Below are 72089 nucleotides of genomic sequence, written 5' to 3'. Positions count from 1 at the left end.
GTATACTGCTCACACTCCAGATGGACTTTTTTCCACATAGCAAAAGATGCTGTGATTTTATTAACACTTTCTGACCTTGACTGGATGCATCAGACATCTGCTCAAAAACATATTTTCCAGGCACCCAGATCATGACACTTCCCTTGTGCTGTGCAGTCCTTGGTTGTGTTTGAGGAGCAAACTCTAATGCCACTAAGGGACAAAGGCATCTAACTGCCTTTTTAACATCTGAAGTCTGAAAAACACCTCTCAGTTGCCTAGCACCTATGCTTCTGCCGAAGACATTTCCCACTGCTAGACACAGAGAACTACCTAATTTAGAGAGTGACAAACAGATCTCACAAAAGGCCTGAGTACTCTGGTGAATAGTGCTGCAGTGCTGAATTCTTAGGTACTCCTCTCAGGCACAGAATGGACAGAGCTGAGTTACATACCCAGAAATCCCAAAAAATATGTGTGGGAGGATCCAGTGCTAGCTCACCCAACTCGTACCCAAGCCACAGCAGTCACAAGGTAATAGTAATGCTTGCAGACCAAGATTAATAGGAATTCTCGGATCTGGTTTTACAGATGATGAAGAAAGAGTCTGAGCTGATGGAAGTCCTTTGCAGTTTAGTAGATAGTTAGTCAGACATTGGAACATCATGGGTCAAAGGACACTTACGTGCTTGCAGACATCTGATACCTCTCCTAAGCAAATTGTCTCATCACCAGACTAAACAGCACATTCATGAATGTGACTCTCTGTCTTTCAGTTGAAGTCCTTCCAGTCTGAACTGCATAAATAAATAGCCTCTGTGCTGGAACTGGAGCCAGTGGAAATATCCCAGTCTAGAGGTTAAACCACTCAGCTGGGAAGGACAAGTCCTGCATGTCCAGCCCTCCTCCAATGACTATTTACATAGTGTACACAAGATACAGTCTGTCACCAAGAATAAAGGAGAAAGCATCACTTTCTGGGCAAACTACACTCTGACAGTTTGAGTACCTCAAGGAATAGGGAGAGGGAGTGATTTGAGATGATCAAGTTCAAGTCTCCCCCAGAAGTAGGTAGGATTGAGCTTCAGGCACTCTAACCTCTGAAGGCCAACAAGACACCAACTGCTGAGAGAGCTGGCTTTTACTGCTTTTATACTTTGCTTACTTACCCTGCAGCTCTCTAAGGTCAGTAAGAGTGCCAAAATTTGCCTTAGTTTTTTTCCACAGTTCAGCATTGTGTAGAAACCTTTTCCGCTTAGATTTTGTCAGGCTCTAAATATTGTTTCCTGAGAAATCTAATCAGTTTTCAGAAACCTTAGTGTGGTACATAAGCTATTGTCTATTTCCAGCCAAAGGTTCACTAGCACTTAAAAAAATAACAGCATTAGCAATAATAGCTATTTAACATAGTCCATTCAATTTTTCATCCAGAGAAATGAGTCACATAATCAATATAAAATCTTTACAAGTGGACATAGTAAATTTCACAAAGATTTGTAAATTACAAGAACAATTCATTGTGACTCACCAGTACCATATATTCCTGCAATGGAAATTTCAATAGTTTCTACTCATGAGATGCAAGACATTTAGTGGATCTAAACCAGTAGAATGGATGCAGAGATCTGATCAGATTGAAGTGATTTAAAACAGGAAAAGGAAGAATTTGCAATGACTGTCTTAATCATTCGGTATAGTGTCCCCATGGTAATCTACTATCATTCTTAAAACGTGCATTCTCTTCTTTCTGGGATTCCTCTAGCAAACAAGGTAGCAAGATCATCCCTGTTCTTCCTGGAAAAAAAAAAACAAACAGGAAAAGGTCATGTGCGTACTGAACTGAAGGCAATAAAAGAGCATTGAGTGAAGGTAGCTTTTTAAGAGTTCTTTGCAGACAGATGTAACCCTGTGGTCCGAGGAAAACTTCTTTGTCACTATGTATGAATTGAAGGAAGAGGCTGAATGAGCAGCCGTCCTCTGCCTGGGAACATGCCCCCAGCAAATGTTATTATTTTGGTTAAAGCAACAGTAGTAGCTGTAGCAGAACAATAAAACATTATTATTTGTATTGTAAAACTGCATTTTGACAGATCTCATTCTAATATGTCCTGACTGAGGAGCTTGCCCAGCCAGCAGCTCAGCTGCATATTCCAGGCAGCAAGGCTGAAGGACACAGGAGAATTACCAGCTCAGGTATGATTTTGAGCTGTTGGAAGTCATTAATCATCTCAACAAGGTAAGAGCAGAGGCGAGATCCTGCACATAAAATGTCAGTAGAGAGATATAGCAACTCTCCTCTATCTCAATAAGGACACTCAGTAGAGGTTTTCCTTGTCAAGCAGAGCCGATCACCATACCAGACCAGGAGCCTCATGACTGAAAATGGTTATTCAGCAAGAAGCAGGCCTGGTTTCCTACTGCAGTTACTGCAATACAGCAGACAGACCCAGATGAGGGATGCTTTGTCTGGTGCTCAGAGAGACATCCTCATGGGTTTGATGCTTCCAAACCATATTTTTCGGAAGTGAAAACATGGTGGAAAAACATAGCCAGTAATGGCAAGATGGTCCGTCATAGAAGCTCTGTATCTCTTCCTTGAGTGGCTAGAGGTGGGAATCTGACAGAAAAGCCACGGGTCTTCACAAAATACTAGAAGCCAGGTGAGCATAAAGCATGCAGGGGAACATAAAAAGGGCATCCACAGGATGATCACCCAGTTCAGGGGACTCAGTGTTTGCAAACAAGAAAGTATTATGTATCATTAAGTGACTTACGCTTTCCAGAGTTATGCACTTATGATGAACACCTATCTCCCGGACACAATCCTAGTTTCTGCAGATATTAGCTGATGTACAATTGGGTAATCCTACTTCCATACCTGTTGTCCTAATTTCAATAACCTCAGTGCAAACAGTAATAAAATATTTCCTGTTTTGTAAAGTGCTGCACAAGATGAGTAACAAATGTCCATAGCATTTTATAAACTCAAGGATTATAGCACCAGATTGGAAGGCCTCTTTCCCACTAAACTTCAGAATTCATGTGAAACTTTCCACATACACCTGGATAGTGCAGTTTCCTTTTTTTGATGTTTTGTGTTAAGCATTTGTACACACTAAGAGTTTGTATTTGTAAAGGCCAAGGCTTAATCAAGTAACTGTGAGCAGCTCTAAAGATTTTAAGATTAATAGATCCTGTACTAGGATTGGGTTAGACATCCCTTCATTATCTTCTTGTAAGAAGCTGTCTGTTTGATAAATCAGTTGTCCTGGATGCTGACCATGACATGTTACATGAATCTCTAGGCATATCCATTTTTTTTCCTTTTAATTCTCAGATGCTTGCAGTCTGCCATGTTTGCTGGTGACCTTTAAATGCCTTTTCTATTTCAAATACTGAATAATCTAGAGTTACCTCACACTTGCCATTTTTTCCTCTTTGGATTTTGTACTTTTGAAAGTGTTTTTTCAAAAACTGTTCAGGATTCAAAAATTAATTTCAGCAATTGCTTTTCTCCTTTTTAGCCTACAACAAAGAATAATCATTCTTTTTTAAATAGCATCAGAAGCCTAGCCTTGCCTTGTCTCAGATACGCTCTCCATACACATACTGAGCCCTTGTCAAGAAGGTATGGTTTAGGTTGTTGTTTTGGGGGGCGCTATTATTTCCCTTCTTCTCTTAATTCACTGAGGACAAGCCTTGGCTTTCACCTTGCTGGGGCCCAGTAAGTTGGCCCCCGGTGCTGTGCCACCTCACAGACTTCTAAGCCAGGGGACAGTTTGAGAATTACCTTGTGTTTCAACCTCACGGAGAGCTCAGACTCCCAGGGACAAGGGATTAATTGGAACGGATGTTATTTCAGAAATTGCATGATGCTCAGAGATCACATTTTCACTTCCTTAAGCCTTTTTGGTGGTGTTGGACTGCATGATCTCTCTTGTTTTTCTCACGCTGGGCTCCTTTTCATCTTTTGAATCACACCGAACAATGGCGATCTTTACAAATACAACATGCTCTCCTCTTTATATCAAGCATTCTTCCCTCTAGGGATACAAGGAATCTGAGCTGAAGCAAGAAGTAATTAAGGCAGATTTTAAAAGATGCGTGTTTCCCTCTGTATAGCCTTAGCAAAAGTTGTGTCTAATTTATACTTTGGTGTTGTGTTCATGCTGTCTGCTGCTTCTGACCTCTTCCTTTGAAATACACTTGTATAACTTAAAAGAGGTCTCTGTTTTACTTTGTGTCCCCAAAAGGGATGATATAAAAACTTTTTGACTTCAGATGATTCTGTGTCTCGCAGAGTGGGAAACAAATAGGAACTTCCTCCTATATTTGAAAATCTGCTCTTTTCTGGTTTGAAAGGATGCAGCAGAAGCACCTCTGAGATTACACACAGAATTATGTCCCAGTTCTACTTCTGTTAGTGGGAATGAGCAAAAAAAATGTTGAGGGCTCCCCCCTCCCAGTGAATCATGTCCCAGAGCTCATTATTATGAACAGCAGATAGAGAGGTAAGAGATGGAAACTAAATCTGAAATCATAAACTCATTAACAGATATCTATGACCATCTCCCACATGGCCATGAATGTGGGCCATCAGGTATTTTTGAATAACTGTTGAGGTCTGAAGTGTACCATAGGGAGAACAAAAATTTCTTCACTGAATACTGCTTCTCAGCAGCTCCATAGCGGGGTCAAAGTTATACAAAGGAGTGGGTGTAAGCAAAATGATAGAGTTGAGAAATATTTGTGGTCTGTCCCTTTTGGGAAAAGGCTCAGGTTTTGGCCAAAACATCCATTACTCACCATAAAGTATGGTCACTGCAGTGCACATATCATGTGACCTCTTCCTGCCTGTGGGCAGTCAAAAAAATGATATGTTGAACCCTGGGTTTATATGTTGCTGGAGAGTTGAAGCCAACCTACAATGAGTATAAAACCAGAGAATTTCCTCTGTCATTTGTCACAAAATTTCAGCCAATGTGTGAAAATACCATGTCACCACATTTCTTCCAGCTGTTCCACAGGGGACCATGTCACATCATGACTTGTCTCCAAGGAACTCTGAAAGCTAGTGGGGGATTTTCTTTACTCTCTTATGAGGAGTGGGGAAAATCTGCAAATGTTCAAGACAAATCTCTCATCTGAAACTCATCAGGACAGAGATACCAAGCAACAAGTTTTTAGTATTATTGCCTTCATAGAAGTCCCGAATTACTCTACTGGCCTCAATGAGAGTGAAAAACAGAACTTCATAGATCCTATTCATCTTGTCATCTGGCCTTCATATCTTCCTGCAAACCTGTTGGACCTGCACAAATCCTCAGGTTTCTTGAAAACCCTGGGAATCTTTCCAAGGATCATTTGTAGGCATGATTTTAATCAGTTTGAAGTCAGGTACGTAGAAACAGAACCTAGGCATAGATAAAAATGTGTCCTTCAATCAGGAGTCAGAAGACCTAAATTAAAAGAAGATAGATACAAACCAGATAGAATCAGGAAAAAAAAAATCTTATAAAATCAGAATTCCTGTATCACAGATAATTTTTACATTAAGAAAAAGTTAAATTCCATTTTGAAATAATGAATGTAAGTCTTAAAATTTGAAAGAATACAGCTGGTCAGAAAAATTACAAACCAGCTGTGCTAATAAAGCTGACTCATTGTAACCCAACTCCATAGCTTATATTTGAACAGGAGGAGAAAAACTGGATCCCATTCACTGTTTTATGTCAGAGGACATCAAAATGAATGCATTCCTATACAACAGAAAAATCAGGCATCACAATTACAGAAATGAGACTCTGCCACAAAGACAATTTGATCTTATGACAACCTAGACCTTTGCATCATTGAAAAGCAGACTATGTATTGCTTTGTTTAGAGAAGTATATTGCTGCAGTGTATCCAAGATGACTTTGGAACATATTCATAAGGATTTTCCTTTGTTCACATAACTTTGGTTTAGCAAATACACTGTCAGAGAGACTCTTACAGAGAGTTTTTGGAGAACACCTATCTCATTGTGGTGAGAATGGCCTCAGACTGAAACAGAAGAAAACGGTACTCCGTATATTGCCACTCCTAGTAATAACATCGCTTGGGTTCTTTGTCTTAGGGCTCTTCCTAATCTGTGAGACAATGCTATCAGTATGTGACCAACATGTCATTCCCAGACTTGAGAGAGGCTAACACCATGTCTTATTGTGATGGATTACAGTTTCCAGTGTACTTTATAACTCCTGGTTTCAGAAAGACTGGCTGAGATCTACCAACATGTAGCATTGAGACGAGAAAGAGATGAAGACTCTTCTGATGATGTAAACCCAACCAAGAGCCATAAACCAGGATCAGCAAAAAAGGCTTTTTAATCTCTTACTGTCACATAATCTCTTTTTCTTACCTTTGTCCTTTTTCTTGACACTGTTCTCTCTTTGTCATGGAAGTGTTTTTCCTTGTAATGTTGATGTCCTAAGAAAATTTATGATAACAATCTTAAATTCCAGCTGTAGGAAACCTTTATGGTTTCTTAGTAAACTGTAGTATTCCTTATTTCTGTTCAACAAGATGTGCTAACAATGCTTGCAAAATAATCTGTGGTATGAAAATAGAAAAAGAGAAAAAAAAAAGTTTGCGGAAAATTCCTCAAATATGGAAGAATAGTTATGCATAAACATATATGTCTTCAATATGTATATATTTGTTGTATAGGCAAGGCATCAAGGTCCAGCCTTGATCTAAAATCCAACAGTAGAAGGCAAATGTATCCTTATCAAAACTAGTAATGTTCAAGTTCTGTTGTTATTTTGCTGCTATCAATAAAATGATCAGTCCATGAATAGCAAAGTTGGTGATATTCTGGATATACAGTGGAAAGAAAAGAAAAAAAAATGAGTTGTTATAAGTTCTTCTCCTCATTGATTGGAAATCTCTTGGAAAATGAGTAAATCATGAGCACTATCAAATGATCTGTTGCAGCACTGAGCCTGACAGCTGTTACTGAAAGTAATTGGCTGTGGTGCAGGCATTAATATACCAATATTATGGCTTTTACTTCTTGTAAAAGGTTTTATTGTGTAAAATAACAGATGAGGAAGAGGTTTCCTGTAGTTATTTAAAATGAAAGCCTGGAGGGATCTTAAACGCAGTCAAACAGAATATACGTACCACAAACTTTTGGAGTCAAATGGAAGTGCATCTTTAAGGATATATTGCAGTGTTGATTTTTATCAATGTGGTCGCCACTCAGACTCAAAATGTTTTTAAATACTCGTTTCTGCTCAAGAGTTGTATTTGTGGGTTTGCTAACACTGCAAGACTGTTGTGCTAGTGGACAGAGAGGAAAGCCACTTCTAGGGCCTGTACATGCTTCAGCATCTTCAGTGTTGGCAAGTGTTCTTTTAAGTGACTGCTCCTGTCTTGGTGTATCTTCACAAGCCTCATGCCATGGCAGACAGGTGCTATGCATGGCCCAGGATTTTATTGACACAAGAGTTTAGTGAACTCCAGAGGACGATGACCCATTGCAAGAGACATCCAAACCACTTGAAGGGTAAATTGTTTTACACTATCTGAAAGGAAATATTGGCAGTCATAGTGGATGGGTTGACCTCAACAGCCAAATGTCACTATGTGGATGTGAACATTGTTATAGTCATGCCAGACCCTGTGTCCTTAGAAGGGTTCTGTGGATTGAAAAATTCTGAAGAGCAACTTGCTCAAAAGCAACTGCAAAACCCACAGTGCCACAATTTCACATCTGAGCACAGCACAGTAACACTGATGTCTCCTTCTCATGGCCCATCAGCTGCAAATAACTAGGAACTGGTTGTTCATATGACTATATTAAGTCTGGAAGAGATGTCAAGAAATAATTCTGTTTTCCCTGGTTCAACAATGAAAATAGAACTTTCCAGAGAGAAAGATTACTTGGTAGAATTAGAAAATGCCATCATCATCTACACCTCTAGTAAGGATAACCAATAGTGTGTAACTCAACTAACTGTTTAGATCGAGAGGATTACAATTAGAAATTATTAACTAACATTTGTAACTAAAAAATGGTATGCTTTTTATTCCTACGCTATTCTAGCTAAGGATTTGAAATATTCATACTTCCCACAGTCCAGGTTGCTCACTGCCAGGCTGCATTTCCATGATGTTAAGTGATGCAAAAGATTTACCTTTCTTCAATACGAAACAAAAACATGAGGTAGCATTTCTTTAGTGTAATGTGTGGTGGCATCTCCATCTGGTAATGTGATTTATTACCTTATATTTCTCAAAACAGTGAATGTGGCCAAGTATCTTTAATGAAAACTGACGCCTGGAGAAATGTTTTCCCAGAATAAAGAGGATAAAAAGCTATTGCTAACCTCTCCCTATCTACAGTGCTGCAAGAGTTTCTCCAAAACCCAGTGAAGCATGGAGTTATATTTTCCTTATGTAAATTGAACCAAGATGTAGTGGTTTTCAGAGATTCATTGATACTTAATATCCATCTCTCATAGATAAGAAAGCTGAAGACAAAGATCCTTGATATCAGATTATCAATGGTGCTATCATTTATATATGTTTAGGCAAGAGACACCAAAGATCATTGACACAAATGGCCTCAAGGAAGTAATATTTTTTCTCAATACAAGAGGACAGTTTTCTACAAAGGAGTGGAGGTATTCATGCTCACATTTCTCATTTTTTAAAAAATGCAATCTACCAGATCTGTACTGAACTGCAGTGCAAAATTACTGGCTGATGAAGAGATTGGACTCTGAAGAGCCCATCCCACTCCTGCACTTCACCTACAGGTGCCACAGGCCCAGCCTGCCAACTTCATACTTTGATATATCCATCCCTGCTGAACTGCCCACTAATATATGAAAACAGCTTCCCTTGATGAGAAGTGAAAAGTAGCCTGGCACCTACCTGTGTAAGCCACAGCTGAAACAAATGTCTGGTTTGCATTCCAGTTATCTGTGAGAGTGTAAAAGGTGAATATCACACCCCTTAGACTGACAGACCTCACCACAACCATCTAACAAAGAAGCGAGACTCAAGATGTCAGCACCAAAACTCCGGTAGAGTGATAAGAAGTTTGTCCCATTTTAGAGAGCCATACTATCTGACTGTGTGCTGGTTTTCTCTTCCAAGTGCAGGAAATCCCTCCACTGGAGTGTCTTTTATTCAACACAGTATATGTGTTCACTAAACATATATTTAATGAAATACAATGAAGAATGAGAGAAAACTATCTTTTTTTACCTTAATATAACATTCCTCCCAATTACAATATCTTTCCTCACCCGGTTTTCTCCAGGACCATGTTGATGCATCTGTTACAGGCAATCATGTGAGCTCCTAAGCCCTGCTGCTGACATTAGCAAGGTCTGCCAGATGTTTGAACATCAGCTTCTACATAGAATCATAGAATCATTTTGATTGGAAGAGACCCTTAAGATCATCGAGTCCAACCATAACCTAAATCTAGCACTAAACCATGTCCCTAAAAACCTCATCTATATGTCTTTTAAACACCTCCAGGGATGGTGACTCCACCACTTCCCTGGGCAGCCTGACAACCCTTTCCATGAATAAATGTTTCCTAATATCCAATCTGAAGCTCCCCTGGTGCAAGTTGAGGCCATTTCCCCTTGTCCTATCACTTGCTACTTGCGAGAAGAGACCAACACCCTCCATGCTACAACCTGCTTTCAGGTAGCATTAGACAGCAATAAGGTCTCTCCTCAGCCTCCTTTTCTCCAGGCTAAACAGCCCCAGTTCCCTCAGCTGCTCCTCATCGGCTTGTGCTCCAGACCCCTCACCAGCTTTGTTGCCCTTCTCTGAACTCTCTGCAGCACCTCAATGTCTTTCCTGTAGTGAGGGCCCCAAAACTGAACACAGGATTCAAGGTGGGGCCTCACCAGTGCCAAGTACAGGGGGACAATCACTTCCCTAGTCCTGCTAGCCACACTATTCCTGATACAAGCCAGGATGCTGTTGTCCTTCTTGGCCACCTGGGCACACTACTGGCTCATATTCAGCTGTCTGTCGACCAACAGCCCCAGGTCCTTTTCCACCAGGCAGCTTTCCAGCCACTCTTCCTGTAGCATTATTGCCTGTAGCGTTACATGCTCCTGCTTTTCTCTATAATGAGTGAAATTTAATGTCTCTAATATAAAATTTAAGCCTGAAATTCTTTCATGGCAGGTACTAAGTAAGAATGAGTTTTCCTGTCTCTGTTCAAAACAAGAAGGTTGCAGCTGGATAAATTTATTCTCAGAGGTTTTGTGCAGAGTAAAATTAATCTTGTGGTGTTGTTCAATATACGTGGTGAAGCATCTTGTTTCTAGGTGCAATATGAAGAAAAGTTTCTCTAGCAGTGAGGAATTTTTTAGCTCTTACAAGGAGGGAGGAGAAATCCCTTGGCACATGCTGAGTACTGGCTATGAAATTGTCTTTGATCTGAACTAATGTCTGTATCTGAATTCCTCCAAATTAAGTGATTAAATTTAGTGTCTTTTTACTGAAATGAAGTCATACAAGTAAGCCCAAGCTCCCTTCATGGACAGTATTGTACTAGGCGATGCTTCCAGCCTTTATATGCATAATTGTTTTGAGCCTTATCCACATTTTTGCCTTAAAAATATTTCCAAGACTGTCAGACACCCAGTTACAGTAATCTGTTGCCTACTTTTGTTTTGGGGGAATAGTAACATGCTTTACTTTTGAAAGCCTTACTGATATTCTTAGATTACAAAAGCAAGGTAAGTAGTAGGTGGGCTCTTTTTCCTCCACAAACATAAACATTGAGGCAAAATTTCTTTGCTGAAGGAAAACAAAGAATCTCTCTGCTGGAGGATATTTTATTTTGTTTCTCTGAAACATTCCCAACCTCAATATCATTTATCACTGCACCATTGTACTCAACATATGGAGACAACATCAAGGTTATTTAAAATGGATTGCATGTTTACTGTCTGTGCAGGGTTGTTATGATAGCTTTTTGTCTACATAGGGTTGTCAGTTACTTATTCCATTACATTTACTTTGCAGTGCAATAAAGTTGATTTTCCTGTTCTCCAGTGGTTTCCTGGTCTCCAATCAGAATTCCCACACCAAAGGTAACGTAGCAGGTTTATTCTGATTATAAAGTGAATATACACAGGGTGATGTCTGCTGTGTGGGGACTTAATTCATCTTATGGGAGAGATAACGCATATAATACTAATATATGAATGCAATGCAGTATCTAAAGATATATATCCCCAGGAGGCAATTTATCTGAAGGGCTGTTTTTCTGGTGTTCATTCATTTGTGGAAAGGTGGTATTCCCAGACTGAAAATGAAGCAAATGAAGGGACTTCCCTGGTGCAAAGTGATGGATGATGATTTTGTTGCTACTGTCAAGAGATGTATTAGATGAGGTTTCTCATTCTGAAGACGCTAGATGAAAAGGGATTAATTTCATGACCATTTGGGAGAATGAATTTCCATTCTTAATTATAAAATGATGCCCTATTACAATTTTCTCTGAGGTACCTTGATGATTGAAGCTGAGTTACTTGACTCAGGGACACAAAGAGGTTCCAAGAGGCTCAAAGGAAAAACTTGAGGCATATGATTTACGTAGCAGGATGTACTATACTATGAAAATCCAAGATCCTTTCACAACAGGAATCCAAGGCAGACTGTCCCCCTGGCCCTCTGCCTCCTTGCCTGTCCTGTTAAGAATGGTTTTTTTTTCAAAACATCTGGATTTAGGGAATTGGAAAGCAAGTGCCACAATCCAAAAATATAATCCACCTGAGAAACCATGGAATTAAACTTCCCAACATTTCTCCTTGATGTGTGATGCTGTACTTTTCCAAGACAGGCATAAATTTTTATATGAAACATTTTATATACAACAATCACTATTTTTTCTACCCAAGAAAACCAGTTTGCATTGTTAATCTTTTAACCCTTTGCTCAGAAAAGGCTGATTCTCAGGCCAAAGTTCTCTGAAATCAGGCAAGACATAAATGGTGGGATCTGGCCAATTAAATACAGCATAGTTTTAGACACACTAAGCTCTCATATATGTCCTCCAGTTGCAGCCCTAGCAAATTGCAGACCCACAGGCCCAGTGTCATCCTTGCCAGAAATCTGTGGATTTAAAATGGCATAAGACATGCCTGTCTGAATGCAACTGAGTCCAGTTCTCATAAAGATAGTGATGGTTTTGAGCCAGGGATGGTGTTGAAGGGTGGAAAGTTCAGCTCTTGGCAATTATCATGCCACATCGCTGTATTGGCATCATCAGAAACATACTCAGTCTCTGTGATATTCCCTGAAGAGAAGTGCTGGTGAGATCTAAGGCTGCAACTCACAAATATGTGCTGACTGACAGCTATTCTGTGGTTTTGAGGTTTGGGATTTTTTCATTGGCATTAGTTTGTGTAATAGAATTGCCTGAGTGGTGACAGTTGTGTTGATTTCAGCAGGGGGAAATTATACTAACTTATCACATTGAGTTTCTCTCTCATGTAAAATGATGTGATGCAAGTATTACTCAATATAAACTGATGCTCAGGTCTAGATTTTCATGAAATTAATGGATATGGCTACACTTCCCTGAGAGCCAGTGATGGATGAGATCAGGTTCCACTAATGCTCTCTGATGCATTGTGCTACATTTCTTCAATATAAACTAATCCATGTCAAGGAGTATCCTTGACTCCATTTGATACATGAGACTGGGCTTTTCCTTTTTGGACATAAAGCGAATACACAGACACATTTTTACCTGTGCAGTCACAACTGATGCCGTCTTTCTCATGCACCAGTATATATTGAGGAGTTGCAGGGGGTTTTTGTATTACAGTATGCTACATGTATAAATATCTATCAGCAAAAAACGAGGTTGCTCCATCATTTATATCAGTAACACTAGTTCACAGGCAACATCTTTTGTCAAGTGGGCCAGTCTCATGCAGGCCTAAATAATAGAAAGAAAAGTCATTTTATTAATCATCTTAATGCACATTAACAGTTTTATTGGATATCCAGAAATAATGACATATGTTTCTTCTTAGGGTACAAGGAGGGAGCCCCACCTTGATATAGGAGTTATTCTCTGCAGCCCTCAGTCTTATTCATCATCTGCTACTGGTAAATCTCTGACATTTGGGATGTTTTACATTATCAAACAAATACTGATTCTGTTTAAATCATGGAGGAAAACAGCAACAACAGTAACAGAAACGTATTGTGCCTTACTTATTTCAGGCAAAAAGAAAACTAATGGTAATAAGCTGCATTGTTTTTTCCTGTCTCAGCTTAAACAGCTGCTTCAAAATTCAGTTCTCTTTCTTCAAGTCCTATCAGTGAACTGAGGCCTCCGATATCATTGGGTGTCAGAGAAATCCAGCTCCATGTGTTTCTTTTCACATAAAGGGATAAGTGATGCATTTTAGACACACAAGGGCATTGTAACTCAGTTTCAGCTGTTGCAAACTCCACTCTGAATCTGCCAACGATTATCTTGAATAATGGAATTTTTATAGGAAAACTGAGGAAAAGTGAGTAAAGTTAAGCAGTTCAAAACCATTTCTGTGTCTAGTAATACGCAGGATCTTACTGTTGTTAAGTTTTATTATGGATTTAGCCTACAATGAAGGCTTTTGAATAAATTTTTGTGGTTACAACTCCAACTGACACCTCCCTCTGCCCCTCAGTGCCCGAGTCTCAACACCATCTAATGATGGCATCTTCATACCTGCCTCAGCCTTTTGACTACATAGCTGTGGAAGCCCTGCTCCCACAGAACTTCCTTCCACTCAGAACTCTCTATGTAATGAATACTGAGTATAGACTTTACACAGGTTTTTACATTTCTCTTGCTAGATGTCTTTCCACTGGGTGTTTCAGGTGGACTAATATTTAAAATAGTAGTAGACAGTCTTCCATTTCATGTTAGTCCACAAGAATCCCCTGAGTTCAAGAGAGTGATGCCCATATTCATTTTGCAGTCACCTCAGCCTTATGAGAAATTATATGCTGGTAGCTTTGTTCTCCAGGGACTGAAGTGAGGGAGATGCTCACATTCTGCAATATAGTGGTTGGCAAAGTTATCAGAGATAGTCCCGGACAAGCTGGTTCTGGAACAGCAAGCAATTTAGTCATGTAGACATTGCATGCTTAAATAACACTGCTGAGGGCTGGTTAACATCAAATGAGATGGAAAACACAGTTAAAATAGCTCTACTGCTTCCAGGCCTGTGTTAGTATCTCTTTCCAGTGCTGCATCATGCCATGCTGGTGTGGCAACATGTACAAAGTTACCCCAGGTGTCTTTGCCCAGATTCATGCTGGGTCTCTTTCCTGTCTTTGCATGAGACATCAGTGATGATACTCATCACTGTAAAGTTACCCAATTCTATAATTATGTCTACTAGGTTGAAATACAATTTCACCTTGATGTTCTTACCAGTTCTTCAGAAAACCTTGATCTCATACAACATATACTATAATATGCATATTAATTATGTCTCACACTTTATCTTGGAGAAACATAAACCTAAGTTTCCATTTATAGTGTGAATAGAGGATGACAGAGTAACCCAGCCTCTTTGGATCTGGAAAAGGGATCTACATGGTTTCAAGAAAAACAGTCAATGGATTGCAGCTCTCTTCAGTCAGGAAATCTCTGCCATGTTATCACTTGCATTACTTTAAGCTGTGCATCACTATGGTTATTGATTCATTTCGTTTCATAACATCAAGCTCATACAATTCTGCTACATACCAAGGTTCTCTTAGCTGCACTGTTCTGCTTCAGAAGTTCCGTGTATGTTTCTGCATCTCACCTCCTTACATCTCACTTTTTATTGGCATTTGCCATCGTTTGATCTGGAAGGAACACAAGTTTCAACATCGCTCTCAGGAGATACAGGCGTGATGTATCACCTTACATTGGGGAAATCCAGTTTCCTGCAGTATCTTTAAACCAAGGAATCCAGATAGAAAAAGATTCATGAAACCGGGCTTTGCTGGAACAAACAGCTCCATGAAGGAGAGTTGTAGTGATTAAGTCTGATGTATGATGTTTTGGCTTTTATATCTACAGTGATCACTGAGAGCCAGTGTTGTGAAACAGAAAGGTGCGTCAGGCTGAGCTTCTTAACAGACAGTGGTAACTGCGATTTTTTTTCATATTATATGAATTGTAGAGAAAGTTTTATTGCTGTGAATGCATTCAGTTTTTTTTTTTCTCATATAAAATGCTATGTCAAGCTACATTTCTCAAAAAGCACGTATGAGGTCAGAATAAAGAAACTACCAGTATATGCTGCTGTTTTGTCCCAGAACGTATGACAATGCGTGCTGCTGTTACACACTTAGCAGGATGTTATGTCCAACTCCTTCTCGAGTGTGATGGAGCACGCTGAAAGGGTCGTGACACCGGCCCTGCCGCGGTAGCAGGAGCATCCCCAAGGCAGCATGATCCCGAAGGCAGCATCGTCCCGGCGGCATCATCCCGAAGGTGGCATCATCCCGGCGGCGGCAGCAGCATCCCGGCGGCAGCTGCTCCATTCGCCCGGCTGTGCTGACCTCTGCTGGTGCTTCCCCGAGGCGCGACACTTTCCCATTCTTGCTCATGTTTCGATCATCTTTCACCATAATAAAGCAGCGGTGCTCTTCTTTCAGGAATCAGCTCGGGTTTTTTGGAAGCATTTGGTCCACGATGCGAGGAAGTGATGAACTCAGTTTCTGCTGCTGCCGTGCTCTGAGGGGCAGAAGCACATCCTCAAGTTCAACTCTTCGCTCTTCATCGCTCTGCTCCTCAGTCATTGAAAGCAAGCAAACTCCCTGCTCTCCTTCCCCCCCAAAAATATTATCCCACTTCCTCTGTGACACCTCCAAGCAGAGAAACAGGACTTGGATTCTGCTGTGAGCCAGGCCCTCCCTCCTTATGCTCATGTTCATTCCTATTCAAAATATGCTATTTTACTCTATGTTTGAGAGTTATGCTTGCTGTGTAGTGTTTTGGTCATTTGGTGTTGACTGCTGTGCTATGACAGTATCTAGACTTTTCCAGTTACTCCAGCATAATTCTTCCTATTCTTAACAGAGCAACTTTATTTGCTTGAACTGGCTTTCTGTTTAACCTGCCCTTTTCATTTGTGCATCTGTTCAAATGAAAAAGATTCATTCCTGGCTAATGGTTCCTGTCCAGCCAAATATTTCAAAGCTCTGCATAGATATATTCAGTGTGTCAGGCACTTTCCAGGGTCCATTTTCATACGAGTCTTGTTACTTTCTCTCCAAGTACACAAAGCACTGCCTTTCAGTGTCTGAAAAACAACTACTGATGCTTCACTCTGTGTGTGTATGGCTCCCGCCTGGTTGGGGGCTACAGGTTAAACCTGGGAAGGACTTGGAGACCTCTGCATGGACTTAATTTGTGAGTGTGTATCGTCTCTCACCTCCCTCTTCTGAGGAAGGCACCCTGACTTGATATTTTGGACACATAGCCTGTAGGTGACTCCTGTGAAACCAAACTCAGTTCTTCCCTTCACCTGGGAACCTGAACTCCTCATCGCCCTTCAGCACAACCTGGTGAGGAGATGAGTGCTGGGTCTCTGCACTTTTTCTTCCAAGGTTGTTCAGTGTGTAAAGAAGAATTCAATATTCACTGTGCTAAACAAAGTGGTATCTTGTAATCTAGTGGTTACCCATTAGGTAATGCCTACATTTTTAAATGAATTCAGTGCTTCAGGGTTTGACCTCTAATTAACATCACTGTCCTTTGCTGTTACCTTTGAGTGTTGTTTTATTTCTGGTTATTCTCTTTGGGCCTTTCTTCACAAGGAAACAAGGAGCATTATCAGCATGTGCTAGTTTCTCAAAAAAAAAAAAAAAAAGGAAAAACAATCTTATTTTTTTTTCATTTCAACAATTAATGATAGATGTAGAATTACAGTCCAAACACTAATAATTATCAAATAGCACTTGTATAATGACCTCTTCCTAAATTATAACCTTGTTTGTCTTTTGACCATACAATTGCTCTTTCATTTTAGCTTCCCAGAAAGAATAATCTTTCTCCCCATCCCTTGTTTTAAGTGGCCACCCCTTCCTTCATCACATGAGCAAGGAGAAGGCTGAATCAATTAATCAAAGGCTTGCAGAGCAACACTGAGCAATGTAATGGTTGGTTAAACCTTGCTTTCAATGTATAATTCAGCTTCAGAAATTCCAAAATAGGTGTTTTCTTTTTACAAAAACAACCTTGAGGTTGAAATACCATTTTTTTCTTTTAATTTTCTTTTGGTGCTGCCCTTAACCTTGGCTCAAACTGAAGAGCTGCAATAAAAACCATGTCTGTAAACTCACTTTTTAAGACTCGCCTTTTAAAACATGATACTGCCAGAGGCTTCTGTTTTTGTACTTGTAATGTAGTGTAAGGGTAAGGAAAGGGCAAGAAAGTAGAAAACTTCCAGAAGGGTTAATTAATGGTTATGTAAATAGCAAATCCTTTTCACAGCTGTGCAGTAATGCTTTTACAATGATCTAGTGTGTACCGTAGCAAAGTCCAGGTCTGGAAAACAGTAGCAAGCCAGCTCCTTACCAGATTTCTAGTTAGAGACTTTACTAGATCTTAAGAAATTTCATCTGGAAAGAGTAATGTTAAGCAAGGAGGACATTGCTGTCAGAGAGTGCCGAACAACTGAGGACAGTGTCAACACTTGGGAGGATGTGAAACAGAAATGGACCCTCCCTGAGCCCAGAGCTCAAGGAAAGAAGTTTCAGACAAGAAACAGGACACCCCTTTGACTGGAAATCTACACAGAAAAAGACCAGAAAGCAACTGAGGATAATATCTCCAGCAATATCTCCTTTCCCAGAAGAGCTTCCAAGTGGTTGAATCTACAGTATCTTCCTAAAGATTTAATTGGATTTAAATCTCCTTCATATCACGCACTTGATCTCAAATACCAGCAGTTTACATTTAAAAAATAAAAAATCTGAATTTTTTTATAGTTGGAATGCAGGAAATTACTTTAACTGCCACTGAAATGCGAAGTTATGTTCTTAAAATGTGTTTTGAAAGCTGCGTTAGTCTACTTAAAAAAAAAAAAAAAAAAAGCGTCTACTCAATTTAATGATATCTGATTTCAATTTTCTTCTGTACACTTATCATCAAGAGCAAAATACCTTATGTACCTGAATCCATTAGCCCAAACCACCAAGAGGACAGACTATACAGACTGATCACAATATGACAGTCTAAAACCGAGTGTAAATATTATTCCTGTATTTTTAGATGGGCTAAGCTTACATTTAACCAATAATGTTCATCAACAAGTCATGATACACATTAAAAGCAAGAATGGTCTTTACGCTCATTTGCTTTCTGGAATTAGGAAGGAAATTATTTTTCATGGCTCAGTAAAGGTAGTAATAATTTCTGACAGGTTTATAACAGTTCATGGAGAAGATGTTTGCTGTGGTTGATTGTCAAACGTAAGACCACAAGCAAATGAACTGAATCAGAATAATATTTCTTGTGCTGTTTCTAAGAAATTTGAAAACAGAGAAAATTGCAAGGTCACTATTGTGCAAAGAACAAAGTGCCGTAAAAAATCAAATTACTTTGGAAAGCATCTCCAAGAGTGGCTGTCTACTCTTCTACCTCAAGATTGGATGAAGTACCCAGTCATTCCTAACAGACATCCATCTTACCTGTTTGTAAAAGAGTTTCAGTGATGCATACTCCATGATCTGGAAAGTTATTCTAGGACTTTGGCAAGATAAACTAGATTTTAGTTTCTCTAAAATCTAACCTAAAACTCCCTTGCTGTACTCATGCAATCTACTTCTTCTTCCTACCCACTTCTGAGATGAAGAGATTTTTTTTTCTACTTTTGCACTGATATTGTGTATTTTCAAAATTGTTATAATACTCTCTTTTTTTTTTTTTTTTCCCTGTTCCTCATAATCTTCCCTTCTTTAGGCTCTCAGTCTCACTTCACTTTATCTTCCATGTTTCAGAGACTTCTGGCCATTCTTATTGCTCTTCTCTGAGCTTTCTACAATTAGCTCAGATTTCCCTTGCAGTATGATGCCTGAATCTGGACACAGTGCTCCAGCTGAGGTCTTAGTACAGAAAAATTCATAGTTCCTACACCTTGCAGACTTCTCTCTATTTTGCATTGTGTGTTTGCCTTTTCTGCGATAACACAACAATGCTGAATCATAGTCAGCTCACAAACCCCAGACCCTTTTCTAGAGAACTGATACTTAACCAGTCAAGGTACTTAATCTTACCCTATATGCATCTGTTAAATTGCTTCTGTCTAAATGCATTATTTTTCTATCACTTTTATTCTGTTTTCATCTCTACTTTCCAATATATTAAGATAATTTTTCTAGTCAGTTTCTTTCTCCCCCTAGTGCTTCCCATGTTGATGTTATCTGAAAGCTTAAAAAAAACCCATGTTATTGCTTATTGGATCATCCAAACTATTAATGAAAATATTGAATAATACTAGAACCTTGTAGAATTGAATTCTACATATCCTAGAATTTTTCCAGGAAATTGCTCAGCTAAATAAATTCTAAATAATGTGTTTTCTGGGCAGTGTTGTACCTAGTCTACACTATAAACATGTGAATCTTGTTTCCGTAAAGTGACATGAGAATCAACGTCAAAAGCTTTGCTGAAGTCACTGTATGTGATATCCACAGTTTCCACTTACTCATAAGACCTGGTCTCCTAGAGTAAAGTAAATGAGATGAGTTTTATATTATTAATTAATGACAAATCCACACGGATCATTCCTTATCTTCTTATGTTCCAAACACTAATAAATATTCTCTTCAAATATTTCTTCCAGTACTTGTAAGGAAGTCAAAATTAGGCTAGTGATATCCTTTTTCTCACTTTGTAAAGTTGTGTGCTCTAGTGTTACAGCATCATAGCCATCTTCACAACTTCTCAAGGAGTCAGAGTTGGGAGGTCCCATGAGTCAGTTCTGGAGGTCCTCTAGCATGCAGCTCACAGGGCCCTCTACTTTTAAAACACTCAGTTTTTTAAGTACTAACCTGTCTGCTCTTGTATTGCTCAAAGTTATGTGCATACAGCAACATGACAGAAAACCATGTATTATGTCTTTTCAAAACTTCATCATATGATCTTGATAAGATGAAGGATTCATGCATTATCAGTAACATTACGGATTCTCTTTCAGTTGAGAAAAAAAATGAAATATTTGGCTTTAAAAGGGCAACTCTTCTCAACGACCATTGATTTACATCTGTTTCTGTTAGATGTATCTTACTTTACAACTGCAAAGAGAATAGCTCCTTGTCCGCTGTCTGTTTTCATTACATTAATTAGGCTGTATTAAGAATATTTTAAAATTTTACCTGTGAGCATCAGCCTAACATTCCAAACTTCAACAACATAACATCTGTTGCAGCACATATTTTCCATCTGATTTTTTCAGCTGCCAAAGAGTTTCAGTATTACTAGAGATATCTAATTTTGTTAACTGTGAAAACAAGGAGGTGTAAATACCTGTTTCCACCCTGCAGATGAAAGGGTCACAGCACATTTTCAGGTTACTGTGAGTCACTACATACGCTAGGTGAAGAATTCCCAAATGCTGTTCTTAAAAAAGATGAAGATATGGGTGGTACTTTGAAAGTCTGAATGCTGTATAAAAATGGGGGGGTTTATAGGACGACCATAAAAACCTGAGTGATCTGATAATGTACGTGCTGGTGCTTATGACCAAAATTTTAATTATAAAACAAGTTGCAACAAAGAACTGATAAATTCTTTGGTTATAAATGCACTTCTCTAAAAAATAGACAGTTGGGATATATCAGAAATCCAGTCTTTATCTGGAAGTCAAAATTATTCACCTTTGATTAACCCTTAAATGCTGAGGGCTAAATATAGGCTTCTTATTCCCTTCAATTACATATTGCCCTCAATATCTTTAAGAATTTCGACTGCTCCCTGGTTATCCCTTAACTTAAACAGAATAATAAAATAGTATTACCTTTAAAGTCTGTGAACAATTTGGGATACACAGAAATTAATAGCAAAAGCCTTTGATGAGAGCAAGGTTGTAATTAATGCCTAAGAGTGAAGCTAAGCCATCATGAGAGAAGAGGAGGACTATTGGATTCATTTCTCTGTCTGATGTTTTGATATCATCATGGCATTAACTTCAGCAGAGCTGGGATCTGACACTGAATCACAACACTGGTCACTTGGGTTATTTACAATAAGCCAACAGGAACAAGTCCCACGATCAAGAATCAGTGCTTATTGCTTCCAGTCATTTTTTCATGTCACATAAAGCTTTCACACCCTGATTTTCCTTTTATGTTTTCCATGCTTGAAGTTTATGTCTAGAAGTGTTCATAAATCAACTTGAAAATAGAATTTATTTTTAAGTGTTTAAAATTTTAGCCAAGTAGTAGAAACGTATGTGATGGGGAGGAGGGAGAAATATTAAAAGCTGGTCAAATAGTTGCTGCCATAAATGCAACTTCAAACCATATCTTCACTGTGGAAGGCCAGTGCTGTGACGGGCAGAGGCCAGGTTTTGGGGTGACTCCGTCCTGTACTGCTGCTGGCCCAGGGCTAGTCTGCTCCGGAACCACTAGTATCTGTGTGGTGTGTGATGTGCTCTGGGCCACACGAGGCTCTGAGGTGTCTCCATGACTTTGAGGAGGAAGGGTTCTGTTCAAAGTGCTAAACTATACTTGTAGGGTATCTCCATGGCTTGGGGAGACACACAGGAATGTCTCAAAGACAACTCATCTGAAAGCGCCTGGCTGTCACCTCAGCCAGGAGTTCAGGTCTGAAATCCCACCACCGTCCATAAGATTCACATGTATTTTGGCTCACTGACTGCCTGCACCCCAGAGCAAACAAGGAAGGAAAACTGGCTTATCCTCCAACCTTGTCCGTATGGATCCAAGCTAAGGTTGTCCCTACAGAGTGGAGAGCTCAGCCCTTGCTCATAAGGGACTGGAAAACAGAGCATACACATATCTCCGTTCTGTAAGGGTAGGGGAGTGCAGCACAAGCCAGTGCCCTTACTTCCCCACACGGCATGGAATAAAATGCTGGTGAGTCAATAAAACCCAGACCATTTTGCCCAATGACCCAGTTTTGCAAAGCAGTTGGCAGCACTGCAACAAGCCAAGAGTTTGACACTGAGCTCTGCCTACATGGAAGATGTATTCATTCCTGCCTCAAGGAAACTTGATGAAGGTGACCTTAAATGCCTTAAATACCAGCTCAGAGCTCAGGCACCATCTGGAAACAATGAGCTGGTGGAGGCTGAGGTGCTGATGCATTGAATTAAGGCAGGACCCAGGTGCTGACATGCTACTTCCAGCTCTCCCTCAGCCTCGTCATTTCCCACACGTGGATTTTGGCAGCGGGGACTCTGCAGTCTCAGGGGCTGGGGACTGCTGTGCCAGCATGTTCACTGTACCTGGAACTGGATGAGAAGTGGTCAAGATTCAAAAGAAAGGACCTTATTTTCCTTTTCTGCAATATATTTCTCCAGGATTTTTCAATCTCTATGTCTTTTTCAGCATATGCCTTAGTTCCATCAGTTTTCTTGTCTTTGCTCTTCTTAGACTACATGTTTCCTTCCCATGTTTTTTCCCTCTCTTATTTCATTCAGATATAAGATTTTGTCATTATTTTTGCTTCCAACTTGTTGACTCTGTTTTATTCCATTTTCATTTTTTCCCTATCTTTTCTATTGTTCTATCTTAGTCTCCCCCTCCTCCTTTCCATCACCATATTTACATTTTTCTTTCAAGGCCCGCTTTCTATAGACCTCCTCACATAATCCCTGGACACACTCTCCAACCCTCATATCAATCCTGTTTCTTTTTCTGCTTATAACCTTTTGTCCTTTTACTGCTTTTTTCCCTTCCAATGCACATTTTCTCCCTCTTCTCACATCCAGATGTTTTTCCCTCTCTATCTCCAGCTGTGTGAATAAATGACTTTTTTGTTTGTTTCAAGGAAGTTCGGTCAATCCTGAACAAAAGTACTCATATTTTTCAGGAAACTGAAACTGCATAAATGATCATTTTTGGTGAATATTTCAAGTAGAACAAACTGAAAAATAGACGGGTTTGATCTTTGAGAAATTTTTAGTAAATAACCATTGAAGTAAATTTGTAAATGCTGGAGTGACTAAAAATAAAATCAAAGCGTTTTAGACATTGGGGGTGGAGATGGGGTCAGGGTAAGTAGTTTTTCATTTCTTTATTGACAGGAGTAAAGGGAGGATTTCTAACTTAAATTTCTAACTTAAACTCAGGTAAATCCTACTACATCTCACCTTCGAAGTGTATTTCTGTTTGTCAAAACGAATGTTTTAGGAGCAAAATCATTTTGGCTAAAAAATATATTCTGGCCCTAATTTCCATGTCCTTCTCTTTCTCTGTCTAATATGGTGAGGTGCAGAGAGCATGGAGGCATGGTGCAATTTTTAGCTGATATTTGGATGTTACTTTAGAAAAAGAGTTAATCTCTTGCCAAGCAGGGAGCATCAGCTGTACTTTCTTGGGTATCCCAGTCCTTAGCTTCCTGGAACAGCAATTAAAATCTATTCCAGCTGGCCTGGAAATCTTGCATCACATCAAAAGTATGGAAGCTTCTCACTATTGACAGCAATTTTTTTTAAAAGGCAACAAATGCATTTATTGCGAATGTTCTCCTGTACTTAAATACATAGAGACAAAGCATTAGTCTCAGATGAAGGCTTCAAAGCGAAAAATAGCAGCTGAAGACAGCCAGGCTCTGCCCTGAGGTATACAATATGATTTCCAGTGATTCGGATGGTAGCCACATCTGGGTACCTGGGAGAAGAATCCAGCCCAGACACAGTCCCTAATGCCATGTTTTTTCTGTCCATTGTGCCTAGATTACAATTAGTGAAAAGATTTTGTGGGAGAGGAGGGGAAAGAAGAGGAAACTGCCAATGAGAGGATATTCTTCGCTCATAAATCCCAATGCATTGAAACACAGATTAGACCCCTGCTTTCTTTTTAACCAGCCCCTGCCTAGAGTTCACTCAATCCTGAAATTTGCTGAACTGTTCAGCTCATGTCTACCCTGAAGTAATGAATTGGCAGGCCTATTTCTAACGGTGATTAATGAAGCTTTTCAGGGGCAACCCATTATTTGATCCAAAGTTAAAACAGTGGTTCATCATTAATCACTACAAGACATAAGCTCACAGATTCATAATTCTCAGCAAGCCCATTTCATTAAGGGTTCCACTCCTTCTTTTGTTAACCCAGAGCTCCCCTGTCTCCCCACCCCTCACAGCTGCCTTCCTGGTGTTCCATTTCCAGATCCATTCAAATAAAAAGGCACACACTCCTGGGGATATTTTTTAGGCTCCACACCTACAACACCTTCTAGATTTCAAAAATTCCTTTTCCCATAGAAAAATGTTTCTGATTATCAAATATAAGCCAACATTGGCACCCAGTGGCTGAACAGATTAATCACAGAAACATATTCCCTTGAGCCCACCCTTTCTGTTCTTCAAAGACAGGTTTTCCTCTAGGATGTATGTGGTATTCTTATACAGCCTTCCAGCTCTAAGCTTTCTAGTCGTGACTGTGAACTGGTTATGCTAAGAAAAGAAAAGGAAAACACGTGTTGTGGCTGGTTCTCCACTCTGCCAGGGCCCATCAAAGTCAGTCCACAGAAGTCACCAGGTGGGACTAACATCACCCAGGTGCACAGGGTGAGGAGCCCTACACTGGCTACCAGGAAGCTGTGGCACCCACATGACATCATTTGGCATCCGGCAGACATCTTGGTATGACCAGTGGCCTTAGGAAAACTCATATTGAGACTTTTGTCTCTGAATTATCTTCCTGAACTTGCCAATGATTTGGACTGGGAGAAGCAATGAGAGAAAGTCTGGATGGTGTCTGGCTTGTAAAGGGGCAATCCCGAGCCATTACTGTTGCACATGGAGCCCGGGAGGCACTGACTCTCTGCCTTATAGACATTTAATGGGGGAACTTTGTCACAGCCCCCAAAACATACAAAGATAACCTAATTCTTGGCTCTAGCTGCCTTGTGAGTAGCAGGAGCATCAGCTAAGGGGGATCCAATGTTTCCAAATGTGTTTCAAAATCAAAAGGTAAAGGGCAGAAAGGAAATTTCTAATAATTTTGTAAAAGCCACATTTAGCTGTGAGAAAGCTAAAATATTTCATTAGCAAATAGAAAACTAGTTCACTGAACTCACGTAAAAATGTTAAGGCATGATATTAAAATACTTTAATGCATACAGTGTATACAGCCTAAATTCAATAATTCAAAGGAATAATATGGTAGGGTAATTTGTATATGAGTATAGCATGAAATTAAAAGATAAAGTTCAAATAAATCTTTTTTGACTTATACTAATTGACAGCTTGATCCCATCAGAGGAACAGATGTAGAGTGCTTCATTCAGTCCTTTTAGCCAGAACCAACTTCGCCAGTCATTGAGTTAAAAATGTTTCAGTATCTTTAATCATAATGTCTCTAATCAGATGTAAAAATTAAGGCACAGAGGAGTAAGCAGCTTTTTGTTCAAGTCTACACAGAAAGCTATTTGAAGAACCATGATCCACTCTCCCTGAAAGACAGTGTCCCTTCCAGCACTTCGTTATGACCATGTCCGTACTACTGTAGTGATAATTCATGAGAAGCTGTAGTTAGGTTTTCAAACGGTGCTTTACAGTACCCTAAGCCATTTGAGAATCCTTATTTTATTTTCGTTCCTACCCTGTTGCATTTACTTCCTACGCATTAAGCAATGTTATAGACTGGGAAGAGAGTGACATGCTAGTGCCTTCCACTGGTAATGCAGATGCTGTATGGGATCGAAAAACCTACCTGAACACATATATTGGTTGGCTTACAAAATCAAACACATCTGTACATCAAAAGGAAAATAATGTATTTCACTAATAGCATCTAAAGCAAGACAGTAGTAAAAAATTCCTCAAATACAGATACTAATACATAATTTTGAAGAACCTATCACAAATAAAACTAAAGTTCTGAATGTAGAAAAGCTGCATTAAATTGTTTTCCTTTCAGTCTGAGAAACTTGCTTCCCAGAAATAACTTCCCATACTGCAACAGAGGCTGTAAGGTACGATGTAGAACAGCCTGAACAATGAAAAACATTTCATAAACCTGCTCCATGGGTACATGGAGTAGGGCTGCTGAGATCACAATCAGTTTTTAAAAGAAAACAATTAGCATATGAAAAAAACAATATCTGTTCATAGCATCTTAGAATCATAATATAGTTTGGGCTGGAAGGGACCTTCAAAGGTCATCTAGTCCAAGCCCTCTGCCATGAACAGGGACATCTTCAACTAGATCAGGTCCAACCTAGGGATGGGGCATCTACCACCTCTCTGGGCAACCTGTGCCAGTGTTTTACTGCCTCATTGTAAAAACTTTCTTCCTCATGTCTAGCCTGAATCACCACCCTTTTAGTTTAAAACCATTACCCCTTGTCCTATTGCAACAGGCCCTGCTACAGTACTGAACGGCTGCCTGCCTGTGACCTTGCAGCTTTACTGGGGAGCTTTCCTGGAGCTGTGAGCTGGTAAGAGTTTGACCTCAGAAAACAGGGGGCCAGTGTCCCACTGGACCAGAAGTCCTCTTGCTGGGTGAGCTCTGAGTTGGAGATTTGGGCTGGCCCTGCAGGAATCCCAGGAATGACTGCCCAGCAGGATGCTGCTTTCTGTGTGTAACCTCCTGCCTCTCTGCGACACCATCCCTCCTGGACAGCAATGTGCAATGCCCAAAGTTTGGGTGCAAGCGACTGCTTGCAACCGGACATCAGGTAACGGACTCTGGAGCTTAGACAGGAGGCATTGTGTGTGTATAAGCCTGTCTATGGGCACGCACATAAGGAAACATTACTGGTCTGTAGAAGTGCCCCAAAACATCAAGGCTTTGCCTTCAAACCACCAAAAAGGGCTTCTGTGTGCCCAGGCTCCCTCCCCTCAGTTCCCTCCTCCATAGGCTGCTTTTCAGCATGCAGCTATATGTGCCTTTTTACCTCTTCAGCCTTCATTTGCTGGCTCAGCCTTTCAGCAACACCACGTTACTGGCAGTCATGGTATCAATGCGATATTGGCAGCTGCTCACTGGAAAATCAGCTGGCACTCCCAAACACGAAAAGTTCCCAGACTCCCTCTTTTTTATTGCTAGTGATTTGGCACAGCATCTGCCCAGTCGCTGCTGGGTGACATGGTAGAAACACCTCAAGTACATGGCTCTGTGGCTTGGTGCTGCCTGTATATGTGTTTGGAAGAGGGTTTTTGCTTTATGCTCTGCAAGCATAAAGAAGGCAGGGGAAGTATTTCCTTTCCATTCCCCCTTTATTTTCACAGACTTTTGCTGACAGATTGGGAATACTCACTGGGAGCATATTCTCTGTAAATAGTTTCATCTTCTGCCTGCTTCCTCTGTGCAGCCAGGAATGTGGGATTTATGAAGCTGGAAAAAGACTTTTCAAAAGAAGCCTGTCTCTTTAGCACCAGCGGTTGAGATATTCAGCTGGACTGAAGCAGATCTCCATCCTGTCCCCTGGGCATTTATGAAACCTACGTTAGATAATGAAGTAAAATCAAACATGATCAGAAGACCACCTACTCAGCTGCCACCCACCCTTCCCATCTATCCATTAGTGAAGTATCGGCCTGAGCTTTCTTCCTGTTCCCAGCTGGCCCTGACAGCAGGAGCAGGAGCGATGTCGTGGCCCTGAGCCACATCCCGGGTGGTGCTTTGCTAACAAGGCTCCTGCTCCCCAGCAGAGCCTCCCCTGAGCACTGCAGCTCTCCCCTGGCACAGAACCTGGCTGCACCTAAGTCGTGGCCCTGCTACAGGACCCTGTACGCACACAAAGAAGTTGGAAAAATTTCAGAAGTTACCCAGTGCCCTGACTCGGGCACTCGACCATCACATCCCCAGTCCTGCGGCAGAGAGAAGGTGATGATGGTGGGATTTGTCCCGCTTTGCCTGTGAGACAGCACTTCGGAAGGCATCAAAGAGGCAGGCTGTGAAAAGCAAATTAAGGCTCTTTGTTTTAATAAGCTCTGACAGAAGCAAAGGTAGCTGTTTTCCATTTTCCTGAAGGTTTCTTTCCTTTAGGTGGCAGTGTGCGTTTACAGCTCCCCGCAGCACAGCTTGAGCTCCCAGCCTGGCCGCCGAGCATCCTCTGCCTGTGCTCAACCATCGCTGGGTTAATTTTCCAGAAAATCCTGCACAAGCAATTAAAATGTTAATGTTGTGAGGGAAATGCCTGCGTTGAAGTGAACTCATTCGAGAGTCAGTTGTGCTTGGTGGAAGGGGAACAGTCTATTGATTTTGAACAAGGTCATATCTCATCAGGCTTGCCACCTGGATTATTTTTGTTTGCGCTGATCAGCTACCGAGTCCTTGATTTCACAGCAAGTTTGAAATCACCTTAATGAAGCAGAAATTTGAAGGGGGGTGGTTTCCCTCCCAAGACTTTTCTTTATTACAGAAATGTGCTCCCTCACCTGTTTATCTCTGACCACCTGCTCACCTCGGTGCTTGTTAACCTTAGTTCACTAAAGCAGCAATAACTGATGCAAAATTCTCAGTCTTGGCAGCTGCCAACCAAATTCACACCTTACACTGGGATTTGTGCTGCAGCCAGCCAGCATTACCTTCCCTCAGGAGGATGGGGATGCCTCAAAGTGAATATCTGTTAAAAAAACAAGAAATTAATCAGTTTATAGAGCCTTCCGAGCAACATTTGGTTGGGCATAGGCAAATTCTGTGTAGTACTTTATTCATACAAGAAAGGATTAGAAGAAAAAATTTTAATGGCAATTCCTGCTGATGGAGGCTGCTTTGCATGCAGAATAACTAAATGCATTAAGACAAGGTAGACTCGGTAGGAATGCCCTGGTATTTCATTAGGAGCTCAAGACACCTGGGACAGAGAAGCAGAAGCACCTGAAGCCTGATTTCATTTGCAGATTCCTTGTGATCACCATCCAGAACTTGTAGTCTTTCCTCCCTGAGCCAAAGGTCTTACAATGCTCTCTTCTCATGAGTGTGGTCAGCACTGAAAAAGGTGGATATGCTTTTTCATCATATCTAAAATAGGTTATGCTATTTCTAGTGATATAGGCTATGACTCTCTAATCCAAATGCTAGCATATATGCATGTTTAATTGACATGTCTAATTGCCATAATTGCACATGCTTATTATGCAATTTTGTGTGCAAATGCTGAGTTAGGCACATAACTAGGCATAGTGTTTGCAGTGTGATTTGTTTCAACACTTGTGGAAAATTTGTGGACAAATTAGACACGCAATTGAATGCATGTTTTCTGTGCTAAGAAGCTGGGCAGGGCCTGGCACCAGGCAGACTTCGTCTAAATGAATGAGCAGAAAGTACTGCCCTTGTGAATTCCACTGCAAGATTGAGTCCTTCATCGAGAGAAAAATCAGACCTAAGCTGTCCTTCACATTATCCAAAGATTCACACTCTCCTTTCAGGCTGAGCTGGAATACTGGAAAGCAAAACAAATTTAACATTCATCTGGAAAATTAAAAAAAAAAGACAACCACCAACAATCGTGAAGCTCTAATTTTATGATCTGATTGCTGAGGACGAGTAGATACAGAGCCTCTCTGTCAGAAGGGAGACAAAGCCAGCCTGTCTCTTCCTATATTCCCACAGAAGACACAACAGTGAGTAACCCAAGTAGCTCAGTGTTAGCAATAAAGGATACTAGCACAGCCTTAAACCAGCACAGCTGATTTGAGTTAGAGCCCGCCTGTGGAAGCAAGACTACAAGAAAGCACAACTTTCATGGTCCAATGTTTGTAATTTCTCTCTCTTGCTGAAGATATATGTTCTTTTAATAAAAAGTACAGAGGAAAAGTAAGAATTCAAAAGTAAGAATTCAAGGCACAGAAAGTTTGAGTTATGGTTTGTTTAATCCTTCAGTTTTACCCTTCCCAAGCCACTCTGCAATCTCTCTTGCTCTGAATTTATGACAAGCAGGACTAAAGGGACTGTCTATAGATTAACATTGACATTTCCTTTGTGCATTAATCCTTTGAAACTCATTTGCTGTACATTTCTTCTGAATGACATAAAAATGATTATTTTTTTATTGCTGAGTAGATAATGATGAGGCACATTTTCACCACCATTCAGGAAAATACGGAATGGGAGTCATAACTGCCTTTTTACATTTTCCCGTACAGTGACAACATGAGGGACTACCTTTTGGAGGACAACACGGTGCAGCTCCATCCTGCAAAATCCCATGAGGCAAAAGCACAGGATGCTGCAAGGTCAGGGACACTACATCAGCTATAACACTAGGGCAGTGATGAGCCCTTGAGATGGAAACCCTCCCAGCTGGGACACCCTCAGCTTTGCCAGGGCTGCACGGAGGCTGCAGCTCTGGGCATGTGTCACCTAACACAGGTTCTGGCATTAAGTTATTTGGTAGAAAGCACATTTGGTAGCTGTAGACACATGCCATAGCACTTACCCAGCATGAGACTGCATGGCCAAAAACAGCATAGCCTGACACATGCGGTTTCAGAGGAACGAAAAGTGTGATGATCCTGTGTCTTGTAAATGTAGATTTGTGTTTCATTTCCTTAGGCTTAAAAGTAGGAAAAAGCTTAATTTGACACAGTATAAGAAGTAGTATAAGAATAGGTAGGTATAAGAATGCCTACATCACAGATACAGATGTAGTTACAGGCATAGATACCTAAGTATCAATATTTCTAAGCTGTGAAATTCTCCTTAGGGTGCAGTTTCATGATACAAAGCTTTTGGTGAAAAGACCAACTCAAGGAGTTTGTCCCACAACACTCCTGCCCACCCCACTGCATGGTGTTCCCCACAAGAAAGGACATTTTTAACCCAGGCAAGTACTGGCATGAATGAGCTGTGGCATAGAGCTGGGAGCAAGAGCAGGGAGATTGAGAGAGGCAGGGCTGCTGAGGTCCTCTTCGCCACTAAAACTACAGTCTCATGAATCTGAGGAGAGGAGACTGCATATGTCATATGAGGAAATGCAATGGTGCTTTCTTCACCCAGAGCTCAGCAGACCCTTCTGGTGTTGCTACTGAGCATTTTGTCCTGCAGGATCTTTAAATAGGAGTAGCTACTCTGATGTTGTGTCAAGCTGATTGGGAACCTCCCTATGCTCAAAGGTTTAAAGCAAGCACGGAAAAATACATACAAAAAAATGCTAACTGGCTGTGGGAGAAAGGAGGGAGAGAAAGAAGGAAAGTGGAAGGAAGGCAGAAAATACGTCTGTATAATATTGCACGTGCCTATGGTGTTAACAAACATTGACATTATGATTCCACAGTTTATTAATATAAAGTCTTCAATTAAAAAAAAAAAAGGCCACACAGACCATATAGGAGTTGATATCACACAGTAAATTAATGTGAACAGGAGAAAAAAGCACCTGAGTGAAAATTCAGAGGCTAAATATCCCGTCCTGCTTTATAGCACACACAGAGCAGTGTAAGCCAAGGAAATATTCCTTAGGCTATAAAATTACACAAAGGACTGGAGTGTCCCATTTTTCTTTTTAATTTAAAGAAAATAACCAGAGCCACTGAAGAGAAGGAATTGACCTCTTTGGGTCTCTCGCTTTCTCAGAGACGCTTCTGGTCAATCAAGCCTGCATGTTATTCCTGGAAGAATGACCACAGCCTCCACATTTCTGGCCTCTACCCTGGAAGCCATTGCTTATACTTCCATTACCCCACTGTAAGTCAGACCTGCTCAGAGCCTACATCAATGGCGAAAGGTCAGAAGTCTCACAAACTTAGATATTGGCATATATTCTCCCATAAATTAGACACAGAAATTTCAAAATCCATATTCCTGAGTGATGGGGCATGTCACTCCCCCCTTTCTGCTTCTTTTCAAGGGGTTACATGCAATTTGGCCTGTGTGGCTTTACAATCCATCCATTTTAAAAAACAATTAAAATAATACAGCATTGATTTTATATTTTTTTAAGCACTGCAGCTTGGAGGAGTGCTGAGTGTGAAGGGCTCCTTTCCCATATAACACAGTGTGTAACACCCTCCTGGCATGAGGAGCGCATCCACTGAGGCCAGAGCCCAGCAGCATCCCTGGTTTGAAGGCATCTCCCGCTTTCACGTTCTTTCCAGCAGCAGACAGTGAGAATGGGAACAGACAACGGGTTTCCACTTAGGACCAAGAAACTCTGCAAAGCCAAGCACTATGCCCCAGCCTCTCAGAGGTGCGGCTAAGCCCAGCCCAGGCAGGGCTGAGCCGGGAGACATCTCCCAGCACTGGCTGTGCCTTATGTTAGAAATCACTTCGGTTTTCCTTTGCTAAGGGTTTTTTTCTCTCACGGGGAAGCCAAGCTCTCCCATGAGGGTGGCACAGCCTAATAAGAAAAAAGCCTCCCTCGGAGTCCGCCGGGATCCTGGGCTTCCTGAGGGCTGCACTTAGCCCCGGTTCTCAGAGCAACGAGGGTGCTTCAAAGCCAAGGCTGTGCCTGGCTGGGGGGGGATGCAATTATCCACCATGAAATATGGGGAGGGACAAGACACACACAACGACAATGCAGTGCCTGATCTCCAGAAGTGCTGAACACTTGTGAGGCAGCAAACACCTCCGGCGCTCGACAGCAAGATTTCAGAGCGTTCGGCACTTTAGGAGAGTTGCTAAGCATCCCCAGGAATTAGCAGACACAGGTTTCTGCGTGTGGGTTTTTACCTGTGGTCGGTGTTTCAGATAATGCGAAATGCCTTTACATCTAATTGAGATAAATCATGGAGAAATACACAAAGATGCATAATTTACCCACTCTTTGACTGATTTAAGTGTATCCCCGCAGGGAACTACACCCATTTAACGAAAATCAAGTTAGAAATCAATTTAGCTACGTTACTGCATTTTCAGTATGGAATAGGCCTTAATTTGAATGGGAATAAAGACCCACTGTGGGCCGATTGATTCTGTTAGGCAAAGGAAAAGCATTTATTCTTGATATAGCTACAGGCGAAATCAGATTCAGAATGCTATGAGATATAATATACGGGAAATATTAATATTAGGATCTATGGGTACAGGTTTGTTTTTTTGCACACAGCTCTGAACACCTTCATTCCTCCTGTGGTTTTCGGCATTCCTATGCAGACATATACCAGAAAACCCTAAAAATAGGGGGGAGTTTCCTTTCCAAGAGCCACAGTGGCTCACTTTCAGTGGTAGAATATGTGGGTGTCAGAAAGGTCTTTCCAATTTCATGTATGAGTCCAGGAGACCCAGGAGAAAGGAAAAGCCTGTCCAGGAGCATGAAAGAGGGAAACTGTGTACATTGAGAGAGAAATGAGTCAGGATAAGAAACCCCATTTCAGCTGGTTGTGTGTGTCCCCAAGTAGGGACAGGGACTGAGTATGGCTTTGCAGGGGGAAGGGGAGGCAACAGACCTCCTGTTTGCACCCAGTGGGACCTGGCAGGGATGGGCTGCCAGGGGTGGAACAGCTTGAGCAGCGTGTGGTGTCCCCCAGAGAAGTATTGGAATGTCCCTGAAGCTTCCTTAGCTGGCTGGCTTTCCCCTAGGTTCGGTGGGTGTACTGAGGGAGCCTGGGGATACTGTCTGGCCCTGAGGTCCTGTTTGCAGCCATCTCTGGCTAGGACAACTTTGGCTCCCATCTGCTGACCTAAGCACCCAAAGGAAACCCCATGGCAGCTATGCCCCATGGGCATTCCCAGTTGGCACCATTGCCTGGTACCATCTGTGTGTGAGGCAGAAATAGGGAGACAGAACAGAAAACAGACATTTTCCAATGAAGACAGTCTGCTCATTCCCATTACTTAATTTTCACTTGTCATTTCTTAGACCACTGAAGATCGCTTGCTAACCTTGCCCCCACTATCCAGCTCCTGACCTTCAAATACGGTCCTAAGATCAATGTTATGAAAGATATATGAAGTAAGACTCTAGGTGGCACTTCAGGCTATATAACTGTGATCTTGTCTATCAAGACATGCAGCATTTAAATCATAAGTTTAATCAGGTGATCATTACGCAATCAGGATGATCAGGAAAAGTACATCAGCATTGTGTAGTCTCTGCAGCCGGTCCTAGTATACCACTCCGATGTACCCAGACAGGTTCAGTTCCACTTGACCAGCAGAAATCAAGAGAAAACCTATTCGAGAAAATAAGACTACCCACTGGAATAAATCAGAAACAGGCCCATGGAACTCTTGCAACACTGAAAGTCTGGCACCTATACAGAAGCAAAAAGCCTAAATATACGTATGAGCCTCATATACTACAGACAAATGTTATAGCAAAAACCAGGGGAAATTCAGCAAAACACTGCACCACTCCAACACTTGCAGAATGGATGCACGGAGTGCATATTTTGGTTCTGTTGAAAGTATTGCATTGTCTATTTTCTGTAGGTTTCATCAGTACAAAGCTACTAATATTTACTTTTCTCCTTTCTCTGAGCCCCAGCTTGGCAGCATATCACCAGTCAGTGGGTGCCTCGGACATGTGCTTGCTTGCCAGTTTACTGAGAATTTAGCAACAGAGCAGCAGTGAAGCATGCTCTGGCATGCTTTTTGGAATCAGGACCCTAATGCAGATCCATTTCTCAGTGGACATCTGAAGGTGCCATTCCACTTCACAATTATCTAATGGCAAAGCTGCCAAAGGAGGACCCTGCCTTTTCTCACCCACAGCTATTTGTTATTCTCTCTCCTCCCTTTCATTTATCACTCTTAAGTGTGCTGATATGCTTTAAACTAAATTAGTGAAATGGCCAGTATTAGCAAAACCAGAAAAAAACCCCACTGATCTGTTTTAAACAGCGACACCAGAAATAGCTGCCTTAACACAACTGGGGGAGGGGACAGCAAACTGCAGGAGGGAAAGGAGGAGAGAGGGAATGCACTTGGGAAGGACAAGGACTTCTTCAAACTGCTTCTTCCTATAGAAATGTTAATGATGACCAACTGTCTAATCTAAGTGGACCAAAAAACTCTCCTGCTTCTTCCCTGTTCCTCATCACTGGACCTGTGTTAGACTGGTTCATGGTTTGTCATTGGGAAGTCCCATGGGCTGTCTGGAGAAAGGAAGGGCATTGAGGGCATGCAGGAGATGCAGTTTCCCTCTGTATGGTGTCTTCTCCTCTGCTGAAGCATATATGCAACCTCCCAAATGCAATGCAGCCTGTACCTCGCCCCCCTCCCCATGCCTCATGTGAGGCTCCTGGAACAGTTTGTGTCCCCAGGTGGGGGGAATATATGGTCCTTTCGCCTCTGGGCTTTGCTAGCAAGCAGCAAAGCTGGGCCAGCTGCTTCAGGAGATCTGTAACATCTTCTCTCACTGGGTCAATCTTTTCCCATCAGCTGTGGAACAGGCAGCAACCAGCTGCCAGCTGCAGGGGACTGAGGAGCCCTGTGAAGGGTGAAAAGTATAAACATTAAAGAAGGTGAATCTCAGCAAACTTGTTAAGGATCTATAAAATGGGGGTCAATTTTTGACAAACATTTTTTTTTCTTTCAGAGTGAAATTGGTGGACTTGACTCAGAATGGTTCCCACAGCAAACTTCCCTCCATTATCTCCTAGGGAGAAGCAGCTGTACCCACTGAAGCAGGCACCACCATGTACGAGTAAAATAGTCCCCAGCAGACAGAATTATGAATATACAGAGTGGAGGCAGAATGAAAGGGATGCTGTATTCAGTTTTTATTTGTCTGGGTTTTTTTTTCCTCTCTCTCTTCATCTGACTCCAGCATGGCATGGCTGCAGAAGCATTCAATAGTCATGGAATTGGGCAAAGTGAGTTCACCCTCTGGGAACATCAGCCAGTCCTGCTCTCCCCACCTTCGTCTCTGTTGCAATAGCATCAGGACATTTCACCATTATTTTACTGCTCATTACCCTCAGTTTATTACCCTCACTGTTTAACCTCAGTTTACCCCTGGGATGAAGTGCAGGCGTATTTCACCCATTGAGCAAAGCTATGGATAGACTTCATGGCAGTCTCAACAGACATTGGTGTCCATAACTCCCAATAAGGACTTTGAAGGCAGATGCTGATTAACATTGGTGCATAGCCATTCTGACCTGCTTGTGGTCCTACAGATCATGTGCATGGACCTGGTACCTTCTCACAGAGGGGTCCCAGGACTCCAGAGTCCCTTGGCCAGATTTCTTCCAGAGAGCTGGAGGCCAGGAGGATGCGGTGACACCAGTGTTACTCTGCCTACCCAGGGAACAGGGCAGCCAGGGCAACCACCATCAATGCAGACTGAAGGCAGAGGGACAATAGGTCCACAGGACAGGCCCCAAGGTCACCCTTAGCACCCTAACTACCGCGTGAAGGCCACCGAGGGAGGAGCATACCAGTGCCCAGTTGATGAGACAGTTTGGCACTGTACAGTGTGCCCAACACTGAGAACGGGGGGCTGTCATTCCCGGGAAGAAGGGGATAAACATGGACTGTGTGAGGCAGGTACGAAGCACCACATGTGGGACCATGTCCTGCTTCATGGCACCAGGCAGGTGCAACACTCACCTGTTAGGTCCTGAGGTGCTCAGTCCCCTGCTCCTGCCTTTGGTACCTACAGAACTGCTCTTCCTTTCAATCTCTTATTCCCACCGCCTTCTCTGAGCCTCCGTGACAAACTCAAACAACATTTTTTTAATGCTTGCTTTCATATATATGGAAGATGTAACCTAAAAACTGGGGTTTTGTGTCCTCAGGGCCAGCTCTGGACAGTCATATCATAATAAGGAATGCAATAAATGTCAGTTTGTCTTAGAAGACACTCAGTAGGGGCTTAGGTTCACCATCCGCAAACAGTATTATCTTCAGTGCCGTAATCAGCCTGGAGGAGGAATGGGTTCCTGGGACCTTTGGCATTTCGAGTGAAGTAAAGTTACACAATTAAACTTCAGTTAGGAAATATCCATAACTTACCAAAAGGGGAGGGCAGTTAAGAGCATTACCAGCTGTCAGCACCTGGGAAACTAAATTGAATGGCCAGAGTGCTGAGATATGAAAACTAAAGAGAAAGATCACATGTGCCTACTTTCTTTACAGCTGCAATGTCATAGGTCATATGTTGTGCTAACCTGTAAGAAATAATAGGAACTTGGAGATAAAATATAGCTCCAAATGTGAACCAGGGCATGGCACAGAAGAAGTTAAGCAAGGACAAACAGATTACTAGTGCTCTGAAGTATAAAATCACTGTCTCAGAGACTGCTCCCTCTACTCCTAGCAGCTTCATAAGCTAAACCAGCTGTTGCAAATAATACTGCTAGATTTTTAAAGACATCTATTTCTTTGACTGTAAATAGAAATACTATGTCTTTAAACTAAAAATACTCTCCCATGTAAATTTTTTTAATTGAATTAGCAAAGTGTGTAATGACAGCCTTTCAGGGATGTGTGATGCTTGTACAGATATTTCTGAAAAATTTGCTACCACTCTTATAAATTTATCACTTCCTTCCTGAATATAGCAAATTATTTGGGCAATGTACCGCAAAACAGAAAATAAAGAAATAACAACTAAAATGGTTTGGTGGACTTAATGTGAGAGGAACTGCGGCCTCACACACAGGAGAGGAGATCTCTTAGCCCACGCTCATAGAAATGGGGATAAGCAGCAGCAGCAGCAGGGATGGGTTCAATCTATATTTGAGGAGGAGGAGGAGAATGAAGGCACTGAAGCATCTCTTGGCTGAGAGGCTGAGAAACCATAAACACCTCCCACCCCTGCATGCAATGGAGCTACTTGTGTTCCCTGACAGCAGCAGATGAGGGACATGTCCTATTACATGTGTAGGGGTGACGTATCATCACTGTGTGGCATCAACAGCCCGATTTGGAGGGCTGGTGAAGGACACAAATGTTTGGTGTCACGCAGTGAGAGGGCAGAGTACAGGAGCAGTTTTGGGGCAGGTGAACAGTAGAGGGGGAGAGGCTGGTGGGAGCTGGGGTCCAGCCTAGTGTGGTGTGGATTAAGAACCTGGCTAAAAGCAGAAAATGTTCACATTTCTTAGAAAGCTTTAGGAGCAGGGATAAAGAAACAGCCGTTCCTGAAGCATTTACGTTCCCATTCACTTTTCTCACGCCTCCATTTGAATAGTAGCTCCTGTCACGGGCTGTTCCCGCAAAGCGATGGGCAGAGCGTGCATGTGGCTCCTCCTGAGAGGAGCACAGTGACACTCACAGTGGCGTACACCTGCAGCAAGTGCCAGCCTCTTCTCTGCCTGCGCACCACTGCACACCACAGCTGGCACTGGTGTGGATGCATCACCAAAATGGTTGTTACATGTTGGGTGCACCCGTCTGTAACTCCGCTTCCCTGGCTCTGTGGGCGCCTATGGCCACATGCCATGTTGAGGGGGAGGCAGTGATGATGGGCGGGAGCCTTCAAGGGAGTTCTGACTCACCCGCAACCAGAGGTTGTAAGAGGCACCCAGGAGTCTCCCTCAATGATTCACAGCAGATGGGGAAACATGGGTAACAGGTGCAATACCTCCCCAGCCTGCGACAACTTTGAAACACCATGGCCTCACATAAAATCTCTAAAACAAATACGACAATTAAAAACCTCTGTGTAACGATTCTGCAAACACAGAAACATGCAGCAGAGCAGCAGTGATCCCAAGCATTCCCTGGTAATCCATTTTCTCAGAGCTACATAATGGCCGCATCCATAAAGAAGCAGGAGAGGAAAGGGAGGGAAGCGCAGGAAATCCATTACTGCCATAAAGGGAAGGAAACAGAACAGGAGCCTGGACCCAAATCTGGATCCTCCTGGATTCCTGACCTCCTGCCAGCGTAAGATATTAGAAACCAATACCAGGGGTGGAGGGGTGGTAACCACGGCAGTGACTCATTCCCTTGTGAAAAGCACAGCCACCCAAACAACTGGCACGGCGCCTGGCTGCGTGCATGGCCTCGGAGACCTCTCCCAGTCACGTAAGCAGCTGGCACCCTTCCTGCAATCAACGAAAAACGCAGGTAATTTAGCCTGGCTACCTGAGTGCTACCCCTATTACTGTCTGATAGAAATGGAAACATAAAGTCATCCTGACGTGACTTTTGATCCCAAAAAAGCATGTGGTACTACATGAGATATCCAGGAAACAAAAGTCCGGATGGAAAAAGATTAGGAATTGCTCTTTGAGTTGGTTAAAATCGTAGCTGACCTTATTATTCAGTGTTCAAGCAGAAGGAGAGAGAACCCCAAAACAGGGCAACATTCAGGCTCTCTCCTTCCCCCTGCCTATACTGCTGTTGTCCATATCCAATTCTGGTCATGTGCTGCTTTCTCACAGCTCCCACACAATTCCACCCTTGTGCTCCCAACTTGGGGACGAGGAAGCTGTTTATCACAGCATTCCATTTGTCACATTCATTTTAGACTACGATAATACCCAGTTGCAAGTAGCACATTTTACATTGGTGAATATTGCAGCAGCTCTTCTCCAGATGGGGAAACGAAGGGTGTAAAAAGACTTTCCTTTGGTCACTTAACGAGTCACTGATCTCCCAAGTTCCAGTGCAAAATTAAATATCACTGCCTAGGCTTGCTTTAAGATTTAGCTTACTTTCTGAAGTCCACATAAGAAAACTGTGCCTAAAATTACATTTGTCTTGTGGGGAGAGGGTGACGGGAGAGGGCGGTTCATGCCTTGGTACTGTAGTCGATCACTCAAAAGCCTTTGTGCTTTCAGCATTTGGCTAATCAAATTTCAGCAGAGTGCACACAGTGCTGTATCCAATCTGTCTATTTGTAAAACTTGACAAATTTTTGGCGTTAGCAATAAAGAAGCCCATTCATTACCATCTTCCCCAAACTGGAAATTCATACCCTGGTTGGAGCAGCTTGCCTTCATGAGCCTCATGTGTCTCAAGGAAACAGTTTTACCTGTACCTGCATCTCTAAACACCAATGGAGAAGGCCTTCGGTGTGACAGGCTGTATCCTTCCTGCACTTCTTTCCTTTCCTCTCCTTTCCTCCATCCACTACTCCTTAGCCAATCCTATAGAGATGCATCTTGACATTGAGTGTTACAGGGGCCAGTATTAGAGACAGAGTTCCTTCAGAGGTCAAGGCTGGCTTGCTGAGTGTTTTGTTTGTTTCTTGAACCTTCTTAAAGCTACAGCTGGAAATTTCAATAGCTTTCTCAGCTGCCTGTCTGTGGTGGGGGAAGACCAAATGTGACCAAAGGCCTGGTATGACTACGGTTTCACTCCCAGGTAAAATTAAAAAACCTCCCTCAAAGTAAATGGGGATTTTGGATTTGAAACTACACAGCTGCTGAGATGAGCTAGTTTTTAATTTTGTTGGCACCCACCAGTGTGTCCCCCATCTCAGGCATGCTGCTGTGGGAAGTCCCTTCCAAACTTGCTCCAGGCCCATACAGCACACACACCACCCCATGGCATCACTTCTGATTCCCCCAAGCTTTAAGCATCCATAGTCTGATGATACAGTGGGTAAGATGATGATTAGTATTTAACTATGGCTTTTTTTCTTGGCTCTTCATAGCAAACAACAGGGATTGTGACCTATGGTTGTTTCCATTTCAGTGTCTCTGCAGCTCTACCGCAGAATGCCATCATCCACACCTCTGATCCCTGTGAGTCCTGTTAGCGCATCTTGTTGGCAGCAGAAGTATTCTTCCACTGCAGGTTTGATCCAAAACAGCATATTCCACCATCTGCAGCTACCTGCTGGTGTCCAAGATGTAGTGAGGTGTTTGCTTTCTTTATCCAATAGCATTCGCCAATATTTGTCTTTGGCATCAAGTGCTGAGGCTATTTTTGCTTCTGCCAAGTCAGGTAACGTCTTTCATTGCAGGCACTTGGTAATGAGCAGTTTGTCGTACTCTGATGAGGTCGCTTGGACTTATGCAAATGAAGCATTTGCCCATATGGAGGTTGACTCCCAGCTCGTGCCCCTGATCAGGGATGAGGCGACTGCAGCACTGATGCCGTCTCTCTCCATTCAGTGTATTGGGTCTTTCTTCTCCTTCACCCTCAGTGCAGTGGTTATACAGGTGCCATCTTGACTGATTCACTGTCTCTATTTCAAGGTGAAATATGCCTGGAAGATATCCCAGTCCTTCGAAAACATCTTGATAACCTTTCAGCAGTCCTGGCTACAGAAGCAACACAGAGCAATGTGTGCTCTGATTCTTCATGGGTCAGATTTTCTGCCTTGCCTGCATGGTTCTTAACACAGCTATTGCACCTGGCCTCATCTGCAGGTGTCCTGCTTTTTTCTGGGACAGAGTTAATTTTTTTCCTAGTAGCTGGTATAGTGCTGTGGTTTGAATTTAGAATTACAATAATGTTGATAATACACTGATGTTTTAGTTGTTGTTAAGCAGTCAAGGACTTTTCAACTTCTCATGCCATGCCAGGTGCACAAGAAGCTGGGAGGAGGTATAGCCAGGACACCTGACCCAAACTGGCCAAAGGGATATTTGGTACTACACGATGTCATGTTCACTATATATTTGGAAAGAAGAAGAAGGAAGGAGGGGACATTCAGGGTGATGGCATTTGCCTTCCCAAGTAACTGTTACACATGATGGAGCCCGGCTTTCCTGGAGATAGCTGAACACCTGCCTACCCATGGGAAGTGGTGAATGAATCCCTTGTTTTGCTTAGTTTGTATGCACAGCTCTTGCTTTACTTATTAAATTCTCTTTATCTCAATCCACAAGATTTCTCACTTTTACCCTTCTGATTCTTTCCCCCATCCCACTGTGGGGGACTGAACAGGCAGCTGCATGGTGCCTAGCTGCCAGCTGGTTAACCGTAGGTTATTTTCTATTAATGACTTTTTTCTACTTGGTATCTTCCTCTGGAGATTATTCATTCTCTTTTTACTTGTCTTCTTCAACAAACATCAGTGCTTCTCCTTTTTTTCCTTTCTTCCACCCCAAAAATGCAAGCTGGAGCAGCAGTGCATCTGGTCTGTGGCTGCGAATTGGTGTTTACTTGCTTTCTGAATAGCCAGATCTCTCCCAACACCAGGATACGTTCTTCAACTAGCTTCAGAGAAGTTATTGCTTCTTTTGAGCATACTGCAACTTCCTTTTTCTAATATAAAATCTGCTAACAAAGAAGTCAGTCATTTTATTTGGGGGCAATGTTCCAATCTATGCTTGCCTTAGATTCAATTACACTCTTTGAGGAGATTCTTTACTTGTGTTTATTTAGGAGGAAGGAAAGGTTGGAAACTGTTGTGTTTTTTTTCTGAACCTTGTATGAGTCCTCCTGATGTGCCTGAAAGCCACTGCAGTATGTCCATGGCTGTTTCTAGTATGGTTGTTACTGGTTTGTTTCTCTCCCTTTTCATCTAATTTTCCCACTATGATCCAAAAGGCATCCAGTTCATAAACTCATCCCCTTTCACATCCATCTGCCCAAAGATGAGAATCTTGGACACTTGTTCTTTCTTCCTATCCCTTTTCCTTGTAAATAAGCATGATCACAGCCTTCACTTCTGATTACATGGGTAGAGGAAGCAGATCACCCCTGAAATCATGCTTTCCATGGAAAGCAGATGAAAAGGTTTAACGAGCAAATAGAACCTGGAAAAAAAGAAAACTGAGGAACTGTGGATTGCTGCCAGCAGCTCTGCTGAGCACCCAGCCTGCCCTCCAGCAACTGACAAGCTGCTAGCTATTGCAGGTGACTAAACCTGGGACATTGTTTCAATGTTTGCCAAAATCAACAGTAGGGCAGAAGGTGGCACATAGTGACTGCTGGACTTGTCTTCTAGTTCTGCCGACAAAGCCCTGGACAGTTCCGAATCCTGTGCCTCCGTTTCCCTGTCTCTGGCATGGGAAGAGCTGCTAACTTTTGTTATGAAAAAAAAAAAAAAAAAAGGAACACACTTTATATATGTCAGGAAATTAGCAAACAGAGCCGTGGGAAGGGATGAATAGAGTGTAATGATGAAAGAGCTAAACTGAATGTCCCTTCCTTCAGGGACAGTTTATGGGGACAACCCAGACACTGAACCCAAGAGCCTGGCTTGGACTCCATCTGGGGGATGGGCAACTGCATTCCCTTTCTTGTCAGTCACCACATCCCTTGTTGCACCTCATCTCAAGTACATGAAGATCCCTATTTAGCAAGCTGCTTAAGTACTTCCCAGCTGTGTTTAAGCATACTTTGCTGAATTAAGGCATAGAACACTAAAAACTGTAACTATATAGAAAAGAACATAAACCCAAATATATTTAGCAGTCTAAACAGATTTTGCTGTACAACATGAACTTTTGGCTCTGCAGAGAAGTGCCTGTTTCTACCTCCAGCTGTTTAAAATCTAGTCTTGTGTACTGCATTCAAAATTGTTCCTTTCAGCCTCATGCCTGTACACGAGGAGCAGTGAAACCACAGGGCACTCACCCTGCTGCGTTCACAGATAACACAAGACCACATCTGACCTTGGCCTTAGCTATGGTGTCTTTGCTACACACATGTATGGATCTTAATCCAGATCCGAGGAGAACAAATCATGTACCAAAGCCATTTTCCAAGGTACTTGTACAAACACTAGAAAGAAAGAGTGCCTTGAACCTGAAGAATGAATAGGAAATGCATGCCAAAAATTCTAAAGAGGATTCAATAACATTATGTTCCATAGACCTTTCCATACAATGTTTTATGAAGTAAGACTTTCAGCCAGATTTGAATAAAAAGGGGTGTCAAGTGAAGATGAACCAAAGAATGGACAAGGAGTGCTAAGAGGAATGTGTATTTTACCTTCCAGAGAGGAGATTCTTCTTACCACAGAAAAAGATCAAACTGGTTTAATCAGAGTATGAACCCTAGGCTAAAAAGCAGATCTAGCGTGCCTAAAAAGAGGGTAATAACTTAAGTACACCCAATTAGCATAGCCTTATTTATTTCAGATAGCAAAAGACAGGCAGTGTCCCAAGATATGGTTCCTCTGGAACTGAATCCATGCTCATACTCAGGCTCAAGCTTACAGGTGCAATGAGCCCCTTGCTTCTATGTAGGAACAAAGTCTGGGCAAGAACTAGCCCTCACAGGCTGACTGCTATTGCATTTGCTTACCGTTTTGAAACACCCAATATCAAGATTATTTCTATTAAGTCTGTAAGACCACAGTATTTACTTCATTGATTAACTAGGTGTTTTTGCTTAAGATATTATATTCAGGAATTAACCTTTTCAGCAAACTGCTTTTCAAATCAGTTCCTTACAATACTTTGGATTTGTTTTCTGGAGCTGATTCCTTGGACACTGGTAGATCCCAGCTCATGTCTAGGGTCAACACAGGCCACCAAGGCTGCTTCCAGAGAGTTCATTTGCAGCATGTTGTGAGCAGGATAGAGCAAAAGAAGAGCAAAGATGAAGTGCAAACATTTACAGTGACATACATTTTCAGGGAAATGAAATTTTTGGGAATACCTGTCATAATGTTTCTTCTTATGAATGTTTTAAAAATTAAAATCTTCTTACTATATTCCTTCTCTCTCACTCTCAGGAACAGTAACTATCACAGGCACTTTCTTTAAGAGGTTTATATCTGACTGCACATTTCCAGGACAAAGCCTTTGGCCCCATTTGTCCAGGCATCTGCACATGTGCATTGGTCACAAGCAACTGAGCAGGACTACTCACATGTAGAAAGTTATATTTATCTATTTATCTATTTATTTATGAAGCTTTTTCAGGTTTAACTTCTTTTACTTAAGACAGCTGGGCTTACAACTCTGATGTGCAGATGATGGGTAACTGTTGCCTCCCAAAGAAAGAAATAATACTGATGGACATTCTGCCGCCATCTTCCTGTGCATGTAGTATCTATGCTTCCTCAAATGTAAGTATCTTCTACATAATTGAAGTTAAATTAATAGAAAAGATCATATTCTCTCATTAAGTAGTATAGACCATGCATAAAGAAAACATACATACAGAAAGAGAGGAAACAGAGTGTTCCTACCTTTGTCATCTGTGGAAATTATTGCCCTCACCCCTTGTCCAGGTTTGGATTTAGTTTCTAATCCCTTTAACAGGCTTTTCCAAATCCTGAGTAGTTTAAACTATTATTTAATATCTTCTTTGCTGGGAAGATTTTCTGTCTGTTTCTATGTCTCTCCTTGTACATTATATTATGTATGCACGTATACATAATATTATTAGTCCCTTAGTAGCAATTAAACAGTATAATCCACCTCAAAGGTATTTATAACAATTTAAACTACTCTGAACCAAGGAGTTTAGAGGATTAGAGACAAGATTTAGGTAGTTTCTGAGGGCATAAACTTTACTGTTCCTGTATGCTGCAGCACAATTTGAATTCAAGGCCAGAGAACTGAGAGTTTGGAAGTGACCAAAGCAAAGAAGAAAATTAATCAAAAGTTGAGGCAAATTTAAAGCCCAGAATAGGTTGTTGGAATCTTTTAACTTTCATGTTTAGAGGACAGTAGACAACCAGCTCCTTGGACAAGTTTGACTGACTTCTTAGCAATCTCCCTCCCTTTGGTGCTTTGATGACAGTCAGTGGGCGTGTGTGCCCTCCCACAACATCTCCAGCACCCTCTGTGCCAGTGGGGTGAGCAGTCAGAATAGGCCTGGCTTAAACTAAAGCCCTGCTATATTCAGTAACACAGGGGCATGCTCTTGGACAGAGGACATATGCTGGCACTCAAAGTTCAAGCTACCCTGGATTTATCAAAGGCAAAGAGTATCCAAAGATAAATATTTGGCTATGCTGAAGAAGCAGAGCCCTGTTGTTTGATTTTTCTGATGCCTGCATAGCAAACCAACACACCAGCATTGCTGCATGTTTAAGGGCACACCCTGTCATGTATTCATATCAATGATTTTCACTTTCAGACTCCTCAGCTGAAACAGTGTTTGGCTGAAACTGTCTTTGAAGTAAAACTCAACCAACATATTTATCTCTTGCACAATCCCTGGGGCCCTTTCCTCTACTCTACCTTGTTAATGAAGTAAGAGTAAACGCTCTCTGAAACTGCCCCTCTTCTGTACGTAATTCTGTTCTGGGATGTTTTCCATTTCTCTCCCTCTCTCTGCCAGTGAGAGGCTAACACTAAAAAGTAAAAAACAGAGAAAAATTGTTATTGTCACCTGGTGACACATAATTAATATAATTCTCAAAAAAAACAAAACCACCCTCTATTATTCTCAGAGCATTTTGGGGGTTTAGGTTTTTTTCCCGAATTTATTTATTCATGAGTAATACCTTATATACAAAAACGCATCAATCTTCCTGTCACACCCCAGGTGTCAGCTCATATTATCCACTCCAGAAGACAGCAGCAGAGCCAGAGTAGGAAATGGAGCCATCAAGAGGGAAGGGGATTTCCAGACCGCCAGTCAGGTGTGACTTTGCCCAGCAGCCTGGGGGCAGCCACGCCAGCAGCTCCTGCTCCCGCTCCCTTCTCCATCCAGGGCTCCGGCAAGCTTGGGAGCAGGGAAAAATGCACCCTCCACATGGTGAATTTTGTTTTGCTAATGAGAGCAGGACACAACTCCGTTCTGAATGTACTTTTACTTCCCTTCCAAAGTAATATTTTCTAAAATATCTGTGTCTGCTGCTTGCTAGAAAGAAGAGAGAAATAGCAAAATTCATGTGGAAGACATGAGGATGGAGAGGCCAAGCACAAGGAAGCCCTGTGGCATGGCTGTCACTTCTTGGAGATCCACTTCTTGGTCATGGACGGCACACGTTGGTCTCCAAATGCTGACAGGAAATGCTCATTACTATTTCTCCTTGTGACTGTGGCTACTTTGTTCAATAAAGAGACTCATTAAGGGGAATGACCTATTTGATAAGCCTGTAAAAGTCCTAATTTGTGTGTGGTGTTCTTTTCTCTTAAAAAAAAAAATCGAACTACTATTAATTGCCTGCAGCAGTGCCATGGAACAGTGAGTTGCCATGTGTTCATATGCTAGAAGGAGAAACAATCTCTTGGATATAGCAAAGGATTTTATGTTTGAAGTACTCAGAAGGTTATTGTATTTAATGGGGAGTGGGGAGGGAAAGTATAAAATGATGATAAATAGCTTACCATAGCCCATGTATAAATTCCACCTGCTGACATGGTTTAGTGGGCAGACACTAATACCACCCTCGGGAGGAAGAAGGAAACCAGCTCTGGGACAGGAAGGGGTTAGGCAAGATTTAAGTGAGTGTACAGGAAGCAATAAAGGTTGTGGAGATTTAGCTCGAGTCTGGTGAGTGTTTGATTGAATCCTTGGTTTGGGAACAAATTTGACAACATTATCTGTTTTTGTTGTAGGAACAACTGTTCACTTGTCTGAATCCTGCCCTCAGCACTGATAAATATCAGCCTTCAATTTACTCCCACTTCCATTCAAATCACAGTATGAATCAAGAACATCCCCCTGCTCCTATGCAGATGGTGTGCAGAGAAGACTACAGAGTTTGTTTTAAGGATTTTTTTTTTCTTTTTTTAATTTAATTAGGCCTGATTTGTTCTTCCATTTCCTGACTAGGGTGAGTTTAGCACAGGTGGTGTCTTCCACGGAAGGGCGGGCAATTTGAGTGAAACCTCAAAGCTGCCCAAACATGCCGCTCTCTCACCGCTGCCAAGCTGAGCCCAGGTTTTGCAAGTCTCAGTTTGGCAGGCAGCAGTACCAGCAGGACCAGCCCCAGGAAGGGCTCTGGGAGCTCTGCCCCGGCTGCTGGCAGGGAGCACGGACAGCCGCCTCTCAGCAGCCCAAGCCAGCATCAGGTGCCAGAGCGGATCAGATCAGAGGTCCAGCTCGCCTGAAATCCTGCCTCTCCTGCTTGCCAGGAACACATGCAGAGGAACCCCCCCTGCAGAGGACAAATGCCCATCCAAAAACATGCCCAGAAGTCAAGCTCCACTGTGAGTGGGAGGTACTCATTGTCACAAGGCCTGAAGCAAAGATGTGAGTTACTAAAATAATATTATACTAAAATATGAGTTAATAGATTAACTTCTACCCTGGATAGTTTAACTGTAGATGTAGGTGGTATCGATTGCACTGTCCAACATTTGTTAATCCTCCTAAGCTCTTTACCTCAGTATTTTCTCAAGGCCACAGCAGAGACACTGTGTTAAAAAAGCATTTGCTGGTTTAGATTTAAACCTGTTGCTTTTATTTCTGAGTGTCTCTCTGATATTTATTACAAGAGAGGGTACACAGGAATGACCACATGACCCCTTGGTGCCATCTATTATTTTATATACTGCAGTCACATCTTTTGCTTGCCACCTTCCACTATTCAATCGTCCATATCTTCATCTCAAAGTGTTTCCATACCTCTTCATCACAGGTTTTGTTACTCTTCTCTGGACTTTAAAATATGTCAGCCATATAATCTTTTATGAGGTGAAACTACGCTTACCTAAAAACAGCATTCTAGCTGAGGCCCTGTCATTGATTTTTCCATAAAAAGGCATTGTAATTCTCACAGCACTACCCTTTATGCCTTCTTTAATAGGAGGATAACCTGATTCTGGGAACCTATTCCCAGAGCACATTCAGCCAGAAAGAGGTTCAGGTTCTCTGAGTTTTGACCAGAACTTTTTATGACACAACGGAGCCCAAAACTACATCTGTCAGTAGGGTCACATCTGCCGTACACGCATGTAAGGTTGTGCTCTGCTATCTGCAGATGCTTGATGCAAATTTCAGCTGCCACAAATGGCCTTTGCTTGCCTGTCCAAAATAAAACGCTGAGCACTGTTACTGGCTGGCCATTGTCCTCAAAGCCGCAGAGGTGACCATAGTGTAGGGCCAAGCAACAGCAGCAGCTCCAGGGGGCCCAGGGCAAAGGTGAAGGTGATGACCTCTTGTGTATCACTAGGCAATTAGCCAGGGCTGCCTCTAACCTCCCAAAACACAAGGCCCTGGGCAAATAGACATCTTCTAGCAGACCATGGCTGATCTTCTTCTACTGAAAGTGTTTTGACATTCTCTCAGATGTTCTTTTGTTCTGCATATAAACAACATTATTATACATTTTTCTTTCTGCATCTTGCAAACTTCCCAGGAGGGCAACTGGCACCCTCAGAACAGCCATAGAAAGAGACTGGTTATTTACAGGTTCTGCCCGAAGTACTATTCCATCTCAGGATCCTACCATCAGTATCAAAAATTGAATGCTTTTACCCAAAGGGGCTTAGAAAAGCAGGGGAAGAACCGTGAGTGAAATGAGAAGATACAGAAGGGGAAGATTTAAGTATTTAGACATAAGTGAACGTAGTCAACTCAGCTAAGCAGACTCCACTGAGGTCTTTCCTAACTCCCTTGAAAATGTACTCAGATTTGGTCATAATAAAATGGACAAGTCTCAAATGCCTGTTTCTAATTTTTCTTCCCTTTCTATTTGCAAACCCTGTCCTAGAATACAGAATCATAGAACCACAGAATGTCCTGAGTTGGAAGGGACCCACAACAATCATCAAGTCCAACTCCTGTCCCTGCATATGACAACCCCACAGTTCACACCATGTTTCTGAGGGTGTTGTCTAGTCTCTTCTTGAACACTGTCAGGCTTGGGGCTGTGACATCTCCCTGGGAAGCCTGTTCTAGTACATTTCTGATTGTGCATTGAAAGGTTACATGGTCTGAATACACTGTTTCTGAGACAGTGATGCTTTCTTCTGGTATAATTTACACCGATGTCCTTTACAGGAGACAGTGAAGACAAAAGAAAGGGAGGATGAAAGGAAAGATGGGGGAAGGAAAGAGGAGCCAGTCTGAAAGAAGAGGATAAATCAGAACACCAGATGTATGCTGTATGTATTGCATTTTATCAGATTACTCTGCAAGCAATGGTGCAATTCTGCGTATAAGAGAGTATAGGCCTTTTCTTCTCAAGGCTATGGTAAGGGAGAGAAAAGATGGTCTTGTTGTTAAGGTAGTGACACAGAATTCAGAAGATCTGGCTCCCATTCCTGGCTCTGACACAAACCTTGTGTAAATCACTTAATCTCTCTGTGCCTCTGTTTCCCATCTGTGAAACAGAGATAACACATCCTTTTTCCTCACCCCAGCCTGTCTTGTCTATTTAGATTATCTGCTTTCCTGGGCAGGGAAAGCTTCTTACTGCATGGGCTTTGGTTTTAAGTTTGTTTGTCCTCAGCGCTTTTTGCTGGATCTTTTAAGACCAGAGGGAACCACAGTGATCATCTGGTCATGACCCCTTATAAAAGACAAGTCCTGGGAGCTCCCAGAATTAATTCCTGTTTCAGTAACTGCAATAGACAAAAGAATAGATTTTAGGAGAAATACATATAGAATGTAAAAAAAGAAAAATCCCCAAATCCAGAGTAGCTTTTGGTAAGCAATTGATCAGTAACCTTCACTGCTAAAAACTGGTTCTTTGTTCCTTGCTTGATTTTGTCTAATCTCTCTTCCCACTACTATAATAGAGTGATGCTTCCACCACTGGCTGTTATCCTTGCTGAACTCAAAGAGCCCTCTCTGATTGCTCTGTATGTGTTTATGTAGCACTTCTTTTTCCTAACATAGCTGCCCATTGACAGAAGAACCTGAATTAATTCCAAAAATCTTGGATACCTGTCTTGGGATGGGACAAAATGGCCTCTGAAGGGGTCTATATTGACTATGCATGGACCCTGGATAAACTCATTATCCTTATTTGCACCTGTAGGATAATTCAGGAACAGTTACATGATGGTCTCCACTTTTCTTCCTAACATAGCTTTTCTTTGCAGAGTTTATACTGGAGATTCATTGCACTTCACAATGAGAGCAATTGTGATTGTAACTTGACTTCAACCAGGACTGTTGCTCCTGTTAAAGTGTATTCAGTCCCTCCTTTCTGTATCATCAACATACACCAAAAATTGCTGAGAGCCAGTGAGATAAGTGGATTTGAAATATTTTCAAGAAGATGTAATTCAATCTTGAGTTTCTCTAACCTGAGCAAGTGAGTGCTCTAACCACTGAGTAATTGAATAAAAGACCTTTTCCTGTGGTCATGTGTTAAAGGAAGGCTGCATCTGCTTTTGCATTTTGTGCACAGGCTGATCCTTCAAGTGTGCCACAAGCACACTCCTTGGACCAAGCTCTGTACAGGAAACAGGCAGACAAATATATAGTTATGACACTGATACTGAACTGTTCAACCCTGTCAGGGTTCAGGTGTCTTCTGGGAGTGCATAAAAGCAGAATCTCAGTTGCCTTGGAAACTTCTCCAGCTGAAAACAGAGGAGATTAAAGCAGTTCTGGGCAGCCACTGAGCTGAGCTTTCGGGATTGCCATTTTAGATTCAGATGCTTAAGCTCTTCCTAACTTCTTTCTTTAACCACTGTTTGCGTAGCTGGCTTCTATTTGAATAATCAAAATGTCAAGCCGCACAAACACCTTATGGAAGGCTAAACCTATTGCATCAAATCTGTAAATTAAATCACCCCATTTGAAATCTGATTTAAAATGATATCAAGTTAGTTTGACAAGAACCATCTTGATTGTCATTAGTTCTATCACCTTCTTTTAATTCCTTATTACTCAAGCACCCTATCAGCCATTCCATTATTTTGCCTGAGATCGAAGGCAAGCTGACAGGCCTATAATTACTCGGGTCACTGCATTTACCTTTTTTAAATATTGGCACAACATTAGCTTTCTTGTAGTCCTCTGGAACATCCCCAATGCTCCATGGCTTGTTAAAAATCAAAATTAATGGTCTGTAGTGCTCCTTGACTATCGATCTTAAAATCTTGGATGCAAATTGTCCAGACCCACTAATTTTAATGTATCTAACTTTAGTATCTGCTGTTTAACACATTCCCTTAGTTACTGCTAGAATGGAAAGCACTTCATCATCGTTCTGTCCTGAATCATCTGGCTGTTCCCCAAATACCGAACACAAGTATTGATTGAACAGTTCTGCCTTTTCTGCATTATTATTGAGAATTCTACCAGCTAACAAGTGGATTAATATCATATCTAGGATAGGTTTCATAACTGAAATTCTTTGAAATTTCCTTTTGCTCTGTTTATGCATTTCCACCAATATAATTTTCCTTCCCTACTGAATTTTCTGCTATTTTTGCTTTTAAATTCTGGTGCTTGCTATATGTTCTCTTTCTCATTTTCCTGTTAACACATTTATTCCCCTGGTTTAGGGACTCATAGCAGTTCTCTTCTTCATGAAATTAACCCCTTGGAAGCCAACACGTGTGTTTGTGTCCATTAAACTGAAAATCGGATTGGACATCTGTCTTTGCCTTTCTTCATCTAAAGCCCTTTGAAACTTGGCCTCATACACAAGTCCATTGTATCCAAATCTGCATTTCCCTGTATTCTTGGAATTAACAATCATATTGTTAAGCGAATCAATCAGGATTTAATCTGTGATCCAAAACTTCAGCTGATAAATGCTACTGAAAAATTATCTGGCATTACAGGAAGAAATTAAGTGAAACTGGGTTCTTCGTAACTTCGTAACTTCAGACACGTACTGCTGATGCATGTAATAATCTTTTGGAACCAGAAGCAGTAGATCCTCTTTCTGTTTCCTCTGTTGAGACTCACACCCTCCTCTTGCAAAATCTCAGGACTCTTCTATTAAGTGAGCAACGAACCTCCAACAGCTTCCAACAACGCAGGACATGTGCCATGCAGATGAGCAGCTTTGATCTCATGCAACAGTGAGCAGCGATGCTTACGTAGACGTGACTTTTTTTAAGCACTTCATAGGAAAAGAAGAAATTACATATGCTCTCTCAATCCAGTATTTGAGACAAAATGAGCATTAAAATTAGTTGTGAGCTGGGAGAGAAAGGGGACTTTCCAGGGGAAGTTAACAAATTCCGTGTTGGACTCTGTGTAGATCTCCTAATGTCATTACTATGTGATCATTTTAACAGCCTTTACCTACAGTGTATATGGACCTGACACTAAGATGGAATCAAACCACACTGCTCCCTTCAAGTCAACATTGTTGCACTCATTGGCATCACTGAGACACAGCACTCGCTGTTTTCAAGAAATAAGACTGATTCTTTGCATAATCAGCTTGCTGAATGACTGGGTTTGCTCTGCACTTCCATGGAAAGAAATGAGCACTTTCTCCTGCTAGTACCTGTAGTGATGACGTGGGATGTAATTTATTTCTCAGTATTAAAACTACAAAAGCTGAGGTGGAATGTATGAGAGTACATTCCACTCGAAATAGATGTGAAAGCTGAAGATGACAAGGTTCCAACAACTTCAAAAAGGGTGCAAAAGTGAAAATGAAATAGCACTAATTCAGAGAAGTTCAGAGAGAAAGCTCCGCCTTTCGCTTATCCAGATGTATGCAGAAGCTACAGGGATTTCCAAACCGTGACTGATCCCACCACACTTCATACCGCAAAAGCTAGTCCCAGAGAAAGCTAATTGAGGAGTTGAAAATGGTCACTGTGTAAATAGCTGCAACTAACAAATCTGAAGCAAGGCATTTAGTAAGTCAATAAAATATCAAAACTAACTTACACTTTTAGAATGTCATTATGCACACCAACTAAGCTGCAGAAACTCTTTGGAGGTTCGTAACTATACAACCGAAACCTCAGCCCCACTGAACTCAAAGGAAGTGTGTATCTATGCATTTACACAAAGAGCAAAACAAACTTCTGCTGACGATACTTTGTTGTTTAAAATGACAAGCATAGACAAGGAAGAATGAGTCTGACGTTCCACAGAGGTGTTAGGACATGCCCATTTGCATCAAGATGCAGAACTGGGGCCTTATCAGAAAACTCTTCAAGGCAGAGATATTTCTTCTTTAACCACTTTTAAAGATACCAGCATATTGCAGTTGCAGTCATTTCTGAAAATGAATGAACAATATATTAAAGTACAGATTAAACAAATAAAGACTAGGAAACACAGCTTCCTAATGTGTAAGACACCTCTTTTACAAGTGTGCTCTGGAAGAGTTTGGTAGCTTGCCTGATTTCAGAGCTGAGGGGCCTACAAGTGCTGACAGTTGTACATCTGCCTTACTTGTCTTCTGATGGGCAGGAACCACTTCAAATCCAGGAGCTCTGCAGGCACAAGTCCAAGGTAATAATCTCAAAGTGGCCCAGCTGTGGCTCCTGATCAGTTCAAGTGTGTTTCGCACTCATGATCAGCAGCAAGACACTACAGCCATGGGGACTTCCGAGTAATCTGAGTTCCCAGCTGTAGCAACAAACGAATCATCAAAGTATGATAAAGTCAATATTGCTCAGTTGTCTGGGGAACCAGATGAGTGCCCAGACCCTTTGGTAACAGAGTGAGGAGATAAGTCATCACTACCTCCCCCCTGTGAAGTGTTCCCAGTGCTCCTGCTTCCCAAGACTTGTGGGATGTCTTGCAGGTTTTTTAGAGATGAACATTTCACTATGTGGCTTGTGTAATCACAGCTTTGGTTACAAGCTTGTAATAAGCCATGCTAAGAGACAGGATATAGCTGTTTGGGTTTAGCACCACAAAAATATAACTACTCCAGTGCTGGCCCGCATGTGGCCAGGTCGGTGTGCGGGTGAAGAAGAGGCGTGATTGCCTGCACCCGTCAGGGTAGGCAAAGCTGAATGACTCAAAAGCAGACAGCAGATGAGAACCTCATATATCTGACTCACAGACCTATCCTTTAACCACCAGCCACTTCTCAGAAAATGTGGCTGGGTAAAATACTTCAACTGTATTCTTAGAATGGGGGCTGGTGGTTGGGGAAGAAGAGTATATTTTAAGAGAAACCTCAGTGTTCATATGAAAGACCCTACCCAGGCTCAAAAAATGTTAAAACAGTTCTAATTCAGTTTGACCAGCTGCATCTCAATAAAGTCAGATCAATAATCCCTTCTCCAGGTTCTAATATTACCTTGCGTAAGCACACTATCTTGCATTTATTTCTTATTCTTCTGAAAGCTACTTCTACTAAACTCCCCAAAACAAAAAGAAAACATGACACACGCTTAGAAATAAAGGGTCCAAAAAAATCAGTCCTACAGCTGTTGCAAGCACTTAAACATTTCAACAGTGTTTATAACTGTGTGCCAAACTGGAATTATTTCTCTCATAATATTATGATTAGTATAGCAAAGAACTCCAAATTCATAAATAATTGTGTAGCATCACTCAGAAAGGAATATCATACAAAGATTATTTGCCCTAATGTTTTGGTTCAAAGATTTCTCAGTAATGACAGTAGAAATCCAAACACTGACATTAGTGTAAATTCGCTGATGTTATGTAACTTAAAGATATTGTAATGTTCCTCTGTCACAAATCATCATCAAGACACTTCAGAAATTACAGTAATGTGGCTGGCTTTTTCCTTTCTTAAATGAAATTAATCACTGACTTGACATGTAAGATGTGCAAAATTAGAAGAAATTCTTCAAAATTCCTATTGACGCCTAAAATAAGAACATCTTCATAAGACCTCCAAAAACATCTTGTCATAATATTTGCAATTAAAAAGAAAGGGGGGGGGGTGGAATTAAATTAAGAGAAAAGCAAAGGGAAAATATTATCTTGAGGTAAATATGTTACATATCAATAATTCCAACAGAGAAAAATAACTGCATATTTAGGAAGACTGAGAAGATGAACTTGATTTGTATTGATATAAGGATGAGAAGCAGAATACATACCTCAAGACCTCAGATACCAAAGAGTTTGCTGCCCACTGCTGAAAAGGCAATCTCTGACTCAGAAAAGACTACCCTAGGTACGTTCTGCATGCAGACACTTCGGACATTTGAGGAAACACCTTCCAAATGTGACGCAGTAGGTGACAGAAAGTAGAAATTATTTGAGCCTTCATCTGGAAATAAACAAAATGCAGACCCAGAAGATCTGTTCAATTTCTAAATATTTTCTAATCTCACTAATTCCTCATCAGTCTCAAAGGCAAAAATACTACCAACACTCAAGCTGAACAAGAATGATCTAAGTGATATTCAAGAGGGATTCAGCATGCTGTCTCCTAGAAGTTAATTTATGGCTGGTCATCTTTGCTTTAATGCCCTAGAAGTCTCCCATACACAATACATGTTATCAAGATTGAGCAAATTACAAAAGAAACATCACGTATAATTCTAATTCTCTTCTCAAAACAGGATGTTTATTTCCTGTTTTGAGATAGAAAAAAGGATTTCCAGTTATCATATTACAGCAATTTACAAAAAATGCCTGTAGGCAGGAAGTTCATGAAGAGTGAAACTGGCTCATAACTAGGTTAGCACATGTGAATGGACTCTGAAATGTAAATTTATCTTTAAAAAAAAAAAAAAAAAAGAGAGCATCAGACAGATACACCCAGGTATTAAATGAACCAAAGGTCACAGTGGCAAGATTAGTGTCTAGAACAAGAGGTCCCTGGTCTAGGTGGGAACATTCAGACACCCATTGTGAAACTAATTACAATAATGCTAAGACAGTCTTTTAAATAAATAGCTCTTTGTGTCCTAAGGAATAAAAGAGAAAAGACCTCATCTTTCAGGCTCTGACTTTTCATCAGCTGCTTTGGGCTGAACTGAATCTTCACTCTGAACTCCTGCAGATGCCCACAGATGTGCCTGAGGCTGTCTGAGAGAAGGGTTTGCCTTCTGGTGGACTTCCAGCTAAGTTATGCGCTTGCAGATAAAATTCAGACCTACACAGAGGCATGAAACCTACAGAAATATTAAGCCTTGAAGAGAACTGAGTGGCGTGAAAATATTTTATACACTCTTCAGAAGATGTGACCTGAAGACTTAGTGTCTGAAGGTGGAGTGGCACTCAGGGAAACGTCCTCGTGCTTAAATATCCCTTGTCTTTTGGAAGCTTCAAGCTGTAAGTTCAGAGATGTGGTGGGTGCTTGGAGCATCCTGTGACTGCTCAACACTTAGCAATTGACCACAGATGACAGTACAAGAATCCTGAACTCCTTTGATGTGTGGAAACCCAGAGCAAACTCCACCATCTTCGTAGTCCCTTTCTTTCCTGTCTTCATCATTCTTCCTCCCTTCATCCCAAAGTGTCCCCAGGTAGGAACACTGGGCCTTGCTGAAAGCCAGTTTCACAGGCTGCTGCAGTACCAGGTAGGGTGTACTTTGGGACATCTTTAACATATGTGGGTGATGTAAGCAGCCACCAGCAGCCCTGCCTCCTCTCCTGCCAGGTTTTACCCTGGACAAAGAGGCACTCCCTCGCTAACAGCAGAGCTAAAGAAAATTATCATCAGGAAATTAAATTCCTCAGGCTTCAAATGCATGTGCAAAAGAATCATTAATCAGCTGTGTGAAGGAGGGATGATGCTCAGGTGAACGGTAGGCACACATGTAATTTGAAGGTGCAGTGCAACATCACAGATACCGTTAATTAGAAGAGCAGCCATTCTTTGAACTCTGAGCTCCTTTTTCATTTAACTTCATGAGACCCGTTTGGTGTGTGGCTCACCACACATCAGGGTTCTTGTTCTGATGATTACACCAGGCTCTCAACATTTCTACAGATGTTCTCCAGGAACACATGCCTTGGAGACTACAGTGGAGTGTTCAGCAGGTATGGACAAAGCCACAAAGATAATTCACTAGAACTTGGGATGAATCCATCTTTCAACAGGATGAAATTAAATACACAGCCAAATGTCGTTGAAACAATCTTATCCTTTTCAGAAGCGGATCCTCAGCTGGTGTTGTCTGGGAGAATTCCACCATTCTCCAAAGAGGCACCTCAGACACACTTGGGTATCTGACTGAAAGAGTGCGACATATTAGGTACAAGCCAGAGAATCAGTGAAAGCAGTGTAAACCTGGAGTAATACCACTGATGTCAGCTGAGTTCCACAGATTGCCACCACTGTGTTTTAAAGAACTTGATATTTGATCTCATTCTTTTTCACAAATCCACCTTATATGGCCATCAGGCATAGTCAGTTCCTTTGTCTTCGCTATGCTGCTACTGCTGTAATTAATCTTTTTCCAACCACCCTATTGGCAATTTCACTAATGCACACATCCTCTCTCTCCCTCCCACTCTCACTCTTCCAATTCCTCTCCGCTGTGCACTTCCACCTCCCCAGCCTTTTGGGAACACATCATCTCTTCAGTTAGCCTGTGAGCCAGATTGTCTTTAAACTCTTCTTATCTAGGCACAGAAGTCTTTTATGTAGATGTATCTGTGCCCTGAATATGGGCTTGGTTACTCAAATGGTAATACAAATTAAACCTAAGCTTCACATTAACATTAGTACTAACACATCCCCTTGGCAGCATGGGTATAAGTAAAATCTCGTTAACAGACTTTAAGTTCTGACTTGGGGGGTGGGGGAGTACGTGTTATTATTTTAAATAGTTTGTTATTCTTTCTAGCAAAACAAAACTTTTCAGAAGTAACTCATTTTGAGTCATGTGAATCCTTTGAAGGTAAAAATCATCCCTTAATCCACTTTTAGCTATCTAATAGAACTTCTGGGAGGGAAGCAAGTGTGGCCAGGCAGCCCCTGTTCACCTCCATCTTGTGCTCTCAGCGATGCGGGAGTCAGGGGGATTCAGCAGCTGCTGGCACTGGCCTCTCCAGCATTTTCTACCTCTTGTCCTTGCCCATTGAACCTTTTGCTTATATGAACATTTGAGCTCCCTGCATCGCAACGGCAGGGATGTCTGTGTTTGTACAACCCATCTGGTTACACAATCTATTGATTTTACAAAAATAAAGAGGCAGGAAGTTTAAGCTAGAATTTTTAATAAATTCTCATAATAATAGTAACAGTGAATAGACAGATTGATATGTGTACTACAGCACTTCCTCAGATTGCTTTTTCACTCACAAAGCAATGCCCTTACTTTCCCGACGCAGCTCCTTTGATGACACGTGTACTCTCTGATTGCCTGTATCAGGTCTGTGAACGACGTAAATCCTCCTGTTCCCGGTGGAAGCCCCCCATCCCTTCTTGATCCATGTGTCGTGCCATGCATTGCATGACCTGATAGTACCAGTAACATTAGAGACACCACGGTGGAAGTTAGGTGTGCAGACAGCACATTTTTCCTGCAATCCCCAGCCACTGAGGTGAGTGCAGTCGCTTTTTTCCAGGTTCTCTTTCATCCAGGTCCACCTTCAGGAGCCAACACAAAATCTGGTTGCCTGGGTCACTTGAATAGCAGGAAGGCAGACCCGCCATTGACATTGATGTTACCGTGCAATAACACTGTTCTTCATGACCAGACTGGTTAACTCCACAAGACCTTTCCACTCTACTTTCTGTAACAACTTGACATTGATGTTGATGGTTGTCCAAAGACAGTGATAATGGCCAAGCAGTATTTTCTTAAGTTTCCATTCACACACACAGAGGCAGACAATGAACATATTTTTGCCACTGAAATTCACAGCACAATTTGGGTGTTTTATTTTTCAGTGGTGACTGTGATTTTGGTGGGAAAAGCTGCAATAATAAACTTCATGTTCTTCTATTACCACAGCACTGACATTTCTTTTGCCAGCAATGGTCCAGCCAGCAATGGATTTGCAGAGGTGTTGAGTAAATTGCTGACAGAGGATGATGGAAATCTACCTCCGGAGTTCTGGAGGATGTCATGTCTGAAGTGTCCTAGCACTGAAGTGAAGCGAACATTTTGACCTTGTGCTGCTACTCCACCACCAGTGGTTGGCACATAAGGACTCTGAAACCCTTCATGGCTACAATCAGAGAACTCCAGGTTGTTTGTGTGATCCACTGACCTGTGTACGAGGTAATTCACTGAACACCACCAGAAAGCTCTATACCACGTGCCATGGAAGCACCACCTTCCATCCCTCCCTTCTCATACCACCTTTGAGTCTGCTGAAGAGAGGGCGATGGGAGGAGGTTTCCTGCCTGTAGGGCCAGCACTGTCAATATTTGCTCAGCCATTCCACACAGAGGAACAGGCAGTCACCATTAGCACTATGGTATTGAACACTTCTAAGGTCTGCTTCAGCTTTTCAGAAGTCTTTTGGTATAAGTCAAGAGAAGTGTAGCAGAGTGGACACACGGAAGCAAGCTTCAATGTCCAGACCAAGGTAAACCCTGTGGTAAAGGGTCAGTGGTGCTTTTCCTGCGTCCTTTCCAGGTTTCACTCATCTACTGGTTGTCTCTCTTGCTTTACATTAATTTACACAAAGTGTCAACCTCTTACGCTGGATGCATTTTTTTCTGAGCATTTTAGGGAGATGCAGAGACTGCCTTCATTCAAATTGTTCAACAATCTTACCCATAACCTCTTCCTAACAGGTGTTCAACACATCCCAACAGGATACATTTATCCTGAAGCTTCCTTGCTGCTTTAAACAAAACCTCATATTCCCTCTGCCTTCCCTTTCTCCTTCCTTTGATCCATCCCTTTTTAAGCTTTGTTTGTGCTATTAATTATCGAGAGTTCAGTGCTGTCAGCACATTCAACACAGTGGAGAACAAAGGGCAGAAAACAGCCCCACCCAAAATGAGTTTACAGGCTAATGAAGGCAAACAAAACCCAACACTTGGCTGGGTGCACAGGGTGGCAGACTGAATAGTAACTTTTGGGCTGGGAGTGGGGGGGCTGTCATTTAAAAAGCACATTTTAAAGTGGACTAGAGTCTGCTTATTCACAAAAGAAAAGACTTTAAGGGGAAAGTTCGTGAAAGTGAAAATGAAAGCCTGATGAAGTGATTTTTGGGCAAAGGGACGCCAGACAGATGGAGATAGTGAGATGGGTGGGTGCAGAATGTGAGGAGAGATATGCGGCTTAAATAGCTAATCAGTAAGAGGGCAAAGGCACCCAGACACCCTGTGAAGACACTCTCATAAAGAACCAGGGACAGATGGAGCCAGAGCTGTGCAGAGCCTTTGAAGGAGCAGATAAGCAGGTTGAATTTAATGGGGGAATGTGAGAGGTTGTAATTGAAGAGCTCAGGACACCAAGGATCATTAAGAATTTGCAAGGAGAACTGAGCACTGCATGAGGAGCTAGGAAAATCTCCATACATGAAGGTTTTAAGAACAAGTTAGATAAACATCTGTTGGGAATGTTGGAGATGTGGCTGATCCTGCCCCAGGGCAAGCGATAGGCCCGATGACCTTTTGAGCTCCCTTCCCATTTTCTGTGTGGGTGTGGTAGGCCAAGAAGATAATTTGCCAGATGGTAAACACATTTTTGCCCAGATTGAAGTTGAATAAGGAATACTGATTTTAGGGATAAGGGGATTCCAGGCTGCAAAACTATGCAAAGGTATGACAAGAAAGCTGGAAAAGAGAAGAAAGAATTAGGTTACTGCACTGTCTTTTCTGCTGAGCGTCAGCCAAGTGTATCAATGGGAGGGGAATAAGAGAAAGAGGAGATGAAAAATGGGTGAAAGATTGCAAGTGGAAATTCACTGTTGTGTTCGATATGATGAAATTGTTCCTATGAAAACTATTGTATCATTGAATACCACTATGTATTCAGTCACAAGGCCATAAGTATGTCTTTCCCAGACTAGCTATAATAGAGATCTTAATGTCTCTACTCTAAACAGACAATGCCAAGGGGGTCAGCAGAAGCAAGGAGAAGTACTTTACTTCAGCTAGTCTGCAGGTGAAGTGGAGAGGAAAGAAGAGCCAGTGGCAAAACAAAGGAATCCTGTATTGGAACACACACAGAGAAGACACTCACTGAGATGGCAGTGAGAGAGGGTTTAAAGTAAGAGAACGGAATAAAAAGATATGCCTTTGTAATAGGAAGACCCTCTTTATTGACAAGACCAACTGTACTAAAGTGAGCTGATTGAAACTTTTGGTTTCAAAGGCAATACAATATTGCAGAGAAAATATTTTCTATGTTCTTGAGTGGCTCTGAATGAAGCCGAAAGACTACATCCAGAATGAGGAGGAAACCAAGGCAGTGGAAACACAGAGAGGCTTTACGGCTTTTTTAACCTTACCTCAATTCACGTGTTTCTTGTATTATTTAGAAAAGATCAGTCAAGTTTTAGACTCTTATGAAAATTGCATGTGTGTGTGTGCATATGCAGAAATTTTTTTTACCTGCATCTATCATGTGCCCTTGAAGAAATAAAATGTAAACCAAATGAAGACTCATATTTCTTCAGTGGGATACAAGGAGACATAATGACTGCTGAGAAGAATTAGGCAGAGAAGGTACCGGTTCCAGAGCTAGGCTATTAGACTGAGGAGTCGCTCCTGGTGCCAGGCATGAGATGTGCTCTGGAAATACAGGGTTGATGCTTAAAGCCAAGAACAGGGTTTAGCCTGTTTTCAGCCCCAGTAAGATAAGAACTTAGAGGCTTCAGATCCGGGACACTATTATGACCATCTGGTGAGAGTCCAGTGACGACAATTTGCCAAGTAGCCCAGGGAATTCATACTGGTAATGAAGAAGGATGGAAAATAAAAGACAAAAATAGAATCCAGTTGATATAAAGCTGTGTTTGAGTTGATGAGTACATCATAGCAATGTCAGAACCATATAAGAAGACTAGAGAGAGAATGGCCAGGCCGTGGGTCAAGGACAAGGAGATAACCATGTGAGCTATCGGCATGGACAGGGGAATGGGCTGCCAAGGGACTGCCAGAGGATGAAAATGAAAACAGGCTAAAGATAGAGACAAAATAACAAAGAATCACTGAGGAACTGATCATAAAGGAAAGGTTGAGAAGGGGAGAAGCATGGTCAAAGGTGTTTGAGGACAGAATAATGAATGAGAAATTGATTATTTGAGTTATCACTGGTAGCTTGGTAGCCACAGACAGACTGGGGAAGATGAAAATAACAAGAAGCCTTGGCAGCAGCCAGAAAAGGTCATGTTGGCCTTGGGAAACACCTTGTTAGTAGATGAAGGTGCCTTATTTCAGCCCTGTTACAGAGTAACAGATGGGAGATTCAATGGAAGTCAAACAGTAGCAGTGGGAGGTACTTTCACAAAGTTTGAAGTCAAAAGTAGATAAAAATTGCTGAGAAAGGAAAAATCTAGATTAGATTTTAAAAGACTGAGATAAGGGGTGAGTCACATGAATTAGGAAAAGAAATTTAAATGGTGGGAAAGTAAAGTATCTGTGACCTGGAGGATAGGGATGAGCCCAACACTTTGAGGTGTGTGTTCATGCCTGTGTGTTCTATCTGTTAGCATTTCCAAAACTGAAAACCTCCTCACTCTAAGTAGTGATAACCTGTAGAAGTTGATGAACGGATGACAGGAGAACTCAGGGCTGTCACTACTGAAAGGAGGCTCCTGGGACAACCAGCCAGTCACAGCAGATCTCTGCTGCTAGAGCACAAGCAGCATTTAGGTGCCCATCTTCTACATCCCATCTGCACAGCTTCTAAAAAGTATCCAAAGTCCATCCAGTGTGACTTTGAAACTGCAAGAAAAATATGTTCCTGCTTCTATGCCAGCATCTTCTGTTATAGCGGAAGGAAGGATCACAGCTTCGCGACGATGACTCATCACCCATACCTGGATGTTATTTCAGACGGTTTCTCTGCCTCCATTTTGCCCACCTGTAGGCATAATGCAGTGCTAAGCTCACTGAAAACCAGCAGGAACTCTCCTACACAGCTAAAAATCACAGATCTCACTCTTCCATGTGGCAGCAGCAGATTTGCTATCCTCCGTGCGTGAGTGTGTGTGTATATACATACGTATGAATCATAAATGATCTTTCATTATTAATTCATTAGATATTCATTGTAATTACCCTACTTGTGATGAATTCATTCGGTATTAATTTAGATGTCATATGTACAGTACTTTCGTAAGGATTGCCATATGATTCAGCCTTAATTAATCTATCTCTAAAGCAAAATGCTAACAATCAATTCACATTACTGGGGTGCTTAGGCTGTCGGCAGGAGTATGTTTATTATGATTATTATTATTTATGGGCACAAGGAAGAAGACATTACAATATTTGCAATCACCTATGTGTTCCATACAGTAGGATATTTTAGTCCCAATATACTTACATATCTGTGTGGCCTTGCTTAACTGATTTGTCTAATTGATTTTTGAATGTCCTTATCTTTAAAGATGTCACCTTGTATTTACAATCATTGGCAGGTCATTATCCACAAAGATATCTCAACTCATTTTTTTCTTCAGTAATGAATCTTATTACTTATCCACTGTACACCAAAATCTCTTTTCAGGGGGGTATCAAAGGTTTAAAACAATCCATGAGGCATTTGTATTTCAGAATGGGACATATGTAAATAATGAAGTGACACTCAATTTAGAGAAGGCTTTATTACTAAAGAAGGAAGGCACATTTTAATCACATGTGAATTCAGTTGAACTCCAGTTCCGTTTTCTCAGTGATAAAGTAAGAACACCAAATGCAAACATTGATTATTGTAAGATATACAGAAACATCAAATAAGAACATGCAATGTTTCTGTCTAAATGCACCTTGTCCTTCACCATAAGAACACACTAAAGGTATCAAAATGGAAGCACTTTCAGAATAGGTAAGAACTATGAGCTCTATTTAAATTAAACGTAAATAACTAAAACTGAAGTAAAGCTGCAATACTGAAGGAATGCACTGCAAGAAACAACGAGGTATGGAATTTCTGTTATGTATAGACTTCCATATTATTCTTACAATGATTTTGGATACGTGACTGTTCCTTGTAGCCCACTTGGTACTTTCAGTTTCTAAATCCTGGGAACAGGAGACTTGTGACTGCTGAGATCTTTTTTCCTAAGTTTTGTTTTCATTTTCCTCTGATGCAATGTTGCATTTTGTGTAGAGGCAGTGAATAGCTTATTGTAAAATAGAGGATTAATATTAATGCATATTCTTAACAGCTTTTATCAGGAATACAGTGTGAGCCTCCTTGAAAGATTTTTTTTGTCCTTTTCTTGGGGTATGACAGTATGATGTATATGATCTATCATGCTCATTTCCTTCACGCATTCTTAGCCCTACTGGAGCGGCCTTAGAGTGATGGTAATCTTATGAAAACTCAAAATGATTTGTTTATTACTGAAGGTTTATTTAAGGCTGTCACCATGACCTATATCCATTAGTAACCTCAAGAATTCTTAAAGGGACACCGGTCCCATTACCTGCTGTTTTCAGCTGTACTCCACGACAGTGGAAAGCTAAGGCTGTTGCTTCTAAGAGCTTTTTATAAATTATATTGCTATCCTTCCCTCCCCATCAACCTTCTTTGTTCTACAGATCTCTTGCCTGGAAAAATGTTTAATCCCTCCCATATCACTCAAGCAGCACATCTAAGGGCACTGAAGGAAGGGAAATGGGGTAGCTACATCCATGTATTCCAGTGAATTGACTTTCAGCAGTTTGACTCTACTGGCAAATTGTTTTGAATAAAAAAGAGACTGAACCCAGATTCACTCAGAGGACACAATGACCTAGCTCAGCACTGAAGTCCACTACCTACGTGGCCTTTTCCTTCACAAGCTTCCACTCAAATTCACTTACAGACAAATCACCTAAGGTACCCCCTTTCCTCCAAGAGGGCTGCACAGTCACAGGAAAAGACCCTGTCTCACCTCCCTAAGAAGGTGTGCAAGGCCCAGAGCATGATCACAAGATGGCTTTGAGGAGCAAAGGTAAAAGAGAAAATGCCACAGCTCCTTGCTGTCTCTAGGATTCACATTTAGAACCCTACTTATCATTCAGAAAAGCATAAAAAATTTTTGACCCCATTTTGAAGAATTACAACTCACCTTCCATTTCCCCAGGTGAAGCTCTAAGTCGTGACCCCTTGCCACTGCAGCCAGTCCTGTCAAAGACAGTACACTTTGCATTTCACATACATTCAGATGGGAGCCAGGGCTACATGCTGGCTAGCTGCTACATAATCCTTCTGCCATACCTTTAGGCTGAATGACTGCTCCAATCCATGATACCCAAGCTGCAAGTGAGGCAGCAGTTTCAGTTCTTACAAGAAAAGGGCAGGCATTGACCCCAGAGAGGACCTGTGGCCATGAGTTCTGGGTGGTGAGAGGTGGCCACTCCCCATGTGAGCACAGTCAGTAACTATTTAGGATCCACGCTAGGGATGTACAAGGGTGGGCCTATTTTACAACATATTACAGCTATATAACATGTAGCTACATTACAACAAAGCAATGTGGCTGCTGTCTGCCCTTTACTAAGTATTGACACCACCCAGGGAGTAATAGACTCGGGTTTATGTTCTTTTTAGCCCAAGAGGCATTAAACAAGCCCATGTGCCAAGAAAAAGCCCCAAACACCAGGCTGTTATAAGACAAAGAGTGAGTTTCAAGCCTACAGCATAAGCAGTACTGTCTCCTTGCACCCAGACAAACCCCAGATGTGTATTGACAGGATCAGAGGACAACTCAGGAAGGGACCTCAGGAATTCTGTGGTTCAAACGCAGCTCAGATATGAGATCAGAGCAGGTTGGCCAGGGCCTTGTCCAGTCTGGTTTTGAAAATGTCCAAAGGTAGAGATTACAGCCTCTGGGTGATGTGTTTCACTGTGTGACTGTCTTCATGGGGAAAAGGTTTTCCTCATACCTACCTGAAGCTTTTTTACCTCAACATATACCAAACATCCCTCACCATCCTGACATGCTCCTTTGTGAAGCGCCTGGTTATGTCTTCTTAATAACATCCTCATGGCTACTGGCAGGCTGCTGGAAAGACAGGGTTTTGCTCCATATATCTAGATGTAGTCCACAGCAGTCAGGTTCCTCAGAAGAAATCCCAGATCCTTCAGTCTTTCTCCGTAAGGTAAAGGCTCCAGACCCCAATCATCTTGGTAGCCTTCATCTGAACTTGCTCCATTTAATTGATGTCTGTCTTGTACTGAGGGGCCTGAAAGTGGGTGTGGTATTCTAGGTGCCATCTAAGGAGTGCTGAGCAAAGGGGGATAATCACTCCCTTCCCTGTACTGGCCAGGCTGCTGTTAATATAGCCCAGGATACTGTTGGCCTTCTTCGCTTCTGCAGGCTCATGTTCAGCTTGCTGTCTGCCATGGCCCTTGGGTCCTCCCCAGCAGAGCTACTCCCCAGCTGGAGTGTTCCCAGCCTTTATCACTGCAAGGTAATCCCAGGTGCCGGACCTGGTGTTTGTCCTTATTGAATTTCATAACGTTCCTGTCGGCCCATTCCTCCACCCTATGTCCCACTGGGTGGTGACCCTGCCCTCAAGCATATCAGTGGGTCCTCATTCCCTTCCCTGCCCCCCATTTTGGTGTCATTTGGAAATGTGACAAGTGCACTCTGTCATCTCCTGCAGGTCATTGATAAAAACGTTAAACAAAACAAGTCCCAGTATAGTCCTCTGTAGTTCTTCACTTGTTGTCACCTTCCAGGTAATGTACAATCTATTAGCCTCCACATTCTGACCTCTACCTTCCAACCCAGTTAAGTGAAGTGATATAAACACTTTGTGGTTTGTGCTCCCACCAGTGTTGCATAAATGGCTGCGCAGTGACTCAACTTCTAGAGAAAAATATAGCAAACTGGAAAGTGCTGTCACACCAGGTACCCCATGGGCTGGTGTTTATTATGCTCTCTTAAGCCTGAGTTCAGTCTTCATAAAGATTATGAGAATTTTCTTGCCATGCTTTTGTGGTAGGAGTTTATGTAAAAGATGGGCACCACCAAAGCTAGTCATAGTCTTAGGCACACCTAGCTGTTCATCATCCTCCAAAGACTCCTAAATGGAGTTCACAGACCCATCTGCCCTAAATCTGGACCAGTCTAAAGCTTTGTGCTGTAGAAAGGTGACCATCTTCACAGAACAAACACTTTTGAGCACAGGGGGAAATCAGAAAACTTCCAGGTTAAACATAGGTAAAATCTACTGGCATTTTCCACAGATTCACCCTTACAGCTTCCTGTTCATTATGCTGCTTTTTATATTTCCTATTCTCAGGCATCTCATTCTTCTGCATTAGATAAGGGAGTCTGGCATCTAATCTGGGTTATGAATTCCCCAAGATGATAGGACATAAAAGAGTAAAGTTTTACTGTATGAGTTCACCTTGTGAATGTAATTCAAAATTACAGGCTTTACCTCCATAATCCAGACCATCCCAGCACGTATGCTTTTCCTGTCTGGCTAAATCAACTTATTTCCCTCAGTAATCTCCTCTCCTGCCACAATGTCTTTTCCATCTGAAATCTACCGGTTTATTTTACCCTGTCCATGGACCTTGGTATGTTGAGCTCTGCATAAAATCTGCTGTGAAATGAAAGAAGTGCTATTAAGCTATATTTACTGTTCTAAATTGAGAGAAAACAGAAACCTCCTTCTCTTGTCTTCTTTCTTGTAGAGGGAAAGAAAAATTTGCTGCCCTCTCAGAACCTGACATCACACAATGTGACTCTTTACACTTCAGTCCTGGTCTAAGGGTTCAGATCACAGGCTTGAATCATCCATTTGCTTGGTCTGTGAACTTGTGCGTCTGATGCAAGACAGACGTGAACAGGCTGTGGCACAAAGTCAGTTCCCAGAGTCAAGAGGCTGGATCAGTTCAAAAGTCTGCAGGCTGTGAAGCTCTACAGAAGGAAAGACATAAGACATCTAAAAAAGTGGTGAATAAAACCTCTTATCAACCCCAGCTGAGGACTGAAAGCTACAGATGGGATTTAGAGACTGGTACATCCACACAGGGTTCAAATGTATTTCTTCCATGCCAATAGAAAGTACCCTGAATACATAGTCATAGGGGCATGAGAGGAGAGGAAGGAAGATCTCTGTTAGAGTCTCTTTTACCAAGAATTTCAAACCTATTTTACATAAAACAGGAATAGAATAAATTTGGCAGAAGATTTCATGTGCTGTCCAGGGAGCCTTAACAATCCTGAATGTCACCCATGCGTCAAGCTCAAAACGTTGCTCTGCCTCTAAGTCATGGGCTTCACCTGGCCTAAGTGTTCCCTAGGAAGGTGCCCATACCCCAGAATTCACTTTAGCTGGTCAGCTATCAAAAAAATACAAAACCGGCACCATGAAGCATCAAGCTGTTTGACTCTCATTTCCCCAAGATTTATGAATGTCCAGAATGTGAATTAAAACAAAAATATTTCAGACAGCATTTTTAGTCTGTTTTTTTTTTTTTAATTAAGAAAAAACTTTTGGCTCATGTAATGCCTGTGCTCCTAAGGTACCTTGATAGAGTACACAATTGAAACTAGTCCATACAAATGTTTAAATGTGCCAATGATATCAATAAATAAAGAGAAGAGAGGTTGCTTCCAAATAAATTATTATTTCAGTCATCCCAAGTTCAGGATCCTAAGGTACAGAGACAAAAAATGAGGACTTTTCTATGCTATGTCTTCAAAATATCTGTTCTCTCTGATTATAAGGGTATGATTGTCCATATGGTGAGAGATGATTTTTAAAGTTTGCAGATTTCACCCTTCAGTTGTTGGGAAACGTGTTTTCTTTAGTAGCAAAGCAAATCGAGGCATGTTTTGAAATTCTGACTGGGTAAGGAAACTTAGACTCACTTTTAGCTGTAATAAAGCATCCCTTCTTTGGGACACCACAATTCCAATCACAGCAAATGGCCCGCAAGGACCATCTGTTGCTCTGTTGAAATGCTTGAATAAGAGGGTGAAAGAAGAGTAGATAGCTGATAAATTAGAGCTCTCCTGAAACATCTATGTGCACAAATGTTACATCTAAAATAGCTTAGTGCTGTCAAGGGGGGATAAGGAACTCTTCTAATAAGGGGGTGGGGGGGAGCATGGATGGAAACTTCTAATTGAGAGCCATGTGGAAGGAAATTTGAAATCCAGATAGGTAGTTCAGAGTGCATCACAGGGCTGTGTACATTTTGATTGTCTTTCTATAAGCCATGACTTAGCTCAGCTGTGAATAGCTTGCATGGATGAAGAAATCACAGTATGAAATTGTGCGCCTGGTGCCATTCAGGAGGTCAGACAAAACGAGCAATAATGGGCCCTTCTGGTTTAAGAATCTACAGAGCCTACCAAATCTTGCAGAAGGTAATGGCTATGCAGACAAGAAACATGGAAATCAAGTACATAATTGCAGTAACACTATATATTAAATTGGGATTTAAAACTAAACATTGTAAATTAGAGGTTATTTTTTATTTACTGCACCATATATATCTGTATGGCAGATGTAAATTAAACTGATCTGTAGATTCAATCACTCACCAGATTAGTCCAAACTATAGAGATTATTCCATCAAAATCCTATTTTTTTATATATATTTTGGAACAAAATTCAAAATAAACAGCATTGTTAGTAGGTACTATCACAGAAGGGCCTTTCCAAATCACCAGCATCTGCCTCTAAACACTAACTGGCTTGCTCACAACCGAAATGCACACAAGAAAGATTGGCATCTGGTAATGAAAGTATTGCTTCCCGGCTATGTTGGGTAAACATCATTTTGATTAAATCATTTGGGGTTTAATAAAGAAGAATGGGTGCTGCAGCAGCACAGCAAAAGTGGCTGGATCCCTGTCAGGCGCAAGATACATACATACACACATATATTTGTGTGTATATATGCATATACGCGCTCTCCAGTGAATGGTTTTGACTGCCATGTGCTCCGCGGGCAGCACCGGGGCCGGGCCGGGGGAGCCGCTCAGCGCCCGCGGAGCGGCGGCGGAACGGCGGCTGCGGAGCCAGCGGCAGCCGGACACCCCGGAGCGGGGGGAAAAAAGGTTCCATCCCTCCCAGCCCCACTGCCCCAAACCCTTTGGGTTCGGCAGAAAACAAGGAGGCAGCTCCGCGGTGGCTGCGCGGGGCTGGCAGCCGGTAGGTGGAGCACAAGGCTAGAAACTGGGCTGCCAAACTGCCCCGTACTATGATTCATAAAACGCATAAATCCTCCAAGATGAATAATAACAGGAAAACGCGGTGACTGTGCGCTTCCTACGAGGCGAAAATTCGCCCAGTCCCAGCACCCGTGCTGTTTGAGCGCCTGTGTTTAGTCTTTAATTCAGATCTGTGTGGCAGAGATTGCTGAGGTTTGGGCACCTTCTGCCTGTTTCTGTCTCAGTTTCACTCACCTCCATGGTCCCAGGAAAAGTGTGTTTCCATCCCCATACTGCACCTTAACAGTATAGCATGTAATAACCACTGCTTGGTATTGTAAGACATAGCGTGCATGTTGAATGTAGCAGCAAAAGTCTGCAAAGCAGAATAGTTCAGGTTTTTAAAAGAGTATTTAAAGAAAAAAAAAAAGCCTTTTCAGGAGCCCTTAAAAAGTTTTTAGAGAAATGACCCACAAGCACACATAAAGCCCTGAATTTCAAGGTCCTGTAACTCTTGCAGAAGCTCCATCATCATTGTCACAGCTTACGAACAACATTGATTTTTGTGTTATTATCCAGACCAGCCAAGACATAATGTGTGAACGTCTACCATCTATTTTTCCACTGGCTTTTATTTCTAATGTGCCTCAGACTCTGAGCAAATGTGAATCCAAGCCCCTTAGTTCAGTCGAATTTATTATCCTTAAGGGAGGGGGGACTGAAATCACAATTGTAAGTGCTCCCTCCGTTCACACACGCATGCACGCACACACACACTAGATGTGCTGTCTGTGCACCACTCCCCTATTGTTTTCACTGTAACTGATTTTGGCACCAGCTCTTTAGCACTTTGGAAGGGCCTTCATTAGCACTGGGACACTGTCCAAAAGGAATCCAGAAAAATCAACACATGGCTGCTCTTGTTCTCATGATAAATGACAGCTTTGGCTGAAAAACAACAACAGTAAGGAAGCAAAACAAAACCCAAAAAGCAACAAGGGTAGCCATAATGTGAATAGGAGAAGTCAGACATGACTAACTCAGCCTGGATGGGGGAATGGGCTCTGCTGGGAGGGGGCAGGGAGATTCCTACCTCGGTACTGTATTAAAAAAGTGGTTTGAGCTTTACACTGACATGGGGGGTTCACTCTCCAAGGGGAAAGATACAGGGGAACAGGGAAAGAGCAGGACCAGACAACACCGCTTTGGTGACACAAATGCAA

The 72089-nt window shown here is 41.8% G+C and overlaps 1 long non-coding RNA gene across 3 annotated transcripts; it reads right to left on the bottom strand.

Annotated features, from left to right (window-relative positions):
- Positions 1–25141: 25141 nt before the first annotated feature.
- Positions 25142–69998, bottom strand: LOC135578641 (uncharacterized). 3 transcript variants are annotated; one of them, XR_010470578.1, is made up of 5 exons: positions 65961–69998; positions 65812–65867; positions 28740–28777; positions 27978–28307; positions 25142–27650 (listed from the first exon to the last, which is right to left on the bottom strand). It is a non-coding gene; the product is annotated as an uncharacterized LOC135578641 (long non-coding RNA). The 3 variants fall into 3 exon arrangements; XR_010470577.1 differs by having other exon boundaries at positions 25142–28307; XR_010470579.1 differs by lacking the exons at positions 25142–27650; positions 27978–28307; positions 28740–28777 and adding an exon at positions 58428–63614.
- Positions 69999–72089: the final 2091 nt, after the last annotated feature.

This window comes from Columba livia, chromosome 2, assembly GCF_036013475.1.
Source record: "Columba livia isolate bColLiv1 breed racing homer chromosome 2, bColLiv1.pat.W.v2, whole genome shotgun sequence".
NCBI lineage: Eukaryota > Metazoa > Chordata > Aves > Columbiformes > Columbidae > Columba > Columba livia.
Note: the sequence above shows the minus strand (reverse complement) of the source record. Positions and strands in the feature narration are given on the sequence as shown.